This window comes from Caretta caretta, chromosome 8, assembly GCF_965140235.1.
Source record: "Caretta caretta isolate rCarCar2 chromosome 8, rCarCar1.hap1, whole genome shotgun sequence".
Taxonomy (NCBI): domain Eukaryota; kingdom Metazoa; phylum Chordata; order Testudines; family Cheloniidae; genus Caretta; species Caretta caretta.
Genome location: NC_134213.1, coordinates 46,841,820 through 46,901,885, shown reverse-complemented (window position 1 = coordinate 46,901,885; position 60,066 = coordinate 46,841,820). Strand labels below are relative to the sequence as shown.

The window sequence follows — 60,066 nt, the reverse complement described above, 5'->3', positions numbered from 1 at the left end:
GTTCAGGCTTGCAGCAGTGATAGAATAAACTGCAGGTTCAAATCAAGTCTCTGGAGTGCATCCACAGCTGGGATGGGTCTTTCAGTCCTTTCTGTAGAGCTTCTGTTTGTAGCAAAGTCCCTCCAGCGGTATGAAGCAGGATTGAAGACAAGATGGAAGAGCTACAGCAGCTTTTTATAGTCTCTTGCCATGTGGTCTCTGCTTTCTTTGTCCCAAGGACAAGGTGTATCTGCCTTCTCTCAATGGGTCAATTGTATAGCTGATGGTCCTTAATGGGCCATCAAGCAGGCTAGACAGAGCTGACACCAACTTGTCTGGGGTGTCACCTAGAAGCATAGCATAAGTTTGAAATACAGACAGTATAGAGCCAATATTCATAACTTCAACTATAAAAATGATACACATATACAGATAGCATAATCATGACCAGCAAACCATAATCTTGTCTTAGACACCTTATTTGACCCCCTTTATACAAGATTTGGTGTCACTACAGGACTTTGGTTGCAACAATGATCTATACGGTCCCAGTTCATGTCAATAACGTCACAGATGCCCAAATATTTTCTGTATAAGACACCACTAACAGAATGTACACACAGCACTCATTACACGGGTACGTAAGCGCTCTGTAGCTGCAAGGTCTTTCGTTTTTCTAACTGTCCCAGTGTTTCCCCATGGTTTATTGCTTCAAAGCATTTCTGAGTGATGTTCTAGGAACCACGCTGGAGTCTTCCATTTGTACCTTAATTGTTTTCATCCTCTGATTCACTTTCTGTTGTCAGTAAATGGACATCAGTTTCAGTCTCTGAGTAGCTGGTTTCAGTACATTACACATAGAAGATCTCTGTTGTAGCAAGGGCCTCTTTTCACAAAGGCTCTGTCCACCTGAGAGAAGAGGTTTCTGAACATTGGTAACTTACTGTTGAAAAACCTTTGGGCATGCATTATGGTGGTCACCTCGTTAGAGGATGGGTTTGACATCATTTTCTAGTGACTCACCCGTCTGTACGATGGGTCATGATTCTGATGGCTCATTGTGAGCAATCAGCATCACATTGTGTATGAGGTATAGACCTGAAACCCGAGATACGTCTGGCCACTGAGTTTACTATTCAACAGATACTACAGTGTGTCAGCAAATGTCTTCTTACCTGAAACCTTTCTCCTTTGCTACATATTTCTCTGATAAGCAGAGGGGGGGCACCGATAGAGGAACCCCCTCCATTACCTCCATTATCAATGCAAGGCCTATTTAGAAGTTCACATGAATTACCATAAGTGTTTGCTGTATTTGCCCAGCTGTAGTGCTGCCAATGGCCTCAAGGCTACAAAACCCATGGTCTTATCTGTGCTTCACTGTTGCCCCAACCACTGTTTGCCTCACTCCTACTTTGGCCATGGCTCAGTCTTTCTTAGTACTTTGCCAGCGTGTATTATTTCCCCATAGCGTGCAGTGTCATGAGACTCGCAAGTTATTTGCTCAAGGATGCAGCCCAGATAATGGGCCAGCTCCTCAGCTGGTGGAAATTGGTTTCGCGCCGCTGAAGTGATTTACACCAGCTGAGAAAGTGCTCTATTGCTTTCTCGGGCCCAACTGAGTTAATGGAGGAAAGCCAGGGGCAGCAATACATCTGCAATGCGAGGCTGCAGAACATTATTCTCTGCCCAAGAATCAGTGGAAACCTTTTTTTAATGCCTCTATTTTGCAGTTGTAGCAGAATCTCATCCACCCCTTAAAAAGAGTCATGCTCTGAAGTGAGACCCAAGACCACCTGCACCAAGTATCAATGGGTGGCAAAATTCTTGCAGCTGAAGAGTGGTATGAAGCTTTTGAATACAGTTTACAATGGAAACGCTGCTGCACCCTTCATCTCTTGTAGTCCTGCAGCCCGTTCTTGATTGCACAGTTAAGTTCTGCCCCAGTGCCTGTTGAAGTTAGGGTTGCCAACCCGCCTGGATTGTCCTGGATTCACCAGGAATTAAAGATTAGTATTTAATTAAAGATTAGGTCAGGTGATGGAACCTCCAGGAATACAGCCAACCAAAACTGGCAACCCTAGTGAAGTCAATGGAAAGATTCCCATTGATTTCACTTCGGCTTTGGAGCAGGCCCTTATAATGTTTAAACAGGGGTTGTCTTTCAAGGCTCACTTGATTTTTAGCAATAGCAGAGCAAGCAAACCTTGGTGCTGTGCAATGGAGGAGGCCTGATTGAAAGTCACAGGGGATTCCATGCAAGTCTATTGAATATCACGGATGGGTCAAATATCAGTACAAACACATGACTGCTCAAACTAAAGCCATGTGCCGTGACTGCTTGAGGCACAGGAATATAGCTATTAGCTAGAAACTGCAACAGGCGCATGAATCTCTCAAGCAAACCAGCCTCTCAAGAGACGTACTATATTAACATGGGTTACAAAGCATGGGAGCTTGCAAAGTGATTTGGCATTTAAGCCAAATCATTGCCAAAGTTCAATGGATCCTGAGTGCATGTCACTGAGCTATATGCATTCCTCTCTGTACTGCCACTGAAGTGAATGCACTTGTACTAGGGATACATTTGGACCATGAAGTAAGTGATGGCTAAAATCTAATACGCTATTGGTTAAATGGCATGCCTGCTTTGGACATTTAAATGCTGCTCTGGCTGTCAGCTGGCTCCACCTATCAGTGACAATTAGTCTTTTCCATCTCCTCCTCTGATCCGCTTTTGAGAAAAGGCCCCAGTACCTAGTTCAGAGTAAATGGAAGTGAACATCTCCTAATTCTGGCAGAAGAAATGCAACCCGGGTTAAAGCCATTTTCGTCCCTTTGGTATGTCAGCCAGCAATCTAGTACCAGTGACCCAATAGCTCGAAGTGGTAACCATGGCCCATCATCCCATAACAGTCTGGGAGGAGATGACATTGCATTGCTCCCCTTTACTTAAAAAAAAAATGTTTCCCAGTGAAGCAAGTAAATGCTTGCCTGCAAAATGTCAACAAGGCATAAAGCAGGGCTGCCTCTAGGCAGCACATATTATCAAAAGGAGAAAATGCATGAAGCATCTGAGTAAATAGCCATCAGAGAATAGAAAAGCAAGACCCTTCCTGCTTCTGGATAGAAATGAGAATTACTCATCCAAGGAGGAGTTAGAATGAGAGATCCAAATATAGTGCCAGTGAAACTAAAGAAAAAACATTAGATCTTTCACCCCAACAGTGAACTTTCAAGAACCACAATGGAACAGACCTTAGGGGATGGGATAAAATCAGAAATGCAGCTGGAATTCATTTTCTCAGCTGAGCCAGCCTCTTTTTGGCCACAGTGAGTAGGCAGGTTATATATGGGGAGTGCCTGGGAAAAGATATTCTGCATGTTTGGCCCCAATCACATATACATAAACCATGTGATTATGAATAAACAAGAAACAGCAGCCCTGAAGAAATCCAGAGTGCAAAGACACTGGTGAAGGTGGGTTATTTAAACTTGGATTGGTGCCATGATTTGTTTGGTCATGGTGGAGAAAGGAGACCTGGAAGAGTTTGTTTTTTTTAAAAATAGGGGGGTTGTGACGGGTTGGATCACAGAAATCCCCTTGAGGCTGCCAGCTGATGTGCCAAGACTACTTCTGTCCTTGCTTTCCTGCCCTGGCAGCTTGGGACTTCAGTGCCCTGCCTGGTTTGAGCCAGACCCACGAGCCTGCTGCAAACCCAGACCCAGGTCTGAACCACATCCCCTAACAGCTGTAGGCTTAATTGAAAGCAGCTTAAGAAGTGTTCCTGTCTTTAACACTCAGATGCCCAACTCCCAATGGAGTCCAAACCCCAAATAAATCTGTTTTACCCTGTATAAAGCTTATACAGGGTAAACTCATAAATTGTTTGCCCTCTATAACACTGATAAAGAGATATGCACAGCTGTTCCCCTTCTCCCACCCCCCAGGTATTAATACATACTCTGGGTTAATTAATAAGTGATTTTATTAGATACAGAAAGTAGGATTTAAGTAGTTCCAAGTAGTAACAGACAGAACAAAGTGAATTACAAAGTAAAATAGAATAGAACAAGCAAGTCTATGTCTAATACGGTAAGAAAACTGAATACAGAAAAAACCTCACCCTCAGAGGAGTTCCAGTAAGCTTCCTTTTACAGACTAGTCTCCTTCTAGTCTGGGTCCAGCAACCACTCATACCCCCTATAGTTACTGTCCTTTGTTCCAGTTTCTTTCAGGTAACCTTAGGGGTGGAGAGGCTCTTTCTTTAGCCAGCTGAAGACAAAATGGAGGGGTCCCCATGGGCTTAAATAGACTTTCTTTTGTGGGTGGAGACCCCCTTCTCTCTCCTGTGCAAAGTCCAGCTCCAAGATGGAGTTTTGGAATCACCTGGGCAAGTCACATGCCCATGCATGACTCAGTTCTTACAGGTAGCAGCCATTGTTCACATGCTACCTCGAATGTCCTCATGCAGACTTCTTATGTGGATTGGAGCCTTTCAAGATCCATTGCCCTTTAAGTGCTCCTTGATTGCAAATTCCTTTCTAAAGAAGCTGATCAAATGCCTTACTAAGGCTATTTAAAATCAAACATGTATACAGCCAATATTCATAACTTCAAATACAATAATGACACATGCATACAAATAGGATGAATAAATTCAGTAGATCATAACCTTTACAGAGATATGTTACGTGGCATATGTAGCATAAAACATATTCCAGTTATGTCATATATACATTCATAAGCATATTTCCAGAAAGACTTATGGGGTGCACCGTCACAGGGGTTTCCTATTTGTTTGGCACCTGAGAAGTATCAAAAATGTGATATGCTTAATACAATAAAGAATGTGCAGTGCTTTGAGATCTATTGATGAAAAGCGCAATATAAGAAATAGGTTTATTATATGCACAGGGATGGCTTCAGCAATCTAGCCCATTCTCCTACTTGAAGAGGGAAGAAAAACCCCAAGACATTAAGCCAACACAGCAGACCCTTGGGGATGTCCTAATATGTATATAACAAGCTGGGAACATCTTGAAAGGCCTAATATCAAGTTTACAATGGACACAACATAATGATGTGCTGACTGCTGTACACTGCAAATGTGGATTTTAATAGTAGGGGCTGAAACGTGGGAACTTTAGAATATATTGTTTCTAGGGGGAGTGGATGGTAATGTTGCAGGCATAATAACTCGCTGACTGCAGTAAGGGCTGGGTCTCCCATTCCTCTATTTCTCTTATTAACCAGATGATGATGATCTCAGAAGGGAAGATTTATTTCACCCTAGCATCTAGGAACTCATCATGCACCAGGCCCTCCATTGTGCGAGGGGCTGTACAGAGACACAACAAATATTCATGTGACTCTCCGGTGTGAGGCAATGCTTTCGACAGGAATGGCCTACTCGAGTGCTTCCCCACTGAGGATCTTCCAGCACCGCTGCTGCTTTCCAAATTCTGCTCCATCTCCCCAGGCAGCCTAATGAGACTTTTCTGCAATGTACCCTCTCATAAGAGAGCACCTAGGAGCAACCCTGGGCTCCCAGGCAGAAGAATCTCTTCTCCCCAATCAGTATCCAGCACCACTTCCAGCAAAGTGCGGCCACTGGGAGCTGCAGACAGTCAACGTAAACAAAACTGTCTAGTGGTCCACCAGCGGATTTCCCTGATAGGCCGTGTGCGGCCCATGGGCTGCAGGTTGCCCACCACTGCTATACAGGCTTCCAAATAATCGGTGGTAATGTCTGTTATTAAGGCAACCCTCCCCACTTAAAGATATTGGCAGGAGCCATGGCATGATCTATACCAGTGGTTTTCAAACTGTGGGTCACGATCCAGTACTGGGGGGTCGCAGAATGTAAGGCACTGGGTCGCAGCGGCTCTGGTCAGCACTGCCAACCGGTCCGTTAAAAGTCCCATCAGCAGTGCTGCCTGGCTAAGGCAGGCTAGTCCCTGCCTGTTTTGACACCGCGCTGTGCCCCGGAAGTGGTCAGCAGCAGGTCTGGCACCTAGGTGGGGGGACCATGGGACTCCACTACCCTGCTCCAAGCACCGGCTCCACACTCCCATTGACCGGAAACCGGCCAAAGGGAGCTGGGGGCGGGGGAGGGCAGTGGCTGTAGGTGAGAGCCGCGCAGAGCCATTTGCATGCCTCCACCTAGGAGCCGGACCTGCTGCTGACCGCTTCCAGGCCGCAGAGCGGGCCTCGGGGCCAGGACAGGAGGGAAGCCTGCCTCTGCACCCCTGCTGTGCTGCTGTCTGGGAGCCACCAGAGGTAAGCCCACGCCCCAACCCTGTTCCCCAATCTCCTGCCCCAGCCCTGCCCCCTCAAACCCAGAGCCCCTTTCTGCACCCCAAACCCCTCATTCCCAGCCATACCCCAGAGCCTGCACCCCCAGCCCAGACCCCCCTCCCACACCCTGAACCTCTCATTCCTGGCTCCACCCTTCAGTCCTCACCCCTGCACCCCAAATCTGGCCAGATTTTCATTAATGCTCAGTGCCCAACAGGCTAAATTCTTCTGAAAATCTGGCCACTTACTCTGGTGTGTAAATGGAGTTGAGCTCCTTTGAAAAATCTGCCCCTTACTGGTTGGATTATGCCTTTAAACGCAAGGGTTTATAGTTTACATTTTAAAAAATAGTGTTTCAATTCTAGCATAGCTGCTAATGTTCTTTGTTCATACACACAGCTAGTCCTCTTTTTGACTTTTGGCCTTAATGAGATATTTCAGCAGAGTTGCACAGAATATGTGCTGTGTACAAACCATTTACAAGCCAAGGTTGCTGCTGTATGGCCAATGAAAGCCTCTCTTGCATGTCCTGTAGATTGCTTTTCTTTTATCCAGTGCCAGCTTTATAAGATTTGTTTATATAGCAGCTTGTGGGCCTCATTGCCATGGTAGCTCTGGAGGTACGCAAGACCCAAACTAAACTCCTGATTCTGTTTGAACTGGCAGTTTTGCCCATTGATTTTATTTAAAGCCTCTTGGATATATGACCAACGTTAAAATCTGTTGATTCCTTGAATTCTTCCCCCAAATGACCCTAGCTGCCAGGCTGGCCTTAGGGAAAATGGCACCTGGGCAAATTTGTACTTTGGCCCCCCTGGCGCCCCTCGGGATCCCCATGCACCCACCCACCACATCGCCCCTAGCCCCCGCTGCCTTCCTGGGCTCCCCATCACCCCTTGCCCCACTGCCTCCCTCCAGTTGCCCCGAGCTCCTTTCTGCTGCCTCGCATCCCAGGCCTGCAACCGTGCCCCCCCTACCACTGTGCCCTGGGCAGTCACCCACGAAAGGCCGGTCCTGCTTGCTACCATAAGGAGCAATAATTAGCTGTATATAAAGGTCAAAAAAGGATGATTCCCTCACACCTTAGTTCTGCTACTCTACATGCTAGGCCCCCAAATGTTGTCACACTCAATCTGACAGGAGATAGCATTGTTGGGTCCAAAGACGGGAGATCAATGTTATTTCAAATTCAACTCTGGGGAAAGGCTGCTGGGACGAACCTCACGATCACCAAAACCAGATGTTCAAAAATCTTAAATTGCCCCACCCCCAAAAAATCATGAGGTTGGCTTAAAAAAAAAATCTATAGATTTTTTTTTCATAATAAATTTGGGGTGTTTCATTTGCCTTCTGAGATTTTAGGACGTACTTGTGTCACTCTTTCAAGCTTTTCTCTCCAAGACTGAAAGGTAGAAACGGCCTGTAGTTAAGGTTGCCCGATGCTTTCCTTTATAAGACCCTGCGTTCAGTTGCTTCTTGCTTTGCCCACCTTTAACTATTTTGACTGATATTTTCCATTTGGGGTGTCTGAACTTTCCTTAGAAAACGTCAGCCCAAACAGTTCAAGCTCTTTCTCATAATGAGGTTGGTGAAACATATGTTGTTTTGCTCAGGTTAAAAAATTCTTCCAACTGTTTTGTTGAGCAGATTTAGCACCCTGGTGTGTTGGAATAAGAACTTACAATTTGGCAGGGAGTCACCCGGCAGCCAGTGATGTTCCTTTTGCTACCCCTACAAAAAACCACCCAAGTTATAAGCCTTTGAAAAATCTCTGCAACAGCGTGCTCTGTAAAGACTTTTTAGATTTTGGCAGCTAAACCTCTGACAGTTCCATCTGCACGGAGCATGCTCCAGCCCCCCATAGCTCCTATGTGCCTGATGGATCGCGCATGCCCCAGCCCCACAGAGCAATCAATTTGCAAACATCTAGATAATAATAAGGTGATAAGTAACAGTCAGCATGGATTTGTCAAGAACAAAGTGTGTCAAACCAACCTGATGGCTTGTTACCCTGTCAAAGAAAGCTTTGTGGATGGGGGGGAAAGCAGTAGATGTGGTATATCTTGACTTTAGTAAAACTTTTGATACTGCCTCACATGTCCTTCTTATAAACAAACTAGGGAAATGCAACCTAGATGGAGCTACTATAAGGTGGGTGCAAAACTAGTTGGAAAACCATTCCCAGAATGTAGTTATCAGTGGTTCACAGTCATGCTGGAAGGGCATAATGAATGGGGACCTGCAGGGATCAGCTCTGGGTCTGGTTCTGTTCAATATCTTCATCAGTTATTTAGAAAATGGCATACAGAGTACACTTATAAAGTTTGAGGACGATACCAAGCTGGGAGGGGTTGCAAGTGCTTTGGAGGATAGGATTAAAATTCAAAATTATCTGAACAAACTGGAGAAATGGTCTGAAGTAAACAGGATGAAATTCAATAAGGACAAATGCAAAGTATTCCACTTAATAAGGAACAATCAGTTGCACACGTACAAAATGGGAAATGGCAGCCTAGGAAGGAGTACTGCGGAAAGGGATCTGGGGGTCATAGTGGATCACAAGCTAAATATGAGTCAACAGTGTAACGCTGTTGCAAAAAAAAATAGATCATAATTCTAGGATGTTGTAGCGAGGCGACGACTCACTGGTGCAGCGCCTCCTGCTGGTCATCTGGGAACTAGCTCTTTCCAGCCTTCGGCGCACCCTCTGCAGGCTGGTGTCTCACCTGCCGCTGGCCCTGTGTCCCTTCCGGACCCTGGTGCCCTTTACCCTGGGGTTCTGCCCCAGCAGTACCCCCACACTCTGGGTCTCCCCTCCCAAGGGAACCCCCAACCCTCTAAACACACCTTGCCTCAGTGGCTACTGCCAGTCGTCATCCAGCCCCTCTCACTGGGGCAGACTGCAGTGTAATAGCCACTCATCATTGGCAAGCAGTTAGGACCAGCTACCTCTGCCTATTCCCATGCTGCCCCTCTGCAGCCCCAGTACCTTTCTGGGTCTTTACCAAGGCCTGCAGCCTAGGGGTTTACCAGGCTGGAGCTCCCCAGCTCCCTTTGCCCTTCCCCAGCACTGCTGTGCTGTGCTGTGCTGTGCTGTGCTGTGCTGTGCTCCCAGACACCTAGCCCTTCCCTCTCCAAGGCTACAGTGAGACTCCTCCAGCTTCTGGCCCACAGCCCTCTTATAAGGCCAGCTATGGCTGCTTCCCCCAGTCAGCCTAGCTTTTCCCCAGCTGCAGTCCTCTCCAGGGCTGCTTTAACCCCTTCAGAGTTGGGGCGGGGTAATCACCCCGCTACAGATGTATTAGCAGGAGTGTTGTAAGCAAGACACGAGAAGTAATTCTAGGCCTCAGCTGGAATATTGTGTCCACTTCTGGGTGCCACATTTCAGGACAGATGTGGACAAATTGGAGACCGTCCAGAGAAGAGCAACAAAAATGATTAAAGGTCTAGAAAACATGACCCATGAGGAAAGACTGAAAAAAATGGGTTTGTTTAGTCTGGAAAAGGGAATATTTTTCAGAAAAAATATAAATATTTCATATATATTTCAAATATATATCAGAAAAAAGTCTGAGAGGGCACATAACAGTTTTCAAGTACCTAAATAAAAGGTTGTTACAAGGAAGAGGGAGAAGAATTGTTCTTCTTAACATCTGAGGATAGGACAAGAAGTAATGGGCTTAAATTGCTGCAAGGGCGGTTTAGGTTGGACATTAGGAGAAACTTCCTAACTGTCAGGGTGGTTAAACACTGGAATAAATTGCCTAGGGAGGTTGTTGAATCTCCATCATTGAAGATTTTTCAGAACAGGTTGGACAAACACCTCTCAGGGATGGTCTAGATGAGGTGGGCAAACTACGGCCCGTGGGCCATATCTGGCCTGCGGGACCCTCCTGCCCGGTCCCTGAGCTCCTGGCCCGGGAGGCTAGTCCCCGGCCCCTCCCCCGCAGCCTCAGCTCACTGCACTGTCGGTGCAATACTCTGGGCAGCGGGGCTGCAGAGCCGCAGCTGCCTGTCCCGGTGCTCTGTGCGATGCAGCTGTAGCCCCCCAGCCACCGGTGTTCCAGGCAGTGTGGTAAGGGGGCAGGGAGCAGGGGTTTGGATAGAGGGCAGGGGAGTTTGGGGGGTGGTCAGGGGTGTGGATAGGGGTCGGGGCGGTCAGAGGGCAGGGAACAGGGGGGTTGCATGGGGACAGGGGTAGGGGGGACAATCAGGAACGGGGGGTGGATGGGGCGGCGGGGAGCAGTCAGGGGCAGGAGTTCTGGGGGCGGTCAGGGAACAGGGAGAAGGGGTGGTTGGATGGGGCAGGGGTCCCGGGGGGGGGGGGAGTCAGGGGACAGGGGGGTGGATGGGGCATGAGTCCCGGGGGAGCTCCCAGGGGGCGAGAAGCAGGGGGAGTTGGATGGGGGCAGGGGCTGGGCCACGCTTGGCTGTTTGGAAAGGCACAGCCTCCCCTAACCAGCCCTCCCTACAATTTCAGAAACCTGATGCAGCCCTCGGGCCAAAAAGTTTGCCCTCCCCTGGCCAAGATAATACTTAGTCCTGCCATGAGTCCAGGGGACTGGACCTCTTGAGGTCCCTTCCAATCCTATGATACTATGCTTGCTCAGGGCCAGCTTTAGGGGAAATGGTGCCCTGGGAGAACTTGTATTTTGGCAGCCTTGGTACCCACTGCCTCCCCCAGAACCCCGCCCATCCTCCCCATTGCCCTGGCTCCTGATACCTCCCTGGGCTCCCCACCCATTGTCCTTAGCCCCTGCTGCCTCCCTGGGCCCCCCCACATCACACCCGGGCCCTGCTGCCTCTTCCCCCATATTGCCTTAAGCTTCCTTCCAGAGCTTTGCACCCCAGGCCCGCCCCACTCCTGTGCTTGTTCTTGTAGGGAAAAGAACAGGAACAGGTTGTTAAAATCCCTACATTTTCTAGGTCTGCATGTCTCCTGCTGTTAAGTGTTTTTGTCCCTAACATGCTCCGCCGCCCTCCCCCACCCCCACCGAGATTCTTGCCCCAGTGATTCTTTGGGCGTTCTTCCCACTCCCGGGGATAAGAACAGTATCTTTCTATTTGTCGACGTGTTACCAGGCACACCAGTGAGGTCATAGAGGAAAGTAATAAAAAAGTGATCGCGTCTCCTCATAAAAACTGTCAACTTTAAAAACCTGTGATGTGAATGACTTCTCTTGGAAGGTGGAATCACATCCTTGTGCTTCCTAGGAATTGGCTTATAGGGGGGAGTACATGTCCCGAATGGTGCATTGTACTGTGTAAAGGGCAGTTCCACCTACATCTAGGAAACTAAAATGACTGTGCACTTATACAGAGCGTTATATTAGCAGAGTGCTGTTCAGACACTTGTGACGCTAGCAGACCAGATGCCAGCTCACACCAAGGCCCCTAGGCCTCACTGAACACTGAAAAATGCATAGCTTAGGGTGAGCAGATGTGCGGTTTTCGACTGGAACACCCGATCAAAAAGGGATCCTGGTGGCTCTGGTCGGCGCCACGCAGCTCCCGGGAAGCAACTAGCATGTGCCCTCTCCGGCTCCCATGTGTAGGGGCAGCCAGGGGCTCTGCACACTACCCTCACCCCAAGCACTGCCCCCGCAGCTCCCATTGGCTGGGAACCATGGCCAATGAGAACTGCGGGGGCAGTGCCTGCGGACAGGGCAGCACACAGAGCCGCCTGACTGCACCTCCACGGAGGAGCTGGAGGGCGGGACATGTTGGCTGCTTCCGGGAGCTGCTTGAGGTAAGCGCCGCCCAGAGCCTACACCCCGACCCCCTCCCAGGACCCAACCCTCTGCCCCAGCCCTGATCCCCCTCCCACACTACAAACCCCTCGATCCCAGCCTGGAGCACCCTCCTGCACCCCAAACCCTTCATTCCCAGCCCCACCCTAGAGCCCTTGCCCCCTGTCAAAGCCTTCACTCCCCCCCACATTCCCCTGCCCCAGCCTGGAGCCCCCTCCTGTACTCTGAACCCCTCAGCCCCAGCCCAGAACCCGCTCCTGCACCCCTCATCCCTCATCCCTGGCCCCACCTCAGAGCTTGCACCCCCTGCCGGAGACCTCACTCCCTCTTGCATCCCAACCCACTGCCTCAGACTGGAGCCCCCTCCTGCACTCTGAACTCCTCATTTCTGACCCCACCCCAGAGCCCATACCCCTAGCCGGAGCCCTAACCCCTCCCACACCCCAGCCCCCTGAGCCAGCCAGGTAAAAATAAGTGAGTGAGTGAGGGTGGGGAGAGCAAGCGACAGAGGGAGCGGGGATGGAATGAGCACAGGATGGGGTCTGATTTGTAACAGTCTGCCCTGAGGTTGGTACCCACTCATGAGCCACTCCGGACCACCTGACAATACTAACTAATGACACCTCTCAACCCCCCTGTGAGGTAGATCAGTGTTATCAGCACTTCTCACAGGAGACAGTGGTCACATAACATATCCAAGGAATCAAGCACACCTGTGGCAGAGCAAAGATTAGCACTCAGGAGCTTCCTAGATTCTAGCCTCACACAAGCCGCAGCAGATCACGCTGCCTCAAAAGCTAGGAGGGTTTGTGTATGCTGGTATGTAAGGAATGTGGGGGAGTGTATGTTATGAATATAGGTACAACTTAGGTGATCCAGGCTGTAATACAGTGTGTTGGGTGCAGGGACGGTTATGAATACTGCTACACACTAGGGAAATTTGAATATGGATCCAAACATTGTAACTGGAGCTCAAGTCCAGTGGATCTGAAGTTTGGTTGTTGGGAGCAGGGGGGAGGGTTAAACTATATTTTTCTTTAGAGTTGCTTCATTGTCACCACCAGACACCTACAATGAACCTGTCAACTGGAGTCCAAACCACCCGTGCCAGCTGAGCTAACACTCTCATTTCAGTATTGCCAACCCCAAATGTCCAAAAATGAGAGAGAATCTTTTTGTACTTTGTGTTTGCCTTTTGTTTTTTCAAGCCGTGAGGGCACATTTGGGTCACATTTTCCAGCTTCTCTGCTACCCTGAGAGCAAGAAACTTGTTTTTAAACGAACAGAAAACTGAGATTTCTCATGTAATCACCTGATTCCAGGAGCTGGAGCTTTAAGTCAAGCATCAACTATTTGGAGACTCACAAAAGTTGGCAACACACGATCCTTGATGGACTCCCAGTCCAACGTTCTCCTTTTTATTCATCTATTGAATTTAATTCTAAACGTATTAAATTGAATAAAAGCTTAGCTGTGAAGGTCCCAGAGCTGAGAGGAGTCATGAGAGCACCTTGCCAATGAGCTCTAAGGGTTTGTGTATGTTCAGAAAAATTATTCCTGTCAATTTCTCAGTGTAGACAAACTATGCTCCCATTTCCCCTACCTCCAGACTTCTGGTTTGCTTTTGATTCAAGCTTTACAAGACAGATCTTCCAGAGCTCAGACTCCCAGCGACTGTTTGGGGCGTCTCTACCAGGGAGCACACGGGACACATGTCTGAGCAGTGAGATAAACACTGCAAAAGGGAAAGGTTAACTCCTCCCAGGTATAAAGCCCCTTGCTCTGTTAGGGTGTGTTAATCTTGCCTGCTCCATAGGGGAAGGGAAAAACAGGTAAGAAATGGAAAGACAAAGAGGAGGAGAAACCAGAAGGGGATTTAGACAGCATGGCTTAGCTACAAACTACAATTACCTTCTGAGTGGCTGCGTCTAGTTTTCTAACCCAAGGCGGAGAGGGACTCTAGTTACAGCAGGTAGACCTATGAAAGTTGTGTTTTGGGGCACGCAATGGTGGTAGCATTTGGGGAAAAGGGGCAAGCCAATGGGGTGGGAGCAGTCAGGTGGGATCATGGATGGGGCGGGGGGGGAATACACACATCGTATAACTCAAACAGTGTTTGTATAAAGAAAAGGAGGACTTGTGGCACCTTAGAGACTAACCAATTTATTTGAGCATGAGCTTTCGTGAGCTACAGCTCACTTCGTCGGATGCATTCCGTGTTTGTATGTTGTTTTTTGCAATCTTTCTCCAAATCCATTTATTTTTAACGCCCCACGTCTTTCGTGGTTTCACAGCGAAGGACATAGTTTGGGGCAGGGAGGGCAGGTGGGGTGCTGCCCTCCCAAACCACAAGCCTTGGGCAGGTGTGGCATTTGCCCCCCTTCTCCCCGCATGGCCTCGTTGGCTTGGCTGGAGCTGCCCCTCCAAATATAGAAGTCAAAGTACGCCTCTGCTTTCACTCGTCCTTCTCTTCATTTTTTCATTCCCTTCCTGGCTCTTTCTTTCCTTGTATGCTTGATCTTGCACTCATTCCAGTATCTTTTCTCTGGATCACAGTTTGCTGTACAATCCAGCGGTTTTTCCCTTGCCTCGATCTCTTTGCTGCTCTCCTTTCTTTTCAAACAGCTTTTCTGATTGGTCCTCATGCTTCATGTTCTTATTTTCCTTCTCACATCATGTCTTTTCTCTCCTCTTTCACCCTCCATTCCCTGTTTCCCTCCCTTTCCTGCAGTCTCCTTGACCTCCTGCTGACCTTCCCCACCGCTCCTTCAGTCTTCCTCCCAATTCCTCCTTAAATCCAGCCTTCACCTCACCTCTCACTCATCTCTGCATCCTGCTCTCAATCCCCGTCCTTCTCCCCAAACTCCCTCACTCGTGAACGGGAGACCTGGATCTGGAGACCTGAGCTCCGCTCTCAGTGCTGCCATGGAGCTCTGAGCTTGGGCCACTCATTTGACCTGCCTGTGCCTCAGTTTCCCCATCTCTAGCCTTACACTGTTCTTGTGGAGGTTCAGTCACTTATGTTTGTGATGCACCTTGAGGGTGGAGAGTGCTCCGGGAGTGCACGGTATAGTTATTATAAACCCCCACGTGCCTTCCCCCAACCTGTTCCTATCCTGCAGCTCCCACTGGTTATCTCCTGTTCCCCAAATGTCTCCAATCTCCCAAATCATCCATTCTCTTCATCCTGTCCCCCTAACCACGCCCTAACCTCATACCCCTTCACAGCCACCTCCCCAGCATAGTCAGAGCCTCCTTCTCTTTCTACTGAGCTTGTGCATCTGCTCACATTTAACCCACTCCCTCCACAAAGCTTAGTTCATTCTCAGCATCTTCCGCACCCCACCAGATGGCTCCCTTGATCCCATTTGGGTAATCAGACAGGACTACGGGGGGCCACTGAGGAGCAGGGCACTGCTGGGAAGCTCACAGCCGCACTGGCAATACTCAGAACTCACCTGGTTTCAGAGTAGCAGCTGTGTTAGTCTGTCTTCGCAAAAAGAAAAGGAGGACTTGTGGCACCTCAGAGACTAACCAATTTATTGGAGCATAAGCTTTCGTGAGCTACAGCTCACTTCATCGGATGCATACTGTGGAAAGTATAGAAGATCTTTTTATACACACAAAGCATGAAAAAATGGGTGTTTACCACTACAAAAGGTTTTGTCTCCCCCCACCCCACTCTCTTGCTGGTAATAGCTTATCTAAAGTGATCACTCTCCTTACAATGTGTATGATAATCAAGGTGGGCCATTACCAGCACAAATCCAAGGTTTAACAAGAACGTCTGAGGAGGTGGGGGGGGCTAGGAAAAAACAAGGGGAAATAGGTTACCTTGCATAATGACTTAGCCACTCCCAGTCTCTATTCAAGCCTAAGTTAATTGTATCCAATTTGCAAATGAATTCCAATTCAACAGTCTCTCACTGGAATCTGGTTTTGAAGTTTTTTTGTTGTAATATCGCAACTTTCATGTCTGTAATCGCGTGACCAGAGAGATTGAAGTGTTCTCCGACTGGTTTATGAATGTTATAATTCTTGACATCTGATTTGTGTCCGTTTATTCTTTTACGTAGAGACTGTCCAGTTTGACCAATGTACATGGCAGAGGGGCATTGCTGGCACATGATGGCATATATCACATTGGTGGATGTGCAGGTGAACAAGCCTCTGATAGTGTGGCTGATGTTATTAGGCCCTGTGATGGTGTCCCCTGAATAGATATGTGGGCACAGTTGGCAACGGGCTTTGTTGCAAGGATAGGTTCCTGGGTTAGTGGTTCTGTTGTGTGGTATGTGGTTGCTGGTGAGTATTTGCTTCAGGTTGGGGGGCTGTCTGTAGGCAAGGACTGGCCTGTCTCCCAAGATTTGTGAGAGGGTTGGGTCATTCTTCAGGATAGGTTGTAGATCCTTAATAATGCGTGGGAGGGGTTTTAGTTGGGGGCTGAAGGTGACAGCTAGTGGCGTTCTGTTATTTTCTTTGTTAGGCCTGTCCTGTAGTAGGTGACTTCTGGGAACTCTTCTGGCTCTATCAATCTGTTTCTTCACTTCCGCAGGTGGGTATTGTAGTTGTAAGAATGCTTGATAGAGATCCTGTAGGTGTTTGTCTCTGTCTGAGGGGTTGGAGCAAATGCGGTTGTATCGCAGAGCTTGGCTGTAGACAATGGATCGTGTGGTGTGGTCTGGGTGAAAGCTGGAGGCATGTAGGTAGGAATAGCGGTCAGTAGGTTTCCGGTATAGGGTGGTGTTTATGTGACCATCGTTTATTAGCACTGTAGTGTCCAGGAAGTGGATCTCTTGTGTGGACTGGACCAGGCTGAGGTTGATGGTGGGATGGAAATTGTTGAAATCATGGTGGAATTCCTCAAGGGCTTCTTTTCCATGGGTCCAGATGATGAAGATGTCATCAATATAGTGCAAGTAGAGTAGGGACGTTAGGGAACGAGAGCTGAGGAAGCATTGTTCTAAGTCAGCCATAAAAATGTTGGCATACTGTGGGGCCATGCGGGTACCCATAGCAGTGCCACTGATTTGAAGGTATACATTGTCCCCAAATGTAAAATAGTTATGGGTAAGGACAAAGTCACAAAGTTCAGCCACCAAGGTTAGCCATGACATTATCGGGGATAGTGTTCTTGACGGCTTGTAATCCATCTTTGTGTGGAATGTTGGTGTTGAGGGCTTCTACATCCATAGTGGCCAGGATGGTGTTATCTGGAAGATCACCGATGGATTGTAGTTTCCTCAGGAAGTCAGTGGTGTCTCGAAGGTAGCTGGGAGTGGTAGCGTAGGGCCTGAGGAGGGAGTCTACATAGCCAGACAATCCTGCTCTCAGGGTGCCAATGCCTGAGATGATGGGGTGCCCAGGATTTCCAGATTTATGGATCTTGGGTAGTAGATAGAATATCCCAGGTCGGGGTTCCAGGGGTGTGTCTGTGTGGATTTGATCTTGTGCTTTTTCAGGGAGTTTCTTGAGCAAATGCTGTAGTTTCTTTTGGTAACTCTCAGTGGGATCAGAGGGTAATGGCTTGTAGAAAGTGGTGCTGGAGAACTGCCGAGCAGCCTCTTGTTCATATTCCGACCTATTCATGATGACAACAGCACCTCCTTTGTCCGCCTTTTTGATTATGATGTCAGAGTTGTTTCTGAGGCTGTGGATGGCATTGTGTTCTGCACGGCTGAGGTTATGGGGCAAGTGATGCTGCTTTTCCACAATTTCAGCCCGTGCACGTCGGCGGAAGCACTCTATGTAGAAGTCCAGTCTGCTGTCTCGACCTTCAGGAGGAGTCCACCTAGAATCCTTCTTTTTGTAGTGTTGGTAAGGAGGTCTCTGTGGATTAGTATGTTGTTCAGAGGTGTGTTGGAAATATTCCTTGAGTCAGAGATGTCGAAAATAGGATTCTAGGTCACCACAGAACTGTATCATGTTCGTGGGGGTGGAGGGACAGAAGGAGAGGCCCCGAGATAGGACAGCTGCTTCTGCTGGGCTAAGAGTATAGTTGGATAGGTTAACAATATTGCTGGGTGGGTTGAGGGAACCATTGCTGTGGCCCCTTGTGGCGTGTAGTAGTTTAGAAAGTTTAGTGTCCTTTTTCTTTTGTAGAGAAGCAAAGTGTGTGTTGTAAATGGCTTGTCTAGTTTTAGTAAAGTCCAGCCACAAGGAAGTTTGTGTGGAAGGTTCGTTTTTTATGAGAGTATCCATTTTTGAGAGCTCATTCTTTATCTTTCCCTGTTTGCTGTAGAGGATGTTGATCAGGTGGTTCCGCAGTTTCTTTGAGAGCGTGTGGCACAAGCTGTCAGCATAGTCTGTGTGGTATGTAGATTGTGATGGATTTTTTACCTTCAGTCCTTTTGGTACGGTGTCCATCTGTTTGCATTTGGAAAGGAAGATGACGTCTGTCTGTATCTGTACAAGTTTTTTCATGCAGTTGATAGATTTCCACTCCATACGGCTAAATGCAGTGCCTTGCATAATGACAGGTTTCAGAGTAACAACCGTGTTAGTCTGTATTCGCAAAAAGAAAAGGAGTACTTGTGGCACCTTAGAGACTAACCAATTTATTTGAGCATAAGCTTTCGTGAGCTACAGCTCACTTCATCAGATGCATACTGTGGAAAGTATAGAAGATCTTTTTATACACACAAAGCATGAAAAAATGGGTGTTTACCACTACAAAAGATTTTCTCCCCCCCCCCCACACACACACACACAAACCCACTCTCCTGTTGGTAATAGCTTATCTAAAGTGATCACTCTCCTTACAATGTGTGTGATAATTAAGTTGGGCCATTTCCAGCACAAATCCAGGTTTTCTCCCCCTGCCCCCACACAAACCCACTCTCCTGTTGGTAATAGCTTATCTAAAGTGATCACTCTCCTTTACAATGTGTATGATAATCTAGGTGGGCCATTTCCAGCACAAATCCAGGGTTTAACAAGAACGTCTAAGGAACACTCAAGACTCCATTCTGTCCTCCTCCCACAGAGCAGACTCCAGGACTCACTGACTTGAATTCCTAAACCATTCTGCTGAAGCCACAAGGACCCCGTTCCCTGGGGATTCCTTGCATTGACCAGACTTCGTGATCCTCCCAGACACCAGCATACCATGGCCAAGAGGGTTGCTGTGATCGGCTCTGGCGTGAGCGGACTGACCTCCATCAAGTGCTGCCTGGATGAGGGGCTGCAGCCCACCTGCTTCGAGAGAAGCGATGACATCGGGGGGCTCTGGAGGTTCAGAGTAAGTGTGGGGTTCGTTGCCTGTGGCCGTTTTTGTAAATTGGACCCTCCTCTGTTCTGCATTTCCTAAAAGGGCTAAGATCTCCTCTGCTGTCAGGCACAGAGCGAAGCAAAGATGGGAAACAGTGGGTGGAAAAATCCTGAAGGGAGGGGTGAGGAGTAGCCTAGTAGCACATTCCTTCTGGTATCTGGGAGTTAACAGAAGCTGCTCCATGCCCATGTCACTGGGACATGTCATATGATCAGTGGAACTAGAGAAAGCGGGTCACACTTCAGGAGGAACCAAGTTCAGTGTGACATCAGGAATGCAAGCCAGGTCCAGGCTGCTTGCATATACCCCCTGGAGCCTCAGTATTTACCCCTGGCCTCAGCATGCATAATACAGATCTCTTTCCTAGGACTCTGCCGGCCTGCCCTGACCCTTACCGCTAATGGCACAGGGCAGGGCTGCACAGCTGTGATGGGGGGTGGTCATGGTTACAGTCATGTTATAGGTAGGGTTGCCAGTTTTGGTTGGACGTATGCCTGGAGGATAATCTGGGACAATCCTGGATGCTGGCAGCCGTAGTTACATGGCATGTGTTCTATGACATACCACTGGGAAAATCACTAGACTTCAAGGCTCTTTAACTCCTTCTCTGTGCTGCCCCCTGCCCAGCTCCATTCTCTTCCTTTGTGACAGGGGCAACAGATCGCAGCCTGGCTCCTGAACTTGCCCCTGGAGCCTGGAAAGTGACTAGCAGAGGGATTGTGTGACAAGCCTGTCTCCTCCTTTTTGCTACTTTTTGCTGCTTATGTCAGGCTTGAACGTCTGGGGGCAATGGGCTGTTATTTATAAAGGTGGTTTGGTTTTGTTTGATTTTACTGTATAAATATTAGGTAGGACAAGTCTGCTCTCCCCTGGTTTTGCAGAAGGACTCACAGAGGGTGGGGAAAGTTTAATTATGTTCATTTGCAGGGGATGTACATTGTGTAACCCTTCTGCCCATCAGAGTTGGCAGCAACAAGGGCCGGGTTCAATATCTAGGGGATCCGTTCCAATAACACAATGCAAACCGGCTCGAGCCCCCACCCAGTGACCTGGGACAAATATATACCACCCCCGCTGGGCGCCTCCAAGATATATACCACCCCTCTCGCAAGCACTTAGTCTGAGTGTAGCAAAAAGCCTTTTAATAACAGAGAGAAACAATGTGGCATTATGTTGGGGAAACACCACCAACAGGATTCATAACACAACTCATGAGCAAAAAACCCACCCCAAGCAAATTGGGGCATGCCCTTTCCCTTTTGTTCTTGAGTCCAGCAACCCCAAATCACCCAAAGTCCCAAAAGTCCAATGACCCAAAAGTCTCTGTCCCTGGTCAGGGCAGCCCCAGAGTTCAAAAGTTTATCTACAGAGCTTTACCTCCTAACCTGGGTGGAGATGGAGGTAAGAGGCACCTTACATGATCTGATGCTGACCGCCCCACTGCTCCATAGGCCTTCGCTCCGCTCTGCCAGCCACCCCACAAACTGCTTCGCTCAGCTCCACTCTGCAGCCCACACGCAGCTCCCGCCATCCCACGAACTGCTCCACGTCCCACCAGCAGCTCCCGCCGTCCTATGAACTGCTCCACCAGCCTGTCCACAAGGCACTCCAGCCGTCCCGCAAACTGCTCCACAATATATCTTCAGGCTCCCCCACTACTTAACATACCGCTCAGTGATTTCAGCTCTTAGTCAGTTCAGCTCTTTGGTGAATTCAGCTTGTAGCAGGGGAGCCTCAGTGCTGGTTGACTATTAGCCCAAAGTGAGCTCAGCAGCCTGTAACTAGACTTCTAATGAATTAGCTCTGATATTCCACAGTGGAGAGAGGAGGAAGTGCAATTAGCATGTAAGGCCCTCATGCCACCAAGTATTAATACTTATCCCCAGCCTCTCTCCATTCACAGAGTTGAACCCATGACCATTGCCTAGCGAGTGCTACTTAGTTGATGGTGAGTCCCTCCATCATAACAAAAGGCCAGGTACAGTTCCAAGCACAGTTCCCATAATCAGGGTAATAACAATTTATTCTTCCTGCCCCAATAACAGAGACACTGGGGATCCCACAGCAGCCAAAGTGACCATTTGGGCAGCTATGGCCTCATTCTAGGCGGGGTGGGTGTGCCTATGCAAATGAGATCGGTCCCTGAAGTTCTTTTCCACAACTTGCCACACCTCACCACCAGATGTCAGGGTGGAGCTCATCCTGACACTGCTTACAATTGTAAGCTCTAATGGAAAGAGATTTTCAATCTTTAACAAAGACATCCTTCCTTCCAAGTGTCCAGTAAACACTGGAGATAAATAGGTGTTAGCCAAAACAAACAAAGTGAAGATTTAAACACTCTGACTAAATGAACTTTTAGTCCATTTTCCTCTCAGTTGCCCAGGTTTTCCTCTCTTGCCTCTTAGTGTTGTAATGTTAGTAGCTTTCCAGTTGCCAGGAATCTTTCAGACTAGACAAGAGTGTAAAAAAACCCAGCGGAGCAAAACTTCCCCCCCCCCCCAATCAAACCCTTTTCACTCTCATTCATTTTTCATAAAGCAACAAATGAAGGACCCAAGGTCAATATTTCTTCCTTTTTGGTCTTAGCTCTTGCATTTCCCCACATTTTGTGTGTTCACATATGTTAAATGTAGCAGTGCATGATACAGGTTTTACATTTAATCACACAATTCTAAAAGTAAATTTACTGGCTCATGCTGTATTTCCCTGAGATCAAGATGACATTGTGTTAAATTCAGACCTGGGGTAAGCAGATGTATCTCCATGGCATTTCAACCGAGTTCAACAACTCTAAATGTGGCAACTTAAATTTTGTCTGAGAGTTCATTTATTTCCCTCTGTCCTTTAAACATAAACATATTACTGATGGCTGTTTTTATGTTCACTTCCACAGCTGTCTGAATAACTGTTTATCTCCCCTCCCTCACCCCCCATGAGTTAATTGTGCTAATGTGGTTTGTTTACCCCCTAGTGAAACCTTTGTGGGGGGGGAAAGATTGAGAGAACAGTATGTAATCAAGGCAACCTGCAAAAACAAAAAAAGATATGTGCCATTTTTCTGTGTCTTTATGATGTCTAAAGAAAACCTAAAAGTTTGGGCAAGATGGTAAGTTTTCTTGTTTGGCTTGTGTTTTACTTTACATTGTGCGTCTGCCTAGCAACAAGGAAAAATGCCAGGAGCAGATAGCCAAGAGACGACGATTATCCTCATTGAGGGCCTCTACATCTAAATTTGAGTCAAGCCAAAAGTAAAAGATGTAAATGATTAAGAAAGTAAACCTTTTATGGTGAAAAAAATATATATATACATCTCCCAGTGGGTATGGTGACCAGTGTGACACAGGCTTTCAGTAGAGACCTTACATGACACTCTATGGCAGGGGTCCCTAAACTATGGGGTGCTAAGGGTGTGGAGGAACATTCGGGGGCACAGTGGGGCCCAGACCAGCTGCCAGAGATGGGCTGCGGAGGAAGCATCACCCGACCTCTGGCTCCCAGCCCGGCCACAGTTCCATACCCAGTCAGCCCCGACCATGGTCCAGTCATAGCTCCGCTCCCAGACCCTCTGCCAGCCTCAGCCTCTGACTGACTGCAGCCCAGCCATGGCTCCGCTCCTGGCCCCTGCTCTAGCCCAGCCCCCAGCTGGCCCTCTGCCCCCCCGGCCATGGCCCCTGGCTCCTGGCCACAGCTCCAGCCCCAGCGTTGGCCCCCCTTACCTCTGTCTGTGCACCCCCTCAGGAGCCGTGGCCCTGCTCCTGGCCCTGGCTCCCAACCATGGCTCTGGGGTGGAGGGCAGCACACAGCGTGACAAGTTTGGGGATCCCTATAACCCTTTCACACCCCTGAGCCGTCTGCCAGTTGGCACAAAGAGGAACCTGGGTTGCAGTCCCCCCTCTTTCCAACCCAAAGAAGATTTATTTTTTTTGCCATGTCAAGTAAGTGGAGTGATCCAGCTGCAATGTATCTGGACTTGCTGGTAGGGTTGCCAATCCTCCAGGATTGTCCTGGAGTCTCCAGAAATTAAACATTAATTTTTAATTAAAGATTAATATGTCATGTGATGAAACCTCCAGGAATATGTCCAACCAAAACTGGAAACCCTATGGCTGCTGGAATTCAATAACCTGTTAATTCTCAGCTGGGTCTCAGTGACTGTGTATAAACAAATGGGATCTGTGTTGGGCAATATTTAAATAATCACCCGCCAAGAAAAAATTGCCCCAGCACTGGTGGTGGCTAGAAGCCACACTGCAAGCACTGTACATACACAGCAATTCCTCTAGCACCCCAGCAAGAAGAGACAAAATCATGCCAAATGTGTGTTTGTAAATGTAGAGTTTAATTTTATACTTCATAGAAAGGATCAAATGCAGCCTTGATGGAAATTCTAGAGAGATTCTTACCAAAATACCTTCATTACCAAAATACCTGAGCACCTTCCAGTCATGCGTTAAGTGACATGACTAAGCTCTGTCACATATGGTTTGTTCTTTCTCTCACTCTCTCCCAAAGGAGAGAATTGCGCACGCTGTGGAGTGTTTTGATGGTTTTTTTTTTTTAATATAAATTATATGTACACCACGCTGTGTTTGACAGGAGGTCTCTACCATGTAATGTCAGGGACGAAATGTTGCCCTAGAAGAATTTAGACAGCAATGAGACAGACCTCATTAGACAGCAACCGGGAATGGTATATTGCAGTTTATACTGCCATTCCCCCAGTTAAAAATGTAGCTGAATTATGGTGCCAGTGTAAATAGTCTATGGACACTAGGGCAAGCATGCAATTCTGTGCTGAAGCAATTAATACTTTTTCTGTATGTCTGCCGAAGGAGGAAGAAGCCCTTAGGACACAAATGAGTCTTGCAGAAATCTTGCAACATGGGAGAGGACTGTAAATGATTGTAGACAGCCATGAAATAGTGACCTGTTCAAACTTCAGTAACACCATGAGCCAAGCATTCAAAGACCACTGACAAGCCATAAGAGCTACTCCAACAGCAGCATTCATGTGTACCATTGTTTATTATTTGTATCACAGCATCATCTAGATGCCCCAGCAAGGTCCCATTGTGTTAGTACTGTACATACACCAAATGAGACATCCTCAAAGAACTTAACAATCTCAATAGACAAAGCACAGGAAAAAGGCAGTGGCATTATCCCCATTTTATAGATGGGAAACAGAGGTCCAGAGAGATCCTCAAAGGTATTTAGGTTCCTAACTTCCATTGGATCTGGGCCTAAGTGACTTCCACAAGGTGTCATAGTGCATCTGCAGTTCACGTCTCCTGAGTTTCAGCCCAGCCTCTTAACTACAAGACCGTCCTCACAAAGGAGAACATCTGCTACAAAGAAAAACTTGTGGCAAGAAAGATCACTTTGGCTCTTCATTGGGAAGCTTAAACAGAAGCGAGAGCCCACACAATGCGTTGGGCCATCACAAACCTTCAGACTCAATGAGTGTCACACAGCAACATGGAAAACTCTGTGGATTTGCACTATCTAGTAACATTTTAAAATACACCTTAGTTTGTCTGATGTTTTCTAGGAAAAGGTAGAGGAAGGCAGAGCCAGTATCTACCAATCCGTATTCACCAATTCCTCCAAGGAGATGTCGTGCTTCAGTGACTTTCCAATGCCTGAACACTTTCCAAACTTCCTGCACAACACCAGATTCCTGGAATATTTGAAACTGTACGCAAATCGCTTTGATCTTCTGAAATACATCAGGTTCAAGGTATGTCCTATTAAAAGAGGGTCCTGCTACTTTTTTATTTCCTATACACAAAAGCCAGTCCCCTACTTATAGGCTATATAACTTGTCTTTTGGGTTAAGGAAAACAACAGAATAAGAAAGAACAAAAGTAAAGTCTGCATGAGATAGAGCACAACTTCAGAACGGCTAGTTACATAACATAACCTACCAATTCTGCATGTGTGTTTAGAACTACAACTGTATGCAGTGTTGTTATAGCCATGTTGGTCCCAGGATATATGCAAAATAAGGTGGGAGAGGTAATATTTTTAGTGGACCAACTTCTGCAGGTGAGAGAGACATGGTTTCGAGCTTACACTGAAAAAGAGCTCTGCATAAGCTCAAAAGCTTGTGTGTCTCACCAACAGAAGTTGGTCCAATAAACAATATTACCTCCAGCACCTTATGTCTCTAGAACTATAGCTGACCTGGCTTCTGGGGAACAGATTGCTTTCTGATAATACTCTTCAGGTTAACTCTCTGCTGGGTGGAGGACCTGGGGAAGGCTTGCAGAGCCCAATATTATGGAAGAGAGATGAGACTGTCACACGGTGACTGAAAAGGGACAATGCGGCCACAGGAGAAAGGGCAGCAGGGGCATGGATTAGATGCTGAGCAGATTCAGATTCAACAGGGTAGATGATCGATCAAAATTCTGACCAAGCCCCCGATAGTGAGAGGGGACACTTACAGGATTCTGGCCTTTTTCTCGTGGATTCAGTCCCAACCCCTGTTTCTACCCCAGCATGTCAGGACAAGGAACAGTGTGAAGAGATTAGGCTAGTGGATAGGATAAAAAGACCAAAGCATCATTTTTCTTTGCGTTTCTTAAATTGCTTTAAACTAGGTGTTTCCAACTCATTCTCTTACAAGGGCCAAATTGCACAATTAATCGGGGTCTGTGATGCTCTCCAGGAGCACCCAGGGCTGTGAGGCACCTTGCTACCGCCCACCCTTCTCATGAGCAAGCCCCAACTGTACCAGCTGGGCATCAGCTCCCCAGCTCCATAGGCAACACAAGCAATGCCCTCTAGGTCTGTGCTCTCCTCCCCACAGGTTAGCGATAGGTGTACTCCAACTTCCGAGCATCTATCTGGAGCGTCCAGCCCCGGTCCGCTGCATGCTCACAGAATTCACCACTGTGCTGCTCCCAAAGAAGCAGTGTACCCCAGTTTACCAATCCCACCTCAGATCACCGCTCTCCGTCACACCCAGCACTTAGACAGGCTCATAGGGAAATCAAGTGTAAGTTTAGCTTAATGCAGTTGAGCTCCCTCAAAGTTTTTGCAGTGTTTTCCAGCCAGGTGGGCTGTGACGCTCCTTTCATAAGATAACACGCTGATAGTTCATCTCCTCAATGAAAGAGCCCAGGGCGTCTCTCTGCAATACACTTCCAATCCATTGTCTTTACTAGTAAATAGGATGCCCACCACACATTGGGTGTGAGGGGTTTTTGGGTGGGGGGTTGGGGTTTTTGGTTCAGATACATAACTCCTTAAATATCATCCATCCATACATCTTATACTTAGGGCTGTTAAGCGATTAAACAAATTAATTGTATGATTAAACAATAATAGAATACTATTTATATAAATATTTTGGCTGTTTTCCACATTTTCAAATATATTGATTTTGATTACAACACAGAATACAAAGTAAACAGTGCTCACTTTATAATTATTATAAATATTTGCACTGTAAAAAACAAAAGAAATAGTATTTTTCAATTCAGCTAATACAAGTAGTGCAATCTCTTTGTCATGAAAGTTGAACTTAGAAATGTAGAATTATGTACAAAAAGTAACTGCATTAAAAAAATAAAACAATGTAAAACTTTAGAGACTACAAGTCCATTCAGTCCTACTTCTTGTTCAGCCAATCACTCAAACAAACAAGTTTGTTCACATTCGCAGGAGATAATACTGCCTGCTTCTTGTTTACAATGTCACCTGAAAGTGAGAACAGGCATTCTCATGTCTCTGCTGTAGCTGGCATTTCAAGATATTTATGTGCCAGATGCACGAAAGATTCATATGTCCCTTCATGCTTCGACCACCATTCCAGGGAACATGCGTCCATGCTGATGATGAGTTCTGCTCGATAACGATCCAAAGCAGTGCAGACCGACGCATGTTCATTTTCATCATCTGAGTCAGATGCCACCAGCAGAAGGTTGATTGTCTTTTTTGGTGGTTCAGGTTCTGTAGTTTCCACATTGGAGTGCTGCTTTTTTAAGACATCTGAAAGCGTGCTCCACACCCTATCCTGATCAGATTTTGGAAGACACTTCAGATTCTTAAACCTTGGGTTGAGTGCTGTAGCTATCTTTAGAAATCTCACATTGGTACTTTCTTTGCGTTTTGTCAAATCTGCAGTGAAAGTGTTTTTAAAACAAACAACATATGCTGGGTCCTCACCCAAGACTGCTATAACAGAATATATGGCAGAACGTGGGTAAAACAGACATACAATTCTTCCCCAAGGAGTTCAGTCACAAATTTAATTAACACATTATTTTTTTAATGAGCATCATCAGCATAGAAGCATGCCCTCTGGAATGGTGGCCAAAGCATGAAGGGACATAGGAATATTTAGCATATCTGGCACGTAAATACCTTGCAACGCCGGCTACAAAATGCCATGCAAACATCTGTTCTCACTTTCAGGTGACATTGTAAATAAGAAGCGGGCAGCAGCATCTCCCGTAAATGTAAAGAAACTTGTTTCTCTTAGCAATTGGCTGAACAAGTAGGACTGAGTGGACTTGTAGGCGCAAAAGTTTTACATTGTTTTGTTTTTGAGTCTGTTATGTAGCAGAAAAAAATCTACATTTATAAGCTGTGCTTTCACAATAAAGAGATTGCACTATGGTACTTGTATGAGGTGAAAATTGAAAAATACTATTTCTTCAAGCATTTGCAATAAAAATAATATAAAGTGAGCACTGTACACTTTGTATTCTGTGTTGTAATTGAAATCAATATATTTGAAAATGTAGAAAAACATCCAAAATATTTAATAAATTTTAATTGTTATTCTATTGTTTAACAGTGTGATTAAAACTGCAATTAATCACGATTAAAAAAAATTAATTGTGATTTTAAAAATTAGTTAATAGCGTGAGTTAACTGTGATTAATCAACAGCCCTGCTCATAATGACTCTGACCAGTGTGTTACTGACTGTTGGTAAAGACAGTAGCTCATGAAAGCTTATGCTCAAATAAATTTGTTAGTCTCTAAGGTGCCACAAGTCCTCCTTTTCTTTTTGCGGATACAGACTAACACGGCTGCTACTCTGAAACTTGGTAAAGACAGCATATACCACCCTTTAGTGAATACTTATGCACATATCTGACTAAGGGGATCCCTGTAAAACCCTGTGCAACCAATGCCCTCTGCCTCAAGAAGTCACAAGATCCATAGGTGGGGTCTACAGAACTGGGACCCATGTTCTATGATCACTCCAGAATGGATCTCTCAGTGATGAGAATGTAATCCTTTGGCAAATTTGCACATCATCCCTTGGGCCTCATATAGCAACCTAACATTTACGCCAATGTGTCCATATATTTTGCTTCACATTTGGGGGTATTCCAGTTAAGATTTCTGTGGCCTGATATTCAAAGCGCTGAGCACCCATAGCTCCAAGTCATTTGGAAACATGAGTGCTCAGCACCTGGAAAATCCAGCCCTGGCTGCTGACACGCCCAAAATTAAAGGGCAGTTTGAAAAATGTTTCCGTGAGTTTGGTTACTGTCGCATTCACCATCACGGAGTGGGGATAAATGATGCATGGTACTTCTAACACTAGGATTATTTCTGAACTTTGTTTTTGTGTTTGAACATGCAGTTGGCCATTTTGCATGCAGAGGTGTAGTTATTGTGTGTGCAAACAAGATGCACAGTTGCAACCTAAGCTATCTGAAAACTTTCCCCTTTCAGCTTTCGTCTACACCAGGCTTGTAGCCAGAAGTTTTCACGGTTGCTACCAGCGGTTCAACTCTACTAGTGGTAGCAACATTTTTACCATTCTGTCACCCAGATCTGCTCTGGGCAATGCTAGGCAACAGGTAATAAAAGCCAGCAGCAACAGGAACCTGATCAGCCTAGCGTTGCCATCATTGCTACCACCAGTGGAGTGGGAACAAGGGGGGGAAAACTTTGGGTATGAAACCCTAGTGTAGACACAGCCAAAATGTCACCATAAGGCATAGGAGTTAATGCCCAGTTAAGGTGAACTGGACCAATTCACTCATCTCTGAGCTGTTTCAGGCTTCAGCAGTACTATGTTCCCTTCACGGCTGGAAGGTTATGTTTGCAGCAGTAAGGGCTACAATCTTCCTTGTCGGTTAAATGAAAGCTAGCATTCTGGAAAGTCTGGATCTGTCAAGCAGGCTGGATTAAATATACCCATTTCTGGCCTGTAAACTACGTAGTTAACTTCCTGCTTTAAGTCAAACCTGAATGTGGAGCCCAGTTCAATCTTAGCTTCTGAGCTCCTCTGAGTATGTGAGTCACAATAGATCACCTCTAACACATGGTGCTGCGGCCAAAGCACCGATGTCTTTTCTCGGGTTTACTTTCAGACCACAGTCACCAGTGTAAGAAAATGCCCGGATTTCTCTACCACTGGCCAGTGGATTGTTGTCACTGAGAGTGATGGGAAGCAAGAATCCACCATGTTTGATGCCGTTATGGTGTGCATGGGTCACCATATAGAATCCTTTATCCCGGTGCAGTCTTTTCCTGGTAAGAGCTGTGTTTGCAAAGCCCTCCTACAGGATGTATTTGGGGTCCAGGTTAACAAGGTGCAAAACCAGGAACAGCTAGGGACAATTGTTTGTATTCCTGTATCGATATGAGAGCCTATGGCTCGCTGCATGACCGGTTTAATGATTCCTCCAGATCTGATTATTCCTTCCTGTCTCTCTTGAGGCTTTAGTCCCTTGGAAGCATTACAGTTATTGGATTATCCAAATCATTACTTCAGCAAGCAGATGGGCCTGGATCCCATATCCTCTGAAGCCAATGGATATGTTTCCATTCACTTCAATGTGTGCTATATAGGGCCCAGCTGTTTGCTTTCCTGATACGAGACTAATTTAAAGGAAAAGCATTGCGAAATCCTGTACATTCACCAAATACCTGGCCATGAACAATGCAGGGTTCAAATCAGGAAGCTGTTATCTGTTTAATTCTGTTGTCTCTCCTATATTGGTGTGTATTTTATATATATAATAGCACCTCCACTGCCATATTCTTCTTTTCTCTGCTAGCTTTCTTCTTCCTTCTCTTCTTTTTGCCCTGAAAAATCTCAGTCACAATGTTTAAATTCTCACCCTCTCCAATATTTTCAGCTCTTCCAGTAAAAGTAAAGTTTGGGGTCAGTTGGTTTTCAACAAAGGTTGGTTCAGTTTCTACTTTAGTGGAATGGTTTTTCCTGGTACTGAAGCAAAATTGTTGGCACGATCAAAGTTTGGCACAAACACACATCAGGAGGCAGCTAGGCCTTTGAGTGGATTGACCAAACATACCAGGCACACTCAAGTATTTGCTCCATTCTTAACATTTGGCACAGGCCAGCTGGCATCCCCACCCAATTGCAGGCAATGATTGCAGGCAAAGGGCTCAAACCTCTACAGCAATGAGTGTATACTCGATGCAGCTCAGGAGTGGGGGGCCACCTTTCCAGTCCCCCAGTTCTGTACCAGATTAGGAACATAGCCCCTGGGATAACTTAAAGCATCTTCAGAGTTGCCATGTTATGCCACCTGCACCCAGTGCTCTGCCCTGCCCCGGCACATCCCTCCCACACCTCCAAAGAACAGTGTGCAGCGGGGGGGATCTCCAGCCTTTTCGATCAACATTCATCCTGTTCACTGCATGAGCAGTATACAGCAGGTGGAAGAGGGCCCGAGGGTTACACCCAATGTGTCCACAAATCAAAGGCACTGCTCTCCACTGAAACTTCTCATTTTTCTTTCTAGTAAAGCATACCTAGATGTCTTCTCACGCCAAACACCCTACATCTCAATGTCTCTAAACTCTGGGAGGGAGAGGAAGGGTTGAAATACAAACTTGGATCTGAAAAAAAAAAAAAAGGAGTACTTGTGGCACCTTAGAGACTAACAAAATTTATTTGAGCATAAGCTTTCGTGAGCTACAGCTCACTTCATCAGATGCATCTATGCTCAAATAAATTTGTTAGTCACTAAGGTGCCACAAGTACTCCTTTTCTTTTTGCAGATACAGACTAACACGGCTGCTACTCTGAAACTTGGATCTGAATTTTATCTTCATAACAGGCCGAACCAATTGACATCCCCACAAAACCTGCAGCCAAATGCCCCAGAATTTTAAGATGCTCCAAGTCTGGTGCTGAGGGTATGTCTACACTGCAATCAGGAGGTGTGATTGCAGCATGTGTAGCCCAGCTAGATCAAAGCTAGATTGAGTAACACTAGCGGTGAAGCCATGGCAGTACAAGCAGGTTAGCCCTGCCCACCCAGGACCCTGGAACAATCACATACCCTGAGCGTTAGCAGTTTAAAATCCATCTCTGCACTGAGATTCCAATCCTTCCTTCTCTCCTCGTAGGTATCGAAAAGTTCAAGGGCCAATATTTCCACAGCCGGGAGTACAAGAGCCCGGAAGGATTTCAGGGGAAGACGGTTGTGGTGATTGGAATGGGGAACTCTGCATCGGATATTGCTGTGGACCTCTGTCAGATAGCCAAACGGGTAGTGTCACTTAGCCTGCTACCCTTGTGATTTGGGGTGAGGGCGGTAGAAGGCATCCATATACTGCATCCATAACATATACTGATGTGGCATGTAAGTAAATTACACCCCACGTCAGTATACTGTGGCCCAGAGACTTATTAAGAATAGCGATCACCTAGAATACGCAGCATCCCAGGCATTAAAGCCCAAATCTTTGCTTCTCTAGAGCAGGAAAAAGGCCTCTAACGATTGGTTGCTATTATTTTGATTGTTTATTCTATGCATTTCAGTAGGGCCTAGTGGCCCCAACTGCAATCACAGTTCCATTGGGCTAGGCCCAGTACATACACACAGCAAAAGGTCCTGCACTCAGGCCAGCCAACAATTTAAAAAGACAAGATGGACAAAGGGTGGGAGAAAAGAAGTGGTGTTATCCCCATTGTACAGGTGGGAAACTGAGGCATGGAGAAGTTAAGCAATTTCCCAGGGTCACAAAGGGAGGCTGGAGCCAAATCCAGCTCTCCTGAGTTAGAAAAGATCACCTTTCCTTTGAGACTGGTACATCTAGTATCAGCCTCCACTATGAAAAGCAATCTGAAGTGGGTTTTTTTTCCCCAGCCCCCTGACTCTGTTCTGAGACATTGTTCTCTATTGTTTTGACCTTGGTAGCCTCAAGCAGGAGAAGATGTTCAATGTCTGGAGATAAAACTAGGCTGAGATTTGCAATGCAAACAATGCACATGCTGCAGAAGACTGTCACTGCTTAAAGTGGAATTCTATATTGCCTTGTAGGTGTTCATCAGCACCAGAGGAGGCTCATGGGTAATGAGCCGGGTCTACGATGACGGCTACCCTTGGGACACTGTATTTCACACCCGATTTAGCAATCTGATCAGAAGTATCCTGCCTTGGCCACTTTTGAAACTGGTGTATGAACAGAAGATGAACCAATGGTTTAACCATGAAAACTACGGCTTGGTGCCTCAGAACAGGTATGCACTTTTAACGTGCAGCTGATCTATGGGTAGCTGGAGAGGAAAAGCAATCTGAATCATGTAATTATTATGAGGCCATACTCTGTCCTCACTCATGCTTCACTTACTCCTTACTCAGGCTAAACTCTTACTGAATATAGGACTGGCAGGACTAGATCAGACCTGAGGGCTCTCTACCTCAGTCTGTCTCTGACACTGGCCAGGGCCATATGCTTCAGGAGAACGTGCAAGAAATTCAGTAGTGGGCAATTATGGACAATCATGGGCAAGTTTCTTCCTAACCACCATCATTTAGTGGTCAGATTATGCCCTGAAGCATGAGGGTGTACATTTTTGGATGTTCTCATTATCCACAAACACGTGTAATTCTTTTTTAATCCTGCAGTAGACCAAACTAACCCTCCAATCTTAACCCCCCAAAACACTGGGATTGTTTGAAATCTGGATTCAGATGTGAAGGGTTGGACCCATCTCTGCTTAAAATGCCAGGAAAAGGTCCAAGATCAAAACATGTACATTCTCCAGGAAAATAAATCTCCGGGGAGGAGGGAGAGGAGTTGGGGCTGGTGGAGGGGAGTGGGTCCTTGGCAGTGCTCAACTCTGTCCTAAAACTATATGGAAAATGCTCTTGGGAACCCAAGTCCTACCAGGAAAGAGCAAATATTTATTTAGATTTTATAAAACAGTTGATTCAAGTCTTTCAATGAGGGCAAGAATTAGATACTCAAAGGAGAAGAGTCCAATGGCTTCGATATGTGGAACTAATCTCCTTCTAGTGCAGGAGGAAATGCATCCATTTAAACGGAAATGTCAAAAATGTCTCCCTTAGATCACCTCAGCTTTTGGGTGGCCAGTCTGGGCCACCTTAGGCCTCGCTTTCTGACCTGCAGCACCTGTTAACTTATTTCAGTCGGAGCTGTGGGTGCTCAGCACCCCTGGAAATCTGGCTGAGGATACATCAAATTTGTGGACGCTTGAAACTTTTGACCTTAACTTCCAAGTATATCACCATGGCTGCGCTGAAAGAACTGGCCCCAAAGTGTGGAACCTGGAATGACTGTATGATTCAGTGACACTCTATTACTACAGACCCTGCTGACCTATGAAAATAGGGATAACAGGGTGTAAAATGGGTATTACTAACATGCTATTTCTACCCTACGCCTCTTGTCCGTAGTCCTATCGATATGCATTTTGTCAGCTCATTCCAATCCTTCAGTCTTACTCTTCTTCATGGTATGCCTGATAGAGTGAAATTAATAACAGCTTCACTGCAGCTGACTAGCTGTGGGATCTTTGGCACTCAGTCCTCGCAGCCCCCAGGTTATTTAGGGGAGCTAGGATGTAAGGACTTTGCGCACTGTTTGCATGGCCTCAACAAACCAGATGCCTCTACCATCTTGTGTCCTTCCAGAGCCCTGATGAAAGAGCCAGTGTTCAATGATGACCTTCCAAGCCGCATCCTCTGTGGCAGTGTGATGGTGAAGCCCATTGTGAAGGAGTTCACCGAAACCGCTGCCATCTTTGAAGATGGGACTATGGAGGAGAACGTGGATGTTGTCATCTTTGCCACTGGCTACAGCTTCTCGTTCCCCTTCCTGGAGCAGTCAGTCATCAAAGTGGAGAACAACGAGGCTCCGCTGTACAAACAAGTCTTCCCCCCTACTCTGGAGAAGCCAACGCTGGCTGTCATTGGCCTCATACAGCCGCTTGGGCCCATCATGCCTAATGCAGAGCTGCAGGCACGCTGGGCCACAAGAGTCTTTAAAGGTAAGTGGACGGGCATGTTGTGATCCACGCGTAATAACTGCCAACATGCCAAACGTGTGACCAGATTTAACCTTAAGTGGGCACAACTGCCATTGAAATCAGTACTAGTGCCCTTTGCATCAGGGTTCAATTTGGCTTATTGTCCCTGCTGCAAGGTGTTTACATGCTTGATTTAGATAAGAATGATACATGGGAATACAGGACAGGGAGAAAATGGCAAAGGACACCAGTGCAGGTTCTAAATTCAAAAGTTTCACATTTGTTGACTCCCACTCATGGGACTGACTCTTTAATATCCCTCCTTAGCATGCTCCGTCTGCACAGACCACTTCTGATATTTTTTTTAAACAGTGAGGGTAATTAACTGCTCTAATCTAGCTCAACCACAAGTTATGGGCTGGATACAGGAATAACAGAAATTCCCTGGCCTGTGTGATGCAGGAGGTCTAACAACATGATCACAATGGTCCCATCAGCCTTAACATGTATTAATCTCTAATGTAGCTTACTGCCAGAGATCTGAAAGCAGGGAACTGTGGTGTTGGTATTCTTATCCACAAGTGTCACTGCAGCCAATAAGAATCAGTAAAAGAGATCAGAGAATATCAATGGGATATGATCATTATAATAAATATGTAAAATTAGGGACCAGGGGAGAAAGCAAGAGCTGTGAGCTGCAACTGGTTTGACCCTGAGTTGCTTCTGCCACAGAAATACAGCTGAAAGCATATTTACCTGGAAAGGGAACAAGGCTCCGCTTCTTACAGAGCAGTCTTCTGAAGCAGCTGTTTAGTGTCCACTGCTTTCATCACTGATATCTTACTTAGAATCATAGAATATCAGGGTTGGAAGAGAGACCTCAGGAGGTCATCTAGTCCAACCCCCTGTTCAAAGCAGGACCAACCCCAACTATCTCTTACTTCTCTGATAATCTCGCAAAGCAGTTGGGCTGTCAGAAAGAACAAAAGGTAAACTAAAGCACTCGTCTCCTGAAGTGCACAGGTCAATCTCCGACTCCTATTCATAACAGACAGGCATTCCCACATTAGGTTGAATCTTTCTAAATGTAAGTTTCACTTAAGAATGAACAGCTTTGATATTTTTCTAGGCAGCAGTTTCATCTAGTGGTTTATCAAATAGTTAAAGGACAGAAGTCGAACCCAGGAGTCCTGGGTTCTATTTCCAGCTCTGGCACTGAGTTACTACCATAGGGTTTTGGCCAAGTGACCATTTATCCAGCTGTAAAATTTGTATAATATTCAGACATTTTTTCCCTTCTTGAAATAAATATCAAGACTTAGTCACCTCTTGGGTCAAAACTTATCTTAAGGAACAACAAATCTTGAAAATAACCAAAAGAAAAGTCAATACATGTAATTGTTGCTCTGGGTGCATGTAACAATCTTTCAGACAGCTACACTAGAATTCTCTCTCATTGTGCAGCTCTCTGTAAACTTGCAAGGGCTTCTCTGTACCGTGTCATGAGCATTGATGGTGCTACAGAAACAAAAGCTGCTGGCAGAGCACCATAATTTAGGAATTATTCTTTTAAACTAACGTTGTAAAGGAAAGGTGGAATTAGAGGAGCAGAAAAAGCTTTTCTTCCCCTTCTGAGAGTTTAAACCAAACTCCTCACTGAGGAGATCAACTAGAAAAATGCACTGTCTTGCCACATGATTGATTTCAGCCCGCCATAAATTAGGATTTGCTAGTTATAAGTAACAATATCTCCCTGTCTAACAGGAGTGCTCTGCTGTAAGGTTTAATGAGTATTTGTGAAAGCACTGAGGCCCAGATCTGCCAAGGTATTCCACAAAGTCAGTGGAAGTTAGGAGCCTAAGTAACTTGGAGGATGGGCCGCAGAGACCCAAGGCTGAATTGGAGCCAGGTGTCATAAGGGCAGATTAAATGAATTTGTCTTGCCACAGTCCCCATGGCAAAACTAGAGCAACAGGATGGAGAATTCAGTCCCCTTTGTGGCAGAGGCCTCGGGGAAGCAACACTTTTAAGCATTTGTAGTGGAATGTGCAAACTACTTGATGTAACAGACCAGGGCAGGAAGCTTCCCAAATCCAGCTCTGAACTTCAAAGCTTGGGCCCCTCTGTAATTCTTGTAACTTATAAGTAACAGCCACTTTAATTTTCTAGGGCTGACTGAGCTGCCCTCCAAGAGCACTATGATGACGGACATTGTCAAGAGGAAAGAGAAGAGGATCAAATGGTATGAAACACCACCTAATTAATATAATTATTCTCCACTCATCATGGGACCAGTTTATACTTATGGAGGAAATTGTATTTCTCCTTCCTCTCATGCTCCTTCTCAGAAAATACAGTCCAAAGTCTTCTAGAAGCTTTCACTGGCATTCATGTCTTCATGTGTTTAAAATATACTCCATCTGCTCAATGACTAGCTCGCTGGCAGATATTACAAATGCCTTGAGTATTTGGGTTCCCCTCATTTCTTTTCTGGCTGCCAGACCTGTGTGTGTATTCCCTCCAGACTGAATACTTTAACCACACTTGCACAATTCCACTGCCCACAGGAAAAAGGGTTATGGAACCATGTCAACCACATATATCAGTGTAGTCTCTTGATTATTCCTAGTAGCCAGTGATGAACATCACCCCAAACTAGCCAAGGATGCCTTCTGCTATTTTGTGGCAACGAAATGCAATTCTCATGCTTGCACTGAAAGGAAAACAGGACACCTTTCAGACCACTTTCCAGAACTCTGCTGCCACTGTCTTTAGATCCAGCCTCCCTGTGGTGTGTCTGCCATCTCCCTTTTCACTCCTGTGTAAGAATGGCAGTGGGTTTTATCCTCCTTCAGATTGGTGGGTGTTGGATATTATATTCATCATCCTTAAACCACATGCCCTTTTGGTCCATTACAAATCCTCATCAGAGAGCCTATACGAATTTCCCCAAGGGTCTTTCACATAGTTTATTTTGTTGATCAGAGAGAGACCTCTTTTGAAGGCAGCTACAGTAGAAGTTGGCCAGGCTCACTAGCTTCCTTATCCCACAAAAATGTGAAGCTTATACCATAAGCTGGTCCTCTGGAAATGTTAATCTGTGTGCCTAATACTTGAAGTGCCAAGAGTTAAGGGCTCAGCAGGTTGCAGAAATTGGAGTTGGGAGTTTCTCTGTAGCATCCATTGCTGTCATATCCAAGCTCTGAATGCATAGCAATAATTCTTTGCATAAAGTTCTGCTCATTCCAGCCCATGAAATATTTCACAGGGTGTCTTTTGAATTGAAAAGTTTTCCATTTTTCTAATGTTAACCTGAAATCACTGGTAGTCACCTGTGGGCTGTAATACTGTGGTCTAATTTTGGTTGTTGGGTGGTGTTGGTGCCCTGAGATGTACAGGAGGTCAGACTAGCAGATTGGTGGTCCCATCTTGCCTTTGATGACATACTATAGAGTTTCGGGGCGTGTAGGAAGATGGTCTGAGTAGAACAGCTCTTTTCCATCTCTGACTACGAAGCTGTGATCCTTAGGGTTTGCTAGCAAAAATGTGAACACATTTGTACATGCTTCAGTCAGAGCAGCACTATTACACATGCCAAATGACCTGTTAGATGTAGGTGGTTTGTGTGCACACACTTCTGAAAATCTGTCCCTGTAAGCCCATACTGGGGACTCAACTGCAGCTGAAAGGGATTAAGATTGTCTAAGGTATGAGAAATGCACTAGGTAGGATGATATTATTTGTAATGCAAACATGCCGGCTTCTTCAGAAATAGTACGTAACCTGCTGACACCAACGTTCGGTAAATGTGCCTTGTTCTCTGAAAATTGGGGTCTACAGTTTTTTCGCATGGAGGTAACTACAATTCAGCCAGTTTTCGGGTATGTCTGCATTGCAATGTGGAGATGGGATTGCAGCACGTGTAGACATACCAGAGGTAGCTCTGATCTTGATTAAGAATAGCAATGTAATCATGGCAGCTTGAATGTGTACCTAGAGTCATGAGCTGGGGGGCTGACCCGAGCAGCTGCCCATGCTGCCACAGCTTCACTCAAGCTAGCTTTGCTCTAACTGGATGCTACATCAGAGAGCTGCGCTACCCAAAAGTCTCTCTGGGGTGCTTCTTGTGGCTCTGAATTCCATTATTTCTCAATCGTCCCATATCTTGTCCACTTCCCTGTCTTTCTCCCTTCTTAGCAATAGGTTAGCGTGGTATTTGCCAGTTCTCTACATGACATCCCTTTAGAACTGTATAAATCGGGAGTATCAGGTTCAATGTACATGGATCACTGAACAGTTCTGACAGTTTCTTTGCTCTCTCCTAAGGTTTGGTACCAGCCGCAGCCAGACGTTGCAAACCGATCACATTGAATATCTGGATGAGCTCGCCGAAGGCTCGGATGCGAGACCCAGAATCCTTCCGCTGCTCCTGAAGGATCCCAAGCTGGCCCTGACGATTTACTTTGGCCCCTGCAGCCCCTTCCAGTTCCGCTTGACCGGCCTGGGGAAGTGGGATGGAGCCAGAAATGCCATCCTGACCCAAAGGGCACGGATCATCAAACCCACAAGAACGCGCGTGTTGCGCGACTCTTCAAACCACTCCCTGGTTTCATATTTGCTTAAAATCTTTGGTCTCCTTGCTCTCTTCACTGCAATTTTTGTTAGTTTCCATTAGTCCTGAGCTCTCAGCAATGTGATGTGATGCTCTGCCCACTATAGAAGGCTTTCCCTTAAAAATAACAACCTCCTTGCCATATACCAGTCCATGGGTCTGATCCAGAGAGGTGCTGAGCATCTGCAGATGCTGACTGGTGCTAGCGAACATTGTGGGTGCTCATCATCACTTTTTAAAATCAGCCCATTTGATTGGAGCTCTCTAGCAAAGCTATGGGTTGAGATTTTTCAAAGCAGGCTATATAGGAGGTCAGACTAGATGGTTGGGTGGTCCCTTCTGGGCCTAAACTCTGCTCACGCAGCTCCCATTTCAATTAACGCAAGGTTGTGTTCCTAAATCCCTTAGGCAGCTTCACTTTGATCTGTTGATTTGGGCTCTGTTTAAATGCTGAGGGCTTGTCTATACACAAAAGTTGTACCCCTTTGACTGTACTGATATCATTATAACAGTACAACCCTCAGTGCTGACACAACTTTCGTGGAATAAGGCACCTTTTATGCCACTGTTGCTGCTTCCTATGTATGGGAAGGGGAATAATCTATACTGTTATAACTGCCTCCACACAGGCGGTTGTACTGGTATAACTATTTTAGTAAACAGTTCCTCCCTTACCCAACATAGTTATACTGGTACAAAAGCTGGGAGTAGACTAGGTCTTAGCGTGAGAGACTGTTTCTGTTACCCCAAACCTCCGCATTTCATGTTTGAAAGCAAGATCTGGAATGACAGTAGGGGCAGAAACACAGACCAGGTTTTGCAAGCCAGCAATTACAGACCAGTCCCTATCAATATCTGTACAGACCAGGCCCTCTCAATATCTGTAAGTGTGCTGTGTCCTTCTCCCTGCAATGCAAGAAAGTGAGGCCTACCCTCTAAATTTTCTAATTATGCATTTAGTTTGAACCTAAAGTTGGACCTGAAGTGGAGCCTCAATCAACCCCAGCCAACTTCAATCAACCCAGTCAAGAAATCTCAGTCCAGCCCAGTACTGAAAGAGGCTGGGTGGAGTTTTCAGAAGCACTCAGCATTGGCCTAACTCTCTTCCCACCGAAGAGAAGGATAAAACTCCCTTCTTGCACAAGCTGACTTCTCAAAGGCCTCTCAATCCAGGGCTGACGTCTTGGGATTTCAGAGACCCAAATGAAGTTCACCTTCCACTTTAACCCCCATTAGCTTTGTCTGTCATAAAACACCTGATTGACCAACATACCGGGCCACCTCCATCACTGCAGCTCTCCAATACTTAGACAAAAATATTGTGGGAATTACACGGTAGCAAAGCTGCCAAATGTATGGTGGGTAGGATAACTCTTGTAATCTATTCTGGCGCTTCCATGATTCATGCGCAATGTTGCCAGCTACTTGGCCTGCTGGGTAACTTGCTTCTTGTTTCCTGAGAAAAGATACAACAACAGCTTGAGTCACTCATCAGCTAGCCTGTTAATAAAGGGCCAGATTCTCAGTTGATATAAACAGTGTCTGGCTCAAAGCCATGGCAAAAGCTGTACTTTTGTTAGTGTGGCATTACTGATGCTATATTCAACGCTGAGATGGGAGGGTTTTTTCAGGACAAATCTCTATCTCTGGTTGCTCGGAATGGATTGTTTTCAGGCTGAAACTTGGCAAACTCCCGACTCGGTCTGAAAACATGTTTTTGGCAAGCTCGAAAAATGTCAGTTTGGTCATTTTTTGTTGTTGTTAATTACAGGAACATAAAACACAAGTTCATCTGAGTTCAAGATGCATTTGGAGAGACTAGTAATTGAAAGCACTTTGTTGTAAGTGTAAAGGGATGTGTGGTTAGTGCTTATCAAGGGGCCTAATTGTTTTGATTGTCTTAAAAAAATACACAAATTTTTAAAATTGACTGATACCTACTCCTGATGGTTGATGTATGTGCATGTTTGTAATATTCATGGTATTGCCAATAACACTTCCACAGTGCCAACAAAATACTGATTTCCAAACAGCTGCTATTCATGATTATATGCTTAGAGCCACCTTCTTGAATATAACGCTCATTGGCTTTGACAGTAGCTTTTTATGCTATTTTTATGATATATGAAAGGAGGGAGACAAGTGTTGAAAAAGTTGTTAGATTAGGAGAGAGAGAGGGAGGGAAAAGTTTTTGAGACCACCATAAGTGCACCACATTATAGGTGTACAACGTCTATGGCGCTTGCATAACTTTTATATATCGTCTTCTGGGCCCTGGTGGAAAGGGACTGAAGCCTATGAAATGGGAAAGTATTTGATAATGTATCTTTTTTCCTTAGTGTTTGAGGGAATTCAGTGTAAAAACTCATAGTGCTACATTTGAGATTTTAAAACCGCCAAATTCAGGAAGTTAAGAACTACAGTTTCTACAGCAACTTTGCACTTATCCATGCAGCAAATTACCATAGGTGCTGAAACTAGGGGTGCTGCTGCACGCTCTGGCTTGAAGTGGTTTCCATTATATCCAGGATTTACAGTTTGGTTCAATGGCTCTCAGCACCCCCACTATATAAATTGTTCCAGCCCCCCTGCAAGTTACACCAAATTTAACTAAAGGTGTGAATTTAAACTAACTTAATCAAACTGGAGCTAGCTTCTCTATGGAACCTCTTATTTTGGTTTAAGAGCGACTTAGTTCAGTTCAGTTTAAATGGATTAGGAAAAAGCTAACAGGCTGAAGCTAACCCAAAGTAGGCACCCTTAAAATTCAATAAGGGGATTGCAATGGTTTTACTAAACCAGTTTAATTAAGCCATTTCCAGTTTGTGGATAGATCAGGCCTTTCACTCTGCCACTTGAAGTTATGCAGTAAAGTACAAGGTTTCATTATACGATCACAAGATACTTACTAATTGCATTAATAATAAGCACAGACTTGGAAAGGATGCGGAAGTGAAATACATACTGCCTTCTTATCAAGGTAGCTTTACTCTAGGAAACAAAAACTTGTATCTCTAACACACTGTTCCTGCTAATACCAATGCCCACCAGGTGGTATACCTGACCCATTGCAAGCGGCCAGGTCTGTACTGATGTACTAAATAACGTTCTCTGTATGTATATATTGTGACAAAGTTCCTCCTCTGCCTTGGTGGGTCCTGCACTTTATTGGAGGATTTGCTCGTCTCAGAGGTTCACGGCAGCCCTCAGTTTGGCCACTTTCGTGGCTCAAATCTGCTGTTTACTCTAGTTAGCCTCATCACTGGCCAGCATGGGGAAAAGGAAGAAGAACAATCCCCGCAGTCTCTGCTGATCCACCTAGTGGGTGGGGGCTGGAGGCTGGGATGTGAGGGCTCCAGCTGGAGGTTCAGGCTCTGGGGTGGAGCCAGGGATGAGGGGTTTCACGTGCAGGAGGGAGCTTCGGGCTGAGGGGTGGAGCTGAGGGGTTTGGATTATGGGAGAGGGCTCCTGGCTGAGGCAGGGGGTTAGGGTGTGGGAGGGGGCTCCGGGGTTCGGGTGCTGGGGGGTGAGGGTTCTGGGTTGCAGTGTGGGCTCTGGTGTGAGGCGGGTGATGATGGATTTGGGGTGCAGGAGGGGGATCAGGGCTGGGGTGGGGGTTGGGGCATGGGAGGGGGTCAGGGGTGCAGACTCCGGGCGGCACTTACCTCAAGCAGCTCCGGAAGCATTGGCATGTCCTGTCCCCCCCGTCCCCCAACACACACTCCTACGTGTAGGAGCGGCTCTGTGCACTGCTCCGTCCACAGGCGTCCATGGTTCCTGGCCAATGGGACCTGCAGAGCCAGCACTTGAGGCGGGGCAGCATGTAGAGCCCCCTGGATGCCCCTACATGTGGGATCCGGAGGGGGAACATGCTGCTGCTTCCGGGAGCCACGCAGAGCCAAGGCAGAAAGGGAGCCTGCCTGAGCCCTGCTGTGCCACCGACTGGACTTTTAACGGCCTGGTCAGTGATGCTGACTGGAGCCGCCAGGGTCCCTTTTCGACCTGGCATTCCAGTTGAAAACTGGACACCTGGCAACCCGAATCCCATCTAGCTCCCCACACCCCATAGTGGCAGCTATTTTGCCTGCAGGCATGATTTTAGTTTCACTGAAAACAAATGGTGGAAGGTGGCAGCCATCTTTCTGGGAGGCAGCCTCATTTCCACATCTGCATTCATAGGGAAATGGCAGCCATCTTTCTGGCAGCAGCCCCATTGATGGTAATAGGAGATGGTGGCCATTTTAAATAAAGGAAAATTCACGAGTTGGCAGGAGAAAAAAAAACACCTAAATTGTTGAGAACATAAGAACAGCCATACTGGTCAGGCCAATGGTCCATCTAGCCCAGTGTCCTGTCTTTCTACTGTGGCCAGTGCCAGATGCTTCAGAAGGAATGAACAGAACAGGGCAATTTATCAGGTGATCCACTCCCTGTTGCCCATTCCCAGCTTCTGGCAGTCAGAGATTAAGGTACCTAGAGCATGGGGTTGCATCTCTGACCATCTTGGTTAACAGCCACTGATGGATCTACTTGAACTTATCTAATTCTCTTTTGAACCCACTTTTACTTTTGGCCTTCATAATGTTCCCTGGCAATGAATTCCACGGGTTGACTGTGCGTTGTGTGAAGAAGTTCTTCCTTATGTTTGTTATAAACCTGCTGCCTATTAATTTCATTGGGTGAGCCCTTGGTCCTTGTGTTGTGTTAACTGCAACAAAATCGCAAGAGTTGGCAACATTGTGTCCCAATTTTCTCATAATAGTCTGTTCAAAATGCAGTGTCCCTTGAATGCAGTGAAAATACCTCCATTGATTTCAGTGCGGCTTTGAATCTACTCCTCTTTTACACGTACTTCAATTTCTGGAAGTTTGTGCTGTTTTCCCTCTTTCTGCCCTTTTCTCCATCTTGGCCACTGTGTAATGGCTCATCCCTATTTAGCCCGTTTTTCTCCAAGGCTTCCCCTGCACTGGAAGATCACCCTGACACATTGCTCAGTGCAGCATCTCTCTCCTCACTCACCCCGAGCTGGAAGATCCCATATCATAGTCCCTATGGACTCAGGTCTTTTTCTAACGACAGCCTGCATACAAAAAATGATCTAGAAGTTCAACTGCTGGCAGGAACACACAGGCTGAGATTTTCTGCTTCCTGGAGTCAGCCCAGACTGGGCAACCTGAGGGTGGGGGAGTCCCAAGATAGTATGGTCAGAGCAGCATGCCCAGCAACCCCTCCCCAAACATGCCCCCTGTGCTGGGACTTTCAGGGAGCCCAGCATAAGGCTGTGTGGTGGGGAGTCCAGCTCACACCGGACTGGAAGGGGTGACCAGCTAAGCCTATTAACTCCACAGGCTGCACCTGGAGGGAGAGCCAGGGAGCAGGAAATTGATTGCAACCAGGCTTAGCTGGCCAGGGACAGGCAGGGCCAATCAAGCTAGGTAGCTGGCAACAGCTGGGGGCTGCTGCTGGGATGGGGCAGCCTGGCTCTGCGCTGTCAGCGTTCCCTTTCCCCCTCCCCACAGACCCCCGTTGCCCCCCCCACAGCCCCACCACCACAACAACACAGCACACCACACAGATCCCCCTATGCCCAGTGCCCCAAAACACACAAACCTCCCCCACTCCCCAGCATTCCCCACCCCTTCTCTGCCCAGCACCAGACTGCCAGAGAGACCTCCCCTGCGTCCTGCCCACTCCCACACTCACCGGCCCCACTAGGAGGTGACCGTGCCCGCTGGGCTGCACCGGCAGCACAGCATGGGCCGGTCCTGGGGTGGGGATCACTCCAGCGCAATCAGCCAGGCCAGAGCAGGAGCAGGGCCTGCCCGGGCCGGGCTCCCTCAGGACCCACTTGCCTGGCACGGTCTGGCTAAGCTCCCCACGCTGCCCCACCCCCACAACTGGCTGAGACCAACCTGGCCTCTGCACTGGTCCCTGGAGGCTAGGTCCAGGGAGGTGGGCAGAGCCCCACAGGTGGTGGGCAGCACAGACTGCTCGGAGCCAGAGCCGTGCTGGGAAGTGGGACAGACCCCTGGGATGTGACCCCCCCACACCCCCGCACCGCCCCGAGAGCCTGCCTGGCCATGCCCGCTGCCAGCAGCCCTGCCCAGCCCACATGGTGCAGCCTGGCTTCCGGGCGGCGAGCCCCCTACAGGTGAGTGGGACCTGCTGGCTGGGAGCTGCTCACACAGCAAGGCCTGGACTTCCCCAGGTGAGGGGCCAGTCCCAGCCATATGGATCGGCTAGAGGAGTCCATAATGGGCCCCGTCCCAGTGTGGGCCCAGCGCCTTGGTGTCAGTGTAAACCCAGTACTACAGAGAAGGAGCAGTGAGGGCTGTGAGACTAAATCCCAGAACTGCTGGGTTAAGGGTTGCTGGACTGGACCCTGGAGTAGTGGGTGGACCCCGGTTCCCCTGCCAGCCACCAAGGGCGTGGCATAGACCATCAGGGCGGTGAATGGGAAGGCTGCCTGGGTCACTGTGGGAGTGACAGAGAATTGAAGGACTGTACCCCAGAAGGGGAAACCACAATAGTGAGCTGGCCAGAAGGCTGAGTCACAAAGAGGACAACTGCAGCTCCTGAGAAGGAGAGAGGGGCTGCAGAGGAGAAACTGACTGGGTTTAACTGCTGGAAGGGGTGTCCACCTCGAGAGCTAATCCCCAGAGTGACCAGGAGGAGGTGCCACACAAGCGGTGAGTGGTGCACCCTGTGACAGGCTGCCATAGGCCACCCAGTACAGGCCCTGTGCAACGCCCATCAGCCAGGACTGCACTAGGGACCTCTGGAGCTACAAGCATTGATCTCTACAGCTTGAGCTCAAAAGCCTGGCTATGTGGCTGAGGCTTGCTGCCTTGGTGGATCGGGCACAGAGTGGGATGCACAACACAGTGACCAGTGCTTTCCACCTGCACTAGGGCAATTAATCAGGCTGTTAATGGTGCCTGTATAATGCTGTAGTTGCACACCGGAGCTGCATGGGGCACAATCTCTCCCATGGGGTATCCATCGCAGCTTTACACAGTAGAGGCTGGCGGCTGGATATCTTGCTGTTTGGCTGGACTCTCTCACTAGTTCATTGGTCTGCCCTCTTCGTTTTGCCCCTTCACCACTGAGTCCTCTCCCTTTTCCCTCCCACAGAGGAAACCTGAAGAACTCCGCCTACGCTTGGAATGGAAACTTCTCCCTCCTCTGATAAGAGTGAAGAGGCTCAACAAATCTCCAGTCCCTACCTCAAGTGATGACAGATAAGAGGTCAAGGTTTTTTTCCGTTCCCTGACATGGGGAATGAGCTCCAAGGAACAAGGTATATGAGGCATTTCCAAGAGAATCAAGCCCACATGTTGCTGGCTGCACAGTGGCATTCTGTATCATGTGCACATCAAAAGCCTCAGTGGTGCAATAAGACTGCCAGTGATGGACATAAACTGAATATACAGCTAGACCACCTTAAACCAGAGCCCAATCCCCAGCCGCACTTAATCTGCAAGGATGCCAGGGCCCTTTGGCCTTTGCAATGATGCTGCTGACTCCTACTGGTGAATGGAGTCCCTTCATTTGTCATAATGTGGGTGTATCCTTTCCTCTGTATCCATTCAAAAATAAACAGTATATTCAAAAATATCCTCTATGGTTGAACCTCCTCTCTCTCTCTCTCACCCCCTCTCCAACTAGTTATAGCTATTTGCAGCTCTGTGCCACAAGAATGCACATCAAACCGTGATCACAGGCCACACAGCACATATGGAGAACAGTCCTATGCAGCACCTGACAGGGAGATGTCAATCAGAGCGCTAACCAGTTTTGCAGGGTTTTCAACCCTCCCTGGAAAGGCAACCTTGCCTGAGGTGCACTCCATGCTCAATTCTGCCCATGGGCTTCAGTGGCTGCTACATGGAGTTATTTCTAGGCGCTTGCTCTTCCCCAAGATAGCAAACGTTCCTCTCTCTGCTGCTGAAAAGGAGCCTTGCTCCAGGTGGAAAATGTTATTCTGATGACCTCTGCTTAGCCCTTTAATGATAAACAGGGTGGCCAGAGTGAGGTATGCTGTTTGGAACCAGTTCTGCATAGGAAGTGCCAGAGAGAAATAAAACATTTCATTTTTTCCCTGCTCCTGTAATGAAAAGCAAGTGATCAGCTTAAAATCTAACTAATTTCTTTTTTAAATGAGTTAAAAGTAGGTTCAGATAGTGACCATGCCCTTGATCTCCCTATTAATTTCCCGCCACCCTCATGACTTTTCTATAAATGGTTTTCTCTCTGTGTAACCGAGAGAGGCTCTCATACAAAATGGGGAAAGCAATGTAAAGGACTGGTTTAGATTGTAAGCACTTCGGGGCAGGGCCCACCTGATCCTCTGTATTTGTACAGCATCTAGCACAATAGGTGGCCATAGGCACTATCGTAATATACATGATTAATAATAATTATCCAAGGAAGAAGTGAAATTGACTAGACTTTATTGCTAGAATCAGCCCCTGGATTGTGGAGAACCAGTTCTGCCTTCTTGAAGGCAGCACCATCCAATGGGTAGGGCACTAGCCTTGTACCTGCTGGGATTCCCTCTGAGACCTTTCCACTCAGCTTATCCAGAATGCCTTATCCCGTTTTGGGAGAACACTTCATCCAGTTCTCTGAACTCCAAAAAAAAAAATGTCGTTTGACTCCACCTCCACATTCCTTACTTTAGAAGGCATGTAACAGCTCTTTGCCCATGCTGGCTAGACCAAGACACAAGGGGTTAGGTACTGGGTGATACCACAGTTCCAGTCCATGTCACACGCTGCACAGTTTATAGACATCTTTCCTAGTTACTAACATCTGTACTTTGAGCTAGGGGTGTATTCTTCGAGCAGGTGGCCTAGTATCCTAAAGGAGGTCAGTCCGCTCATGCCAGCTCCAGTAACTGCAACACTCTTGGCTGTAGCCTCCTGCCCCAGGGGAGGATCACGCAGGGTGCTCAGTGTACGGAATCACCAAAGAGCAGAGCCTGGATCATGTGGAGTGGAATGGTTTTGTGGGTCATATTTTATTGGTTTTATTCTCTCCTCCACACTAGGGTAAATCCATAGTATCTGTACTAGAGTCGTTAGCCCAGATCGCGGGCAGGTATTACTCAGTTTAGCGCCATTGAAATAAACAGTTATGCTGATTTATACCAACTGAGGACTTCAGCCCAGTGGGTTTACCCTGCTGTATAACTATTGCAAATGACTGGCAAATCATGCCTCTAGTGCTTGGAAAGCACCTCAGCTACAAAGATTAGCCCCTGGGGTGGGGTGCGGGGTTTGATTTTAATCACTGCAGCTGGTTTAACCCAGCAGCATCTATAAACATGAACGTTGAGTGACCTCTTTCCCTGTGCTTGGGCCATTATTGCTGTGTTTTAGATTTTTTGTTTTGCTGCTCATTTCTCTTTGGGTGCTCATTTCACACTGGCTGCCTTCACGTGGGACGGGGAGCTTGTGGCCCAAAGGGAAGAGCCATGCATGGTTAGACTGCCTGCCAGTGGTTTTGACACAGAATGAGGAGAACAGATTTCTTTTAACCCTTCAGACCTCTGTGTATGTTGTGCAGCTTGCACTGGTTACTGTGATATGGTGCAGCAGGTTAAACACAACCGTTTATAGATGCTCCCCTGGGCTGCAAGAAGTGGCTACAGGATTAGAAGAGTAACTGGTTTGGGTAGAAGTAGATGACTCCTCCATCCCAGGAGGAATAGCAACAGCCGAGCTGCCTACAGGTTGCTACTGCAGGCCTGATGCTGCAATATCCCCTGTTGCTCTTCCACAGGGGTCCACATGAGTCTCACCCCTGATCCTTTTGTGCATCCATTCCAGATCCTGGGGCTATGCAGCAAGTTCCTACAGGGCAGTGCTCCATGGCACACAGGGCTCCTATGGTCCCTGCACAGGCTCCCCAGACCCTGCAATAGAGTCTCACTGAATAGCACATCTCAGACATCATTTCTGATGAACATTCAACAGTCCATAATACCAAGCTCTTACACAGGACTTTTCAATCCTGCATCTCAAAGTGGTTTGCAAAGGCAGGTGAGAACCATCTCCATTTCACACATGGGGAAACCGAGGCACAGACCAGTGCAGCAACTTGCCCAAGATCACACAACAGGCTCAGTGGCAGAGCCAGGGGTAGAAGCCAGGTTTCCCGAGTACTGTCGGGTGGGCTCAGCTGACATGAACAGGCCCAAGTCAAGACATGCCAGAACAAGTAACTTCTCTGGGATTGGTCAGCAGTAATTGCTGAAACAACTAACTGTTGTGAATATGTTTATAGTGAGTAACAGAGGCAGAAACTAACTAAACCAGTGATGCTCAGACCTCAGTGGTACAGGAGCCAAATTAGTGACCAACATTACCCAAAAGGGCCACAGGAGTGTGAATTCATTGGTTCATTTACTATACAGATTAAGTCTGTTTACAGATTTAAACAGTATGATGGGGAAATAGTTTAGTTTATGTTAGGGCTGTCAAGCGATTAAAAAAATTAATCTTGATTAATCACACTGTTAATAGTAGAATACCATTTATTTAAATATTTTTGGATGCCTTCTACATTTTCAGATATGTTGATTTCAGTTATAATACAATACAAAGTGTACAGTGTTCACTTTATTTTTATTACAAATATTTGCACTGTAAAAAACAAAAGAAATAGTATTTTTCAATTCAGCTAATACAAGTAGTGCAATCTCTTTGTCATGAAAGTTGAACTTAGAAATGTAGAATTATGTACAAAAAGTAACTGCATTAAAAAAATAAAACAATGTAAAACTTTAGAGACTACAAGTCCATTCAGTCCTACTTCTTGTTCAGCCAATCACTCAAACAAACAAGTTTGTTCACATTCGCAGGAGATAATACTGCCTGCTTCTTGTTTAAAATGTCACCTGAAAGTGAGAACAGGCATTCTCATGGCACTGTTGCAGCCGCCATTACAAGATATTTATGTGCCAGATGCACGAAAGATTCATATGTCCCTTCATGCTTCGACCACCATTCCAGGGAACATGCGTCCATGCTGATGATGGGTTCTGCTCAATAACGATCCAAAGCAGTGTGGACTGACGCATGCTCATTTTCATCATCTGAGTCAGATGTTACCAGCAGAAGGTTGATTTTCTTTTTTGGTGGTTCGGGTTCTGTAGTTCCTGCATTGGAATGTTGCTCTTTTAAGACTTCTGAAAGCATGCTCCACACCTCGTCCCTCTCAAATTTTGGAAGGCACTTCAGATTCTTAAACCTTGGGTCGAATGCTGTAGCTATCTTCAGAAATCTCACATTGGTACCGTCCTTGTGTTTTGTCAAATCTGCAGTGAAAGTGTTCTTAAAATGAACAATATGTGCTGGGTCATCATTGAAGACTACTATAACATGAAATATATGGCAGAATGCAGGTAGAACACAGCAGGGGACATACAATTTTCCCCAAGGAGTTCAGTCACAAATTTAATTAGCGCATTATTTTTTAACGAGCATGGAAGCATGTCCTCTGGAATGGTGGCTGAAGCATGAACGGGCATATGAATGTTTAGCATATCTGGCACGTAAATACCTTGCAATGCCAGCTACAAAAGTGACATGCAAATGCCTGTTCTCACTTTTAGCTGACGTTGTAAAGAAGAAGAGGGCAGCATTATGTCCTGTAAATGTAAACAAACTTGTTTGTCTGAGTGATTGGCTGAACAAGAAGTAGGACTGAGTGGACTTGTAGGCTCTGAAGTTTTACCTTGTTTTGGTTTTGAGTGCAGTTATGTAACAAAAAGAAATCTACATTTGTAAGTTGCACTTTCACAACACAGAGACTGCACTACAGTTCTTGTATGAGGTGAATTGATAAGTACTATTTCTTTTATTTATTATTCTTACAGTGCAAATATTTGTAATAAAAATAATACACACTTTGATTTCAATTAGAATACAGAATACAATATATGTGAAAATTTAGAAAAACATCCAAAATATTTAATAAATTTCAATTGATATTCTATTGCTTAACAGTGTGATTAAAACTGCGATTAATCGCAATTAATTTTTTTGAGTTAATTGTGTGAGTTGACTGCAATTAATTGACAGCCCTAGCACTAAGGCATGTTTTCTACTCCTTTAATCATTCTTGTGACTCTTCTATGGACCTTCTCCAGAACTGGACACAGTATTCCAGCAGCAGTCACACCAGTGCCTACTACAGAAGTAATAGAACCTCTCTACTCCTACTCAAGATTCCCCTGTTGATGCATCCCAGGATCGCATTAGCCCTTTTGACCTCAGCATCACACTGGGAGCTCATGTTCAGCTGATTATCCATCATGACACCCGAATCTTTTTCGGAGTCACTGCTTCCCAGGATAGAGTCCCCTATCTTGGGAGTCTGGCCTACATTTTTCATTCCTAGATGTAGACATTTACATTTAGCCATATTAAAACACATATTGTTTTCTTGCACCCAGTTTACCAGCAGATCCAGACCGCTGTGTATCAGTGACCTGACCTCTTCATTATTTACCACTCCCTCAATTTGTGCGTCATCTGCAAGCTTTCAGTGAGAATTTCATGTTCTAAGCAACACAGCTCATAAGGGGCTGGATCACCCGCTTCCTGAGAATCATAGAAATGTCAGGGTGGACAGGGCCTCAAGACATAGGCACCAATTCCATGGGTGCTCCGGAGCTGATGCACCCACAGGAAAAAAATAGTAAGTGCTCAGCACCCACCGGCAGCCCTGTGAATCAGCTGCCTGTGAATCAGCTGCTCCCTCTCCCCCTACCCAGCACCTCCTGCCAACTGCAGATCAGCTGTTCAGCACTGGGGGTGGAGGGGACAAAGCGAGAGTAGGGCACACTCTGTGGAGGGGGCAGAACGGGACAGGAAGAGATGAGGTGGAGGCGGAGCGGGGCTGGGAAGGAGTGGGGCAGGGTGGGGCCTTGAAGGAAGGTGTGGAGTGGGGGTGGGCCCTGGGGCAGAGCAGAGGTCAAGCATCCCCAAGGAAATGAGGAAGCCAGCGCCTATGCCTTGAGAGATCATCCAGTTCATCCCCTCCCACTGAGGCAAGGTTACTTATACCATCTCTGACAGGTGTTTGTCTTTCCTGTTCTTAAAAACCTCCAATGATGGGGATGCCTCAACCTCCCAAGGTAGCCCCTTTTCAGGGCTTAACTATATCCTTATAGCTAGAAATTTCTTCCCTATATCTAATCTAAATCTCCCTTGCTGCAAACTAAGCTGATTAGTTCTTGTCTGACCCTTCGTGGGCATGGAGAACTGATCACCAACCTCTTTATAGCAGCCTTTGAGGTATTTGTAGACTTACGTCCTGCCCAAGCCTTCGCTTCTCTCGATTAGAAACTTCCTTGCAGAGATCCTCCGTGATGGCACTGTTTGTTTCCTATGGAATAGGTGCCCCCCCACACACAAACCTGGAGTAGTGCTAGGAATCCCACATGATCACTGGGGACCACAAGAAGCTGAGGGTAGGGGCCCTGTGCCTCCAGCTCATCTCTGGCCCTAGGCTTTTAGGAAGGACACAGAACAGAAGATGGTGTAATTTACAAAAGACAGGCAATGGAACCCCCCACTCACTATGCATCTCCAGAGCCCCGCAATGTCATCACTTCCCTCCAAGTGGGTGTAAGTCTGTACTTCCAGCTAGAGGTGTATTCTGCTATTCACACTAGCTCTCATTGAGTTAGCGCTAGTGTAAACAGCAGTGTAGCCCTGGTAGCAAAGGGGTATGTCTGAAACCGGTGGGTTGGTATGGACTCATGGCTCAGCCAGGCCTCTGCTGCCACTGCCATGGCTACTTGACTATTTATACTCGTCCTAGCTTGATGAAAGCTAACGAGAGTATGTGTACACGAGCCGGGGACTCACATCCCCAGCTCATAGTGTAGACGTACCCATAGTGATAGACTCAAGGAGCTCAGTCCATTGAGCTTAACAAAGAGATGGTTAAGGGGTGATTTCATCACAGTCTGTAAGTACCCACATGGGGAACAAATATTTGATAATGGGCACTTCAGTCTAGCAGACAAAGGCATAACAAAGTCCAGTGGCTGGAAGCTGAAGCTAGACAAATTCAAACTGGAAACAGGGTGTAAATTTTTAAGGGTGAGAGTGATTAACTATTGGAAGAACTTACCAAGGGTCGTGGTGGATTCTCTGTCACTGGCGATTTTTAAATCAAGGTTGGATTTAAAAAAGAAGAAGAAGAAGAGAGGCTTTTGTTCAAAAGGAACTATTTGGGGGGAATTTTAGGGGCTGTGTTATACAAATCAGACTAGATGATCACAGTGGCCTGGAATCAATGAAGTTCTAACAAATTCTGCTTTGAATGGGACAGCAGAGCCCATATCCACCAATCTGTGACCACTAACTCCTCCAAGGAGATGCCGTGCTTCAGTGACTTTCCAATGCCAGACAACTAGCCAAACTATCTCCACAACTCCAAAGTCCTGGAGTATTTGAGACTCTATGTCCAGCAGTTTGATCTTCTGAAATACATCTGGCTCAGGGTGAGAGACTGTGAAGCCAATGCATATTTGTGCATCTATAGCACAGATTCAAACTGTGTCAGCACCAGGGAAAACTAATTCTCCCAGCCTCGCCCTTTACTTCGTGGGCCGTGTGGGTGGAGGGAGCAAGATTGCTGGATCAAAGATGAAAAATAAAAAAGGATCCAAAAAGTCACATTGTGTAAATACTAGGGCTGTCAAGCGATTAAAAAAATTAATCTCGATTAATTGCACGTTTAATTGCACTGTTAAACAATAATAGAATACCATTTATTTAAATGTTTTTGGATGTTTTCTACATTTTCAAATATATTGATTTCAATTACAACATAAAAAACAAAGTGTACAGTGTTCACTTTATATTTATTTTTATTACAAGTATTTGCATTGTAAAAAAACTAAAGAAATAGTATTTTTATTTCACCTAATACAAGTACTATAGTGCAATCTTTTTATCATGAAAGTTCAACTTACAAATGTAGAATTATGTACAAAAAACTGCATTCAAAAATAAAACAATGTAAAATTTTAGAGCCTGCAAGTCCACTCAGTCCTACTTCTTGTTCAGCCAGTCGCTCAGACAAACAAGTTTGTTTACATTTGCAGGCAATACAGCTGCATGGCACTGTTGTAGTCGGCGCCGCAAGATATTTACATGCCAGATGCACTAAAGATTCATGTGTCTCTTCATGTTTCAACCACCATTCCAGAGGACATGTGCCCATGGTGATGACGGGTTCTGGCAGGCAGCATTATCTCCTGCAAATTTTAGCCAAACTTGTTTGTCTGAGCAATTGGCTGAAGTAGGGTTGAGTGGTCTTCTAGGCTTTAAAGTTTTACATTGTTTTGTTCCTGAATGCAGGGTTTTTTTATACATAATTCTCCATTTGTAAGTTCAACTTTCATGATAAAGAGGTTACACTAGTACTTGTATTAGGTGAATTGAAAAATACTATTTCTTTTGTTTTTTACAGTGCAAATATTTATAATAAAAAATAAATATAAAGTGAGCACTGTACACTTTGTATTTTGTGTTTAATTGAAATCAATATATTTGAAAATGTAGAAAACATCCAAAAACATTTAATAAATTTCAATTGGTATTTTATTGTTTAACAGTTTAACTGCGATTTTTTTAATTGCGATTAATTTTTTGAGTTAATCACGTGAGTTAACTGCAATTAATTGACAGCCCTAGTAAATACTAAGACAGAGGTGGGCAAACTATGGCCTGCGAGCCACATCCGGCCCCCGGAACCCTCCTACTTGGCCCTTGAGCTCCAGCCGGGGAGGCTACCCCTGGCCCTGCCCCTGTTGTCCCCCCTCCCCCACAGCCTCAGCTCGCCATGCCACCAGCCCTCTAGCCACGGAGCTGCAAGATCCTGCCTGGAAGCGCGGTTGTGAGAGCCGCCAGCCTGCCCCGGTGCTCTAGACTGCATGGTGGCGTGGCTGGCTCCGGCCAGGCGGCACGGCTGCCAGTCCTGGTGCTCTGAGTGTCATGGTAAGGGGGTGGTGCTTTGAGTGGCATGGTAAGGGGGGCGGGGAGTGGGGGGGTGTTGGATAAGGGACAGGGGGTCCCGGGGGGCAGTCAGGGCACAGGGAGCAGGGGGCGGTTGGATAGGTGTGGGAGTCCCAGGGGGCCTGTCAGAGGGGTGTGGATAGGAGTCGGGGCAGTCAGGGAACGGGGGGACTGGATAGGAGGTGGGGGTCCAGGGAGGGGGCGGTCAGGGGACAAGGAGCAGGGAGGGTTGGATGGGTTTGGGGTTCTGAGGGGGGGCCATCAGGGGGCAGGAAGTAGGAGGGGCAGATAGGGGATGGGGGCCAGACTGTTTGGGGAGGCACAGCCTTCCCTATCCGGTCCTCCATACAGTTTCGGAACCCCGATGTGGCCCTCAGGCCAAAAAGTTTGCCCACCCCTGTACTAAGATAACAGAATAAACAAAAAGAAAATAAACAGGACAAGGAGAAGAGATTAGAGCTATGTATAGATGCAGCATGCACGTTTCTGCTCTCAGTTAACCCATGTAAATCCAGACTAACTTCCTTGATTTCAATGATGAGCAGAATTTGGCTCAGGCAAAATGTTAGATAATATAGATGCTATGCTGATAGTCAGACACTGAGATCATCGTAGGCTTGAATTATAACTTAATCTTAATTAAATATGGAGCTTTTCTGTTAATCGTGTCTTTAAAGGGACATCTTCAGGTCATTTTAGGTCACAAATGTAGTTTTGTTTTTTTTGTTTTGTTCAAAAACCAGGTCATTCCTAATGTATTGGATTCTATGTAAGTCAATTCTATGTATTTTTGTTAAAATGTTTATGAAAATAGTTTTATGTTTGGATATAAATATTTTCCTGCAGTGTCTGAAATCTCTATGTTGCAACACTGTTTTGTGGCCACAGCTTTGTCCCATTTCCCGCAATGGGAGCAATCATTTGCATAATACTGTTGTAAATCAGCCCATCTGTTTAAGTGGCTAACTATAGATTCAAGAACCTAACCTTAAGCAGCCATTTTTAAAGTCTTACCCTACTACTTTTTACTTCTGGAGCAATGGGTGCCCTTGAAAAATCTTCCTTTTAACATATTTTTTAATAAAACTTATAGATAAATGGGGGCGGCGGCGGGGGGGGAATATTGACATTGTTTTTGTTTTGCAAAGTTCTAAACAAACCTGCTTTTTCAACATATTTCTTTTTCAAAATTTCCTTCTTTTCTCTTTCCCTTCCTTTTTCCTTGGTTATTTCCCCCCGTTTTTTCCCCTTTTGCTTCCCTCTCCCCTCCCCTCCCGCCCATGACTAGGAAAAAAGGAAAGAAAAGAAAGAGAAAAGAAGGAAAAAAGTGATGAGAAAAAAAATGTACACAGGTTTTAAAGTGAATTATTCGTTTCTCACTTATTTATAGAATATATAGTATAAAAGAGTTTATATAAAGAGTTTTGTGAAACATTTAGAAAACAGACCCATTTTTGGTGAAAATTTTCTATTTTGAAAATTTTGAAAATAGGCCATTTTTGATGGGAAAACATTTTGTCTGAAAATTTTCAGCCAGCTCTACTTGTTACTAGTGAAGAGTTAATGGTACTAGCTAACGCACACTAGGTATGGATGGGTCTCTGTCCCCATCGAGGGGTTGGTTTAATGTGTCTGACACTGCTTCCAGCTACAGAACTTGGGGGCGAGATTCACAGAGGGGACGCAGGGCGGGTCTGCATGACACATTAGCCTGCACCAGCTGGGGTGTAAATTCTAGGGTGCACCAGTGTGTTGCGCACTAATTGACCCTGCTAGGGCTCACTAAAAGTTCCCTGGTGCATGTTAACATAGGAGTCTGACACAGGATGGCATCAATGTGCATTAGGAGCCTTCCGGTGCACACTAGCAGGGTCTGCAGGGCAGTTAGTGCTCAGCACGCTGGTGCACACTAGAATTTCCACCACGGCTGGTGCAGACAAGCCCTTGGGCGCCTTGCCAGCCAGTGGAATTCACAGCCTGGAGTCAAGCACCCAGGCTTCCCCTGCAATGCACATGGAGACTTAGGCAGCTAAGAAAGGGATCTGCTGAAGCCAGGCAGATTAGCTAGCCAGGAGTGAAATGCAGAGGAAAGGAGTGGGGTTTAGGGCCCAGATTCACTAACGTATTTAGGTGGCTAGCTACCGCTGATCTGCACCTTCAGCCCCTGACTGATGAGCCAGAGAGAGGTGCCTATCTGCAGCTGGGGTTCTCAGGTGGGAACCCCCTCCTGGAGTTAGCCCCTATTATAGCTCCTAGCCCAATGATCAGGGCATTCACCTGTATGCAGGAGACCAAGATTCAAATCCCTGCTCTGCCCGATTTCAGAGCAGGGACTGAATCCAGAGCTCCCACTTGAATGCCCCGGTTACTGATCTATAGGGTGTTCGGGGCTGGGAGTGCTGATCCACTTTATAGAAATAATTAACTATTCAATGGTTTCAGAGTAGTAGCCGTGTTAGTCTGTATTCAAAAAAAGAAAAGGAGTACTTATGGCACCTTAGAGACTAACAAATTTATTTGAGCATAAGCATCGAATGCATCCAATGAAGTGAGCTGTAGCTCACGAAAGCTTATGCTCAAATAAATTTGAGGGCCCTACCATCAATCAAACCCTAACCCCGCCCCCTGACCCCTCAGCCCCGCCCCCTGACCCCTTAGCCCCACCCACTGCAAGTCCCGCCCTCATGAGTTATTACTTCCGGGGGTCAAGGCTGCCACATGACCGGAAGCAAGGTGTGTCCTGTGACACCCACCCCACCCCTTGACTCCTTAACCCCACCCCTTGACCTCTGCCCCCCCCTCCCCACCGGAAGTCCCGCCCCATGGGGTATTACTTCCAGGGTCAAGGCTGCCATGTGACCGGAAGCAAGGTATGTCATGTGACCCCTCTAACAACTCCTCCCACTGCCCTCTACCAATTAGGATGGGTTTCGCCCCCTGTAGGACTTCCCTCAAGAGGAGCTTTGACCAATCAGGGCGAGTTCTGGGGCGGGGTGTCCTCTCAGGAAGTGGGTCTTGTGACCCCTCTAACAACCCACACACACATACCTTCTACCAATCATGATGGGTTTCACCCCTGTAGGACCGCCCAGAGAGGAGCTTTGACCAATCAGGGCGAGTTCCGGGGTGGAGGTGCCCTTTCTGGAAGTGGGTCTTGTGACCCCTCTAACAACTCCTCCCCCGACCCCGCTACCAATCAGGTTAAGGGGTCAAGGGGTGGGGTGGGTGTCACATGACACACCTTGCTTCCGGTCATGTGGCAGCCTTGACCCCCGGAAGTAATAACTCATGAGGGCGGGGCTTCCGGCGGGTGGGGCTAAGGGGTCAAGGGGTGGGGCTAAGGGGTCAAGGGGCGGGGCTAAGGGGTCAAGGGGCGGGGTTAGGGTTTGATTGATGGTAGGGCCCTTATACGACTCACTTGGGTTGTGGAAGGGTCAAGTTCATATTCCTGCTCTAATAAATATTTAAGTCTCCCATGTCCCAAGTGAATGACTTAACCATGGGCTATTGGGGGAAGGAGAATGGGCTTGCATGCACAGAGGTTAGTCATACTCTGATAACACCTACCAGGCTGGTCCCGTTGCAGAGATACAGTGACTCCTCGCTTCACGTTGTAGTTATGTTCCTGAAAAATGCTACTTTAAGTGAAACAATGTTAAGCGAATCCAATTTCCCCATAAGAATTAGTGTAAATGTGGGGGTTAGGTTCCAGGGAATTTTTATTTGCCAGACAAAAGGCATTATATACATATACAGTATAAGTTTTAAATCATAGAATCATAGACTATCAGGGTTGGAAGGGACCTCAGGAGGTCATCTAGTCCAACCCCCTGCTCAAAGCAGGACCAATCCCCAACTAAATCATCCCAGCCAAGGCTTTGTCAAGCCTGACCTTAAAAACTTCTAAGGAAGGAGATTCCACCACCTCCCTAGGTAATGCACCCCAGTGTTTCACCACCCTCCTAATGAAAAAGTTTTTCCTAATATCCAACCTAAACCTCCCTCACTGCAACTTGAGACCATTACTCCTCATTCTGTCATCTGCTACCACTGAGAAGAGTCTAGAGCCATCCTCTTTCGAACCCCCTTTCAGGTAGTTGAAAGCAGCTATCAAATCCCCCCTCATTCTTCTCTTCCGCAGACTAAACAATCCCAGTTCCCTCAGCCTCTCCTCATAAATCATATGTTCCAGTCTCCTAATCATTTTTGTTGCCCTCCGCTGGACTCTTTCCAATTTTTCCACATCCTTCTTGTAGTGTGGGGCCCAAAACTGGACACAGTACTCCAGATGAGGCCTCACCAATGTCGAATAGAGGGGAACGATCACGTCCCTCAATATGCTGGCAATGCCCCTACTTATACATCCCAAAATGCCATTGGCCTTCTTGGCAACAAGGGCACACTGTTGACTCATATCCAGCTTCTCGTCCACTGTCACCCCTAGGACCTTTTCTGCAGAACTGCTGCCGAGCCATTCGGTCCCTAGTCTGTGGCGGTGCATGGGATTCTTCCGTCCTAAGTGCAGGACTCTGCACTTGTCCTTGTTGAACCTCATCAGATTTCTTTTGGCCCAATCCTCTAATTTGTCTAGGGCCCTCTGTATCCTATCCCTACCCTCCAACGTATCTACCTCTCCTCCAGTTTAGTGTCATCTGCAAACTTGCTGAGAGTGCAATCCACACCATCCTCCAGATCATTTATGAAGATATTGAACAAAACCGGCCCGAGGACCAACCCTTGAGGCACTCCACTTGATACCGGCTGCCAACTAGACATGGAACCATTGATCACTACCTGTTGAGCCCGACAATCTAGCCAGCTTTCTATCCACCTTATAGTCCATTCACCTAGCCCATACTTCTTTAACTTGCTGGCAAGAATAC

The 60,066-nt window shown here is 46.5% G+C and overlaps 1 protein-coding gene across 1 annotated transcript; it reads left to right on the top strand.

Moving 5' to 3' along the window:
- The first annotated feature begins 18,982 nt into the window (after nt 1-18,982).
- On the top strand, nt 18,983-41,099 carry LOC125641743 (dimethylaniline monooxygenase [N-oxide-forming] 2). Its single transcript, XM_048862114.2, has 8 exons — nt 18,983-19,270; nt 24,855-25,043; nt 29,649-29,811; nt 31,660-31,802; nt 32,577-32,776; nt 34,194-34,549; nt 36,698-36,770; nt 38,855-41,099. The coding sequence occupies exons 1-8, from the start codon at nt 19,139-19,141 to the stop codon at nt 39,201-39,203; spliced, it is 1,605 nt and encodes a 534-aa protein (XP_048718071.2). The 5' UTR covers nt 18,983-19,138; the 3' UTR covers nt 39,204-41,099.
- Nucleotides 41,100-60,066: the final 18,967 nt, after the last annotated feature.

Bases quoted from the DNA above. Each gene is read 5' to 3' on its own strand.
- LOC125641743 (XM_048862114.2), top strand. From the start codon at position 19,139: ATGGCCAAGAGGGTTGCTGTGATCGGCTCTGGCGTGAGCGGACTGACC. The intron at 19,271-24,854 runs GTAAGTGTGGGG...GATGTTTTCTAG, and splicing joins GGGGGCTCTGGAGGTTCAGA to GAAAAGGTAGAGGAAGGCAG. The intron at 36,771-38,854 runs GTATGAAACACC...CTCTCTCCTAAG, and splicing joins AAAGAGAAGAGGATCAAATG to GTTTGGTACCAGCCGCAGCC.